The following is a 71,933-nucleotide window of genomic DNA, read 5'->3' as shown; positions in this document are numbered from 1 at the left end:
TTTTATGGTTATTTTGAATTATTATTTTTTCACATGTCATTTTATCAAATTTTCTATTTTATTAAATTTCACATAATATTTTAATGTAATAATTATAATAAATGAATATCAATTTCATTAATAAACTTAATTTTTAATTTCAAAATTCTCAAAATTAAAGTTCATTAATTTAAATTATTTGTTTAAATTTAAATAATAAAAAATATTTTCATTATAATAATTCACTATTTTTTATTTTCTTATAAATTCAAAGTTCTCAAATATTTTGATCTTTCCATTTAACTTTTTTTGTAAATTAAGACATATAATATATGGGTCTCACAACTAGTGGTCAATATAAACATAAATGCTTTGACTTTGAAAAAGTTATTACATAAATTTTAGCTTATATTCTCAAAATTGTTTTATGAAACATTAACTAATACAAAAAATACTTGACCCTTTCAAACTGATAGATATCCTGAAATAACAACAAGCTTGTTCAATGTTCACTATGAGTTATCATTATTTTTTAATAAATGGCTTATAGCCTAGCGGTATCAAATATTGTCTTTTCTCTTAGATAATTTCACTTTTTTATTTTTTAATAAAGAAGAAAGTGTTACATAGACGTATTGGATAAACGAGCAACAAGTTGTGTCGCAACCCCTTCATGGATGGCAAAGCTAGTTCTTTTAAAAACAACATTTATAGATCTTTGAGTCATAACATTACTATGCATGACCCGTTGGACTCTATTGAGTAGCTCCACATCTTCTGGCGCAAGGAAACCGAAAGTATCAAATGCAAATGGTATAAACGTGTGTTGATTTTCCATGCAAGCTTTCTCATGTTTTGCCGCTTTGCTTGATGTAGCTTTTAAAGCAGTTTGCCCCACAGTGAAAACCCCACTCCCCAAGCCCACAATAGGGGAAACCCCTGTTAGATCCATGCATGCATGTTTTCCTCTAGCCCATCCAAATACTAAAACATCAGTGGGTCTAAGTGTTGATCTTCCTTACAATGGATCAGTCAGAAAGTTCACATCTCGTTGTGGACATATGTGAAATTAAGTGTTAGCTTAGGAGTAGATTAGGTTTGTCGGTTCAAAAAAAATATTGTTTTTATTTGAAATATTTTACCATTATATATATATATATATATATATATATATATATATATATATATATATATATATAATGGTAAAATAATAGACCTCACTTGGATGCTTGCCTGAGAACACAACCACAAAAGGATCGTTAAAGGATGACCAGGTGTTCTCCCGGGACGTCACTCCGACGATCAAGTTAGTTTTTCTGAGAGAGATAGTAATTTTGATGGTGATTTTTCTGAGGGATAAGATGGATCCCTTCCCTGAGGCGGAAGAGATCCTGTTGTGTAACGTCTCAAAATTTCAGGCTAAAAATTTCTTTTAATGAAACATTACTTTAAGCAAATTCATCATTTCAAAACATAAACAGAGTATTAGTTTCCAAAATACATGTTCGTTATCAGAGTAAACATCCCCAGGCTGTCTAAACTATGGTGTGTGCCATGCGATCACCCCGAGCTCTTCCCTCCGCTACCGGAAGTACCTGAAACCAAAACTGAAAACCGTAAGCACGAAGCTTAGTGAGTTCCCCACCCTACCACATACCATGCATAACCACATACTGCACATACTGGGCCACGCCCCTATCCTGGGCCTCGCCCGCTACAACGGCCCCGCCAGGCCCCGCCTGGCTTCGAGCCTCGCTCGGATACAGATCTGTTTCACTTAGGCCTCGCCTGTCACAGGGCCCCACCCACTAACATATAATAGCACATAAACATATCACATCACATCACATAAGCTAAATACATACTAACGGATCTTGTTCTAAGGCCTCGCCTATCACTGGGCCCCGCCCATGTCCTGCTACTGATGAGTCATGGAACCCCGTCCATACTCCTGCTGATAGTGAGATACGGGCCCAGCCCACCCTCACTCGTTCCCTAACTTGGGCCTCGCCCCTGATCTGCTGCTACTGAGATATGGAACACCATCCACACTCTGCTATTGGTGAGGTACGGGACCTCGCCCACACTCACCTCCCTACCAGGCACATACAAGTATCACACAGACAACAAGTATAAACTATCATTTAAACCATTCCTTGGGCACCCGCCCTCTATCATTGGACCTCATCCCGAATATCATACTAGCATATTGTGCCTAGGGCTAACCCCCGGGTCTTCTACTCATAACTACATGGGCCGACATTGTGGCCTTAGACCCATTCACACAAAGGGAAACTCACCTGATACTACTGAACTGCTGCTGCTAATTCCTTTGACCGCTACCTGACCACTGACTCCGAACTGCTGCTCCACTAGCTCCCCGAGCTACCAATATCAACATAACACTTAGTCTAACTAACCTTCAAAGGTCAACTAAGTCAACTCTTGTCAAAGTCAACCTTCCAGGTCAACCCTACTCGCCGAGTCCACTTACTGACTCGCCGAGTTCTTATGCTCAAAGTCCTTCCAATCGCGACTTGACTCGCCGAGTCAGCCCCTGACTCGCCGAGTCTACTGATTCCAGAATCTTGTCCTGTCCAACTCACTGAGTCCTTGCTCGACTCGCTGACTCGAGTCTTAACTCGAAGGGTTTGGGACTACGTGACCTGACTCGCTGAGTCTAAGAACATACTCACCGAGCACAAGGTAATCTTCATCCAACTCGCCGAGTTGTTCATCCAACTCGCCGAGTTCATGCCCATCTTCATCCGACTCGACAAGTTGTTCATCCCACTCGTCGAGTTCCTCCTTATCTTCATGCTACTCGCCGAGTCCATTCGGATCTACCTACATGCAGAGGACTTTCGAGTCATGCATGGACTCCAAACTGTAGATCTACCCTTCCCAAGCCTATTCCCTACGTAAAGTTGCAAACATTACGTGTAGAGAAGGAGATCTAGGCACAATCCACCATAAACTAGGGTTTAAGGCCAAAGGGACTCCAAAATCGACTAAAGGGCTGATACTTTATGCTTCCCCAGCTCATAACACACTTGGATCTGAAGTAGCAACTCCAGATCCGGCTTCTAGCTCACTTGGGTGGCAAACCATGGCTTAAAAGCCCCAAATCTCACAACCATAGAAGGTCTAAAAGAGAGAAACAACTTATTACCTTCAGATACTCAGAAATGTTCCCCAAATCTTCAGATCCAAGACCACTTCTTGAAGCCTCAATGATTTCCCCTTCTTCTTCTTCCTTCAAATCACTCAATATGGCTTGGGAGCTTGAATGGGCAACTATGGGGTTTGGGGTTCGATGCTCTGGGTGCAAGAGGCAGTAAAGGGACCCTAGGAAGGAGGTTAAGGCGTTTATAAAGGCTCCAAGTCCCGAATTTAGGGTTTTCCTCGCATAGACCAGACTCGCCGAGTCACCTTGGCCGACTTGCCGAGTCGGTCACTTACTCCCCGACTCGGATCCCGCTCGGACTCGCCGAGTCGCCCCTTGAAATTAAGGTTTTCTTTCCTTTCTTGGCCTTCAAAACTTTGGGTGTTACAACTCTCCCCCACTTAAACTAAACTTCGTCCTCGAAGTTTGCTATGGCCCACCGCCTGCGATCTGCCTCTAATACCCAACCAATTATTCCAATACCAGCGGCCTACCCTCGCTGGCCTCTCGCTTGGTCATTCCGACTAACATTAGTCCTTGCAGACAATCATCTCGGGTCAACCCTGACCCTGAACATCCTGGAAATACAACTTACTCAACCGACAATCCTTCTGGTACCCTCTGATTACTGCGCTGAACCCATAGGGGTTCTCCACTTCCTTCCTTGCGCGATTTCCTTGCCTCCCCAAGGTAATGCTCCATAACCAACTATTTCCTTTGCCACTGTGAAGACCCTATCTTCACCAATTATTTTACTCCCGCTACTTCCAGTACGGGTCATTATCGCCAGTATCCACTGGGCATTTCTTTCTACTACAATTTGGTGTCGAGCACCACATGATCAACTAACTGAATTCCACCAAACGTTGCATACTCGCACTGCCACTGACTGGCAATCCTGCTATTTAGGGTTGTAAACGAACTGAACATTCAGTGAACTGTTCGTTAACCGTTCGGCGGGAATTTCACTTATGTTCGTTTATTTAATAAATGAACGAACATGAACACAAATTCTCGTTCGTTTAGTTAAACAAACGAACATGAACAATGATCTTGTTCGTTCAATTATGTTGTTCGTTTACATTTGTTTATGTTCGTTCGTATATGTTTTTTCAATGTTCATATATGCTTAATTGTATTTGATTTCATTACTATATTATATGTTCATTTATGTTTGTATATGTTTGAATTATGTTTGTTTATCTTTGTTCATTTGTATTCGTTCGTTTATGTTCGTTTAGCATGTTCACGAACATAAACGAACAAAAATGAACAATGCAATTTGTTAACCGACGAACATGAACAACAAAACTCGTTCGTATTCGTTCATTTGTTTGGCTAACTTAAACGAACGAATATGAACAAGTCATGTTCGTGTTCGTTCGGTTTGTTTACAGCCTTACTGCTATTCCTCACCTGACTTCCTGATAAACTGAGACCACCCCGGGTCCCCACCAAGCTATCAATACCTGGATTACCGGCTCCCACCAGTCGTTGACCCAACATAACCCTAGCCGCTCCCAGCGACTTTCTAAGGAACTTCGACCACCTATAACTGCTCAATCTATCATGCCATTCAGGCGCTACAATCTTGGGGTCCTCGATCCCCTATCTTGACACTAAGGTTCTTACCAGGTCCCACCTGCACTGCTAAAACTCACGGGCCTCACCCACGGGTCCCACCCAACCATACTACTAAGCAACCCTGCTCTCAGGTCTCACCTACACTGCTAGTCTCATACGGGCCTCGCCCACGGGTCTCACCCAACTATATCCTAGAGCGGCCTCTCCCAAGGTCTCACCTCTCTAGGGCTATACAGGCAAACTCCCTATCATTCTCATCCACTACCCATCCCTGATCCCTATCAAATCACTAGGAGATAAGGGCCTCGCCCCAACTCCGCTAACGAAGCTACTAAGGAATGCTACGGCTTACCTGTAGTCTTACATCACAATCCATTGCTAACTACTAGTGAATGCTATGGCTGCCCCATAGTCTTACAACACTTCCACCACTGACTGCTAGAACAAAGGCACCCACGTGCCATAAGCTCTCTAGATCCTCATTCCGACTCCCTCGAGTCCTTCGGGCGACCACAACCCGAATTCCCAACTACACACTAACCATTTCCATCACACGCACTAACTGACGGGGAGTTTCTCAAACTCCCAACCCTGAATTCTCAATCCATCAAACGCTGAACTACTTCTTTTCCTTCTCGGAGGTCACATACTCATTATGGGTCTGCGTGCTCCTACCTGGGCACACTCGGAGGGTTCTCCCCCACTTCGATCCCGCTTACCCCTTGATGCTCAATACTCCAAAAGAGATTCCGATCTTAGTTGCCATTCCATAATCCATCTGCTAAGGAACCCAATTCTGCTATGGCTAGGGATCTAACCATTCCCTTTCTAACGCCTTTCTAACGCCATGCCACTTATAACGCCATGCCATGGCTAGGGATCTAACCATTCCCTTTCTACTTCCCGACTCGGATCCCGCTCGGACTCGCTGAGTCACCCCTTGAAATTAAGGTTTTCTTTCCTTTCTTGGCCTTCAAAACTTTGGGTGTTACATGTTGTACCTGTTACTAACGGATCGTGGGGATCGTGCCTCGTCAGCATGAAACGTGGCCTCCTCTTACTAGGAGAGCTATTCACGTTAACTAACTCTCAGGTGACGTCAGTTATGGGCGTTACCATGGCTATTTGTTGCCTTCTCATTGGCTATGAGCGAATGAGAAGATCACATGGAATGTTCTTACTACGTGATGAGATATGAGTTGCTGCCCTAACCTAGGCTCTCTTAGACCAATGTCGTGCTTAGCTAAGGTAGTAACATTTATGTTACATTTTCCATTACAGTTAACGTGCTCATCAGGCAACGTTAACAAGTCCCTTAGACCAGTAGGCCTCTGCGTTCGTGACATAGCTAGGTTGTTATGGTCTACTCACAAATACGTGGCGGACTGCTATTGATAGCTTATGCTGATGTGTGACATCCCCAAAATCACAGCCAGAAAAGACCGGTTTAATTTATGCTTTTAAAAACAATTTCAGAGTAATCCTTTGATTAAAAGAATTGCGGAATTTGTTCCCAAAACAAAATATGATAAAAATAAGATTTACCAAAGCATTTCTTAATGAAATGTATTTTCATTGTATAACAAAACTCGGGATGTCATGTTCCGATAAACAGACCAAAAGCATAAACATTACATTACAGACCTTACAACAATTATATAAAACAAAAAGGTCTATAATCCAAAAATAACTTGACAAGCCATTCATCTTATGCTCTCGCGCCACTACCTGTACAACAAAACTGAGTGGTTCAGGCTTGGGAGCCTGGTGAGCATATAGGGTTTTCAACCCGCTATAAATAATTATATTTAATTTCACCAACCAACAATAACTCGATTACCCATTCCCGTTATCCTCACTTTACGTCATTAAAACAACATCTATCTCAGGGGACCTAGTCTAGGGTTTTCATCGGGACATACATTATTGCAAAGGGGTTTCCTCAATAGTAAACGTCCTAAAGGCAACCTAGAAAGAGTTTGTGGTCGTTATCCATACTTCGCTGAAAAACTAGATCAACAACAACAACATCGAGGCCTCTCATCTGTTTATCACACATCAACTATCTACCCATGTTATACCCAACATATTGGTAGATAAAAATATATATTTTTATACATAGTTTAAAACCTGTATAGCATTCTCATTCAATACATATTCCAATCAACAGATGAGACACATACACATAAGACGTATTTCATAGAGAATAAATCATATATATGAGATAGAAGAAAGTGAATATACATTCACACATATAACAACAAAATATACACATAACACGTATTTTGTATAAAATACTTCATAATTATGCGTTGGAAGAAGGTAACTACACACTCACTTGATCAAAAGATGATCGGACAGCACTACGGCTCTAAGAGTAGTATTCATCGGTGAAACTGGGTTCACTTCACTCACTGGGATTCTTACGGGCAGAGCTTCAGCTCGGAAACTCTTTTCTTCGTGGGATCTTCGAGTTTCGTGACGTGCTTCGGGTCTCGGGATGATACTGGGGTTGTGGGGGTACTTCTTTGCACGTAAATCGAGGTAATATGAGTGAGAGGATAGAATTTGAGCAACCAAACTCGGCTGACCCTTCAAATCTATTTATAGGGCAAAATTTGCCTTTGCCACGTCGTGGTAGGGTTTACAACGTCGTGGTGGCTGGGTCGTCACTGCATGCGTCATTGCAAGTGGGTCTGACAGACTCCAGAGCTCCTGCCACGTTGTGACACTTTTTCCACGTCGTGGTGGCTAACAGTTTTGGGGTTTCGCGCTCCGAACTTCAGATATTTATAACTTTCGTATACGAACTCCGTTTTCAACGTTCTTTATATCGACGCGTATGTGAGAATACGCTCTACAACTCTTGTTTAGACTCCGTTGGCTAATTTTGACTTTATTTTTAATATATTATAAATATATTACTTTTATATTATTTTTAGTAGGCCGGGACAGGAAAACTCAGTTATAAAATCATAATTTCTTCATCCGACGTCCGCTTTCGCCTATCTTTTTATCGTTTCACTACTATTAACGAGATCATCGATTCTCGTTTAGATTTTTTTCGGCTAAAAATCACTCGATCTCAAATCCAGGATTCGGGCTGCATACTGCTAAGTCAAAACTTCGGAAAAATCGTAACTTCCTCATACGAAGTCAGATATGGGCGTTCTTTTTATGGACGTTCTCGGTTTAACGTATTCTGCGACTTTTGTTCAGATTACTAAGGCTAGATATCACTCTATCTTAAATTCGTATCTTACGTCATTCTGCGTTGTGCCAGTTCTGTCGCGAAACTTCGACAGGTCATAACTTTTTCGTTATAACTCGGATTCCGGCATTCTTTATATATTCGGAAACCTCGTTTCAACTACTACAACATTATCCATAGATATCGGCTTTATCTAATATTTCAGTTTGACGCTTATTTTTATCCTTAATTTATTTAAGTTACACAGTTAAGCACAAAACACATAATACTCAAATAATACACTTCTATTATTTTAAAACGGGTTACAAAGGTTAAACTAGACTATTATATCAACATTAATGACAAGCCCATAAACACAGGCGTTACATGATGGCAGGGCGAAATTGTCGTTGATCGGCAGTTTCATCATAAATATGGTTCACTGCCCTTTTCTTTGTATTTAAGTCTTTGCCTTCCCTGGTGCATATTCCCCACCTGTTACCTTACTTTCTTTACACTTCTTTTCGAAATAAACCTTTTCATTTTCTCCTCCAAAAATTTCCATGGCTACTTCACTCACTTTAGGGAGGAATCTCACTGCTGAAGAGTGGGGATCTTTTCAATTCTGGTTCGGGTTTGTTTCTGAACATGGAGTGCAGATCCCTTTGCCTGGTGCTTCTTTGTACAGTCCTCCTCAGGGTAAATTCGGGATCCCAATCACCCTGTTCGAGGCAGGTTTGCGTCTGCCTACCACTGATATCTTCAACTTGATCATCCAGGAGTACGGGTTTTCGGTAAGAGAGTTCTCCTCTATCGGTATCAACAAGATAGCGGACTTTGAACTTCTTTTCTATGCCATAGGTCGTCAACCGAGGGTTCTGGCATTCAAGCACTTCTTCAACACTTTTACCCAATCTGGGACTCGAACCCTTTCTCGCCGGCGAGGAGTCCCTATTCTTATTCACGACCAGAAGTCCAAGAAGAATTTGCAAGAAAAGTTATTGTGGGTGAATAATGATCTTGTGGTGCTTGGGTACTCGAGGGTTAAGCGTATGTGGACCATGCTCCCGTGCTTTTTGGTGGTGATAAGGAGTTAGTCGACACCTTGGAGAAGATCAACATCAACGGCGAGGATTGGCTCGACTGCTACTTGGTTGCCGGTGGAATGAGCACCGCTTGGAGAACTCATGGGAAAACGCATGAGTTCTTTGTCGAGAAAGAAGGCATAACACTCTTTTTACCATATCCTCCCCCCCCCCCCCATTTAGCAAAATGCGTTGAAAACGGAGTTTTGGTTAACCGTTGTTGTTTTTATTTCCAGGTGGGGAGGAGATCATATCCATGGAGAGGGCTCTTCGGGTTCTGTTTGAAGGTGACATTCAAGTTCGCGAAGTTGACCTTGTAGAAGCTCTTCCCCCTTTTATCTTTGGCCAAGGATTCGGGGTTACACACGAGCCTCCCACCGGCGCAGACGGTGCCGCTGGCGATGGTGCTGGTGGTGACGACGAGTCAGATCTCCAAGACGTCTTTGTCCATAAGGTAGAAAGTTGCCATCTTGGATGTCTTATTGGGTTCATGCATGAGTTAAGATCATTTTTATGATAATAGAATGCAATGTTGGAGTTTGGGCTTATTAGGGTCATGTTAAGTCACCAAGTCAGTGACTTTATTGATCAAGACGTTGAATAAGACCCGGATATGTGTTTATGGCCAATGGAATGGAGTATTAAGCACTTAATGGGAAAAGTGACTTAACAATGGATTATAATGGGTGTACATGCATGTACGCGCATCGTACACACCATATAGCTTGTACGCTTAGCGTATAGAGGAGAACGCCCCATGTACTTATCAAATATGGGCTTGGCGTGTTTTGGGCCATGCTTTGGATTTTGGGTCTTTAGGCCTTAGTCGGCCATTAGAAGTCAGATAATTTGGACCAAGAATATGTATGGGCTTAGGGTAAGGCCTGTTAGAGGGTTTGAGACCAATTTAGAAAATTAGGCCATTAGTGGGCTTGGGAAGCCTACATAGTGTTAGGCCTTTTGTATTATGGTTTTTGGCATGGGTTATGGTCCAAGTTGGACTAGGGGTAAAATCGTCATTCTACCCTAAGGAGAATTATTGGTTTGGACTAATTGTTATTTTGGGTAATGGTAGCTCGGGGAGTCGAGAGATTAGCAGTTCGGGGATCTGCCAGCTAGTAGTGAGGGGTTATTCGCAGGTTTTTACAGTCAGCTTGTGAGGTGAGTTTTCTCCTGCAGGAACGGGTATAAGGCACCAATGTCGGCCCGTTTATGTATGTTAGTGTATACCGGATTTAGATCCGATGTCGGAGTTATCCCGATGTAGATTTTATGCTTCTGGATGTCATTCCGATGTCGGGCGGGGCCGAGGAAGGTTTACATGTATGTTCCGAATTACGGTTCGATGTCCTGTGGTAGCCGAGGAAGGGATGCATGTTTAGTTATACTTGTTGTCTTTGTGATACTTGTATGTGCCTGGTAGGGAGATGAGTGTGGGCGAGGGCCCGTATCTCAACACTAGCTGAGTATGGATGGGGTTCCATTTCTCTTTAGCAGCAGAGTATGGGCGGGGCCCAAGATAGGTGGGGCCTTGAGACTAACAGTTATAGTGTTGTGTTGCTTATTATGTACTCGCTTGATTATGATTATATGTTTGCATGTGTATAGCGGGCGGGGCCCAAAGACAAGCGGGGCCTGGTAGAAACATATATGTATACCGAGCGGAGCTCGATGTCGAGCGAGGCCTGATGCCAGATGCGTCCGATGTCAGGCGGGGCTCGAGGAAGCGGGCTAGGCCTAATGTTTGCGGTATGTGAGTACGTGTATGGTATGTGGTAGATTGAGGAGACCCACTAAGCTTTGTGCTTACGGTTTTTTAGTTTGGGTTTCAGGTACTTCCAGTTGCAAAGAGAAGAACTCAGGATGACTGCATTGCACACACCAAAATGTTTTAGCTTGGGATGTTTACTTTGATGTTTTGAAACTCTGATAGCAATGTATGAGATATTATAACTTATGTTTTGAGGAAATGGGTTGATAATTGTGGTTTTACCATTAAGTAAAAATGAAAATTTTGGACCACATTATTTGGATGTTACATCTTAGCAATTAAAAGGTAGAGTTCCACCCTGTTGGAGTTTCACCACACAAAAACCTTTGAGTTTCTACAACCGCATCATTCATGGCTTGTTTAAAGGTCTTGATCCGTTGCAGGGAGTCTCTAATGTATTTCACCGCATCATGTATGCTTTTTAGATGGTAAACTTTGTGTTTTAACCCCATTTTCACAACTAGGTTTATGATATGAGTCATACACCTAATGTGCAAATGTTTGTCATTCTCTTAAATACCCGGAAGTTCTTTCACAATGATGTTGATTGTCGCGTCATTCATATTGGCATTATCAACGGTCATCGTCATTACATTCTTCATGTCCTACTAATTTATGCAAATTAGCAACTCTCAGACCATGTCTTCAGCTTTGTGAGTATCAACCTCTCTAAAGTTGACTACCATTTTGTGCATGACAAAATCTTCGGTAATGAAATGGGTCGTGACAACCATATAATTTATCTATTGACACGAGGATGTCGAATGTCCACGTGTTGGTTCTCAAGTGGATGGTTGTTTTGGGGTTGCTCAAATCTTTGTACAATTTATGCTTCTCCATTAAATAAAAGGACACAACATCATGAGAGATTTTATGCCTTGAAGGCAATTTCACCCTACCATTGATGGCGTTTACAAATTCTATGAAGGTCTCATTTTCAATGAATTTAAAGGGCAGTTCCCCAACGGTGAAAAGGCCTAGCAAGGCAAGTTGGATCCTCGTATCATCATGTTTCCATGTGTATACATGGCCCTCACCATTAGGAGCTTTCGTAAATGACAACTTTTGTTGTTTGTCATCATTATCATTCAGTTTGTTGTTCGGATTTAACTTGCAGCAATTAAAATACTTGTTTATTGAAGTTGTCCCATTCTAGTTTGCATTCACGATTAGTAGTGTTAAACAATAATTACATTCGACCCACTTTCTTTCAATTCTATCTTCCTCCTTTATCCACTCTATCTCGAAGTAATCCCAAATAGGAGCGGTACAATTATCTTTACCCTCACGTCGTCTGGTTGGGTTAATTCGGTCCTTTAACTCCTTTTGAGTCATTTTTTTGTTCTTGGGTTTTGGTTTTGTTGGGTATTTTTGTTGTGTTCGCTCGTATGTTAGTGGTGGTTTTTTTGTTTGTGTTGATTTTTTTGGTTGTCTTCGTTTTTGTGGGGTTGAAATTTTTTGTTTTTTTATGGTTGCTGTTCTAGTGGCTCATCTTCTTGGTGTGATTCGTCACTTGGTATAACATGACATGCTGGTGTTTCTTCTATATAATCTTCTTGTGAATCTTCTCCATAACCCTATATTCTCAAAATAAAACATACAACTAATACATTGTTAAATTGATATTGAAACAAGAAAAGTAAGATTTCATATGCTTTATTGCGGGCTTTGTAAGTCATTTATTTTTTAACCAAATCAAACGTTTTTATACTCTAAAATTAGTTACAAAACATGAACAACATGTAGGAAAAAGAATTAGGTCAATACAACTTAAAATGAATGAGCTATGCACATTTGAACAAAAAAGTCATATTACGTTTAATTGATGAAACATAATAAAAATTCTGATTTGATATGCTTCCTTTTGGAGATTGTAACTCATTCAATTTTTAACAAAATCAAACGTTTTTACAATCTAAACTTATATAAAAAACTAAACAACATGTAGGAAAAAGATTCAGATCAATACAACATAAATGAACGAGTTATGCACATTTGAACAACGAAGTCATATTACGTTTAATTGTTGAAATATTAAAAAAAAAAATTATGATTTAACATACTTCATTGCAGTGTTTGTAACTAATTCAATTTTTAACAAGGTCAAACGTTTTTATAGTCTAAACTTATCTACAAAACCTAAACAACATGTAGGAAAAAAGATTAAAGTCAATACAACTTAAATCGAGTCAGTTATGCAACTTTCATAATTTGGACATAATGCTAAAGATGTAAATATTGCTAATCTTACTTGGTCATCAATGTATTTTCAAATCCAATTAACCGGATTACCATCTTGATTACTGGCATCATGAACATCCGAGTTTCGGTATCTTGATGATGATACATTTGGTAACCCATTCAAATCCTATATTGTCAATATCATACATTAATTATATAACATTCAAACTACAAATCAATCTAACAAAAATCTTGCATGCATGTCTACAAACTACAAAAGTACATTTGGTAACCCATTCAAATCCTACATTGTCAATTTCTTTCAAAAAAAAAAAAAATCCTACATTGTCAATATCATACATTAATTATATAACTAAACAAATTCTTAATTTTGACAATCTTACATTCATACTACAAACTAGTCTAACGAAATTTTTGCATGCATGTCTACAAACTACAAAGTATATTGTTAAATGGAACTTAAGACATGAAATACAAATATATAATCTTACTTGATCTTCCTGAGCATCCATAGTTCGAATTATTGAAAGTGATTATTGAGAAGTTGATGGTTGTAGACTACTTTTTCCACCTTTTAACATTGCTTGTTGATGGTTGAGATCTAGAAGATGATCAATGGTGGTGGATTGGTGGATATTAGATGTTGATTTAAGATGAAGAGCACATGAGGATGGAAGCAAAATATGAAGATGTCGACTTGAGAATTCAGATGATGATGATCGATGGAACCGATGGTTGAACAATCTAATTGATGATCAAATAATCAAGGACTCGGTAGGCAATTAACGACATATGGAGATGTCAACCAATCTACTTGATCGATTTGAGATGATGACCGGGTAGGGTTCCATTAACGAGACATGCCGCATTTTTTTTGAGGTCTAATTTGGAAGTCCAAAAGACGTGGGTTTTTTTTAAAAGCTTGTCCGGTTCGGTTCCTGGTTTTGGGCCGGTTCCAATGACCGGTTCCAAAATCGACAATAATATAGTATTCGTCCCGGCCCGATTAGTTTCATCGGGTTCCGGTTCTGACCGGCTCCCCGGTTCATATGCTCATCCCTAGGCGTCAAGGCGTCTTTGTAGTTTTAATTTCTTTTATATTAAAAAAGTTGATACAGCCATTTTTGTTAAATTTTTTTAATAAACGATCATCACTTTGACTGTCGGACTCCGACTACGAAAAGATCCAATACCCCGCGCTTCAATCGACAAACGGATAACCCAAGGCATCACAACCGTTCATTCTTGTCTCCTTGCCATGCCATGTCATCCATCCGCGTGAGAGCCCCAGCCTCCAATAGAATCGCATTTATCTGTCTTATATAACCTCCGTGCGAAACTATTTCTTCAACAAACGCAATCAATCGAATTCCCCCAAATTTCAAACCCTAGAATTTTCGTTTTCGTTCCCAATCTCCCAACAAAATTCTGATGGCTCCCAAGGCAGAGAAGAAGCCCGCCGAGAAGAAACCAGCGGAAGAAAAGAAGGCCGTGGCCGAGAAAGCACCAGCGGAGAAGAAGCCAAAGGCCGGGAAGAAATTGCCTAAAGAAGCAGGCGCTGCCGCCGGAGACAAGAAAAAGAAGAGATCCAAGAAGAGCGTCGAGACCTACAAGATTTACATATTCAAGGTGTTGAAACAGGTGCATCCTGATATCGGAATCTCAAGCAAAGCCATGGGAATCATGAACAGTTTCATCAACGATATATTTGAGAAGCTCGCCCAGGAGAGTTCGAGGCTTGCAAGGTACAACAAGAAGCCGACAATCACGTCAAGGGAAATTCAAACCGCCGTGAGGCTTGTACTTCCCGGTGAATTGGCCAAGCACGCCGTGTCGGAAGGCACAAAAGCGGTCACAAAATTCACCAGCTCTTGAATAGCTTTTCATTGAAACATGGCAGCGTTTGGGTTTCTCAACTTTTATCATCATGCATTAGCGATCAAATGTCGTTTTTCTTTTTGTCTTTAGGAGGAATATAAGTTTGTAAATTTGGGTTATCTTCATCCGATTTGTGTTTTTACATTATCTGTGTAATGAAATGCGAATTTAAGATATCGCAACATTCAATCTATAATGGCATATCTTTTGTAAAGAACATTTGACTCATACAAATATCATCACTTGTTTAGCCATTATTACTCATGTATAGGTTTGTTTTGGGTAATTGGGTCGGATTAGTAAGAAACAAAACACCTGTTTACTTTGAAGTTTGAATCAATTTCTGTTCTTAAGAAACACACTTTTACAACCAACATAACTGCACTTGATCTCTAACTAAGGAAGTTAATTCATGTCAAAAACCAGACCTGGCATTGTTGATGTTATTTCTTGTTTGCATAATTGATCCGAATATTTCTACCATCCAGTAGCTGAAAATAAGCATTACAAACCAATAAAATGAATATGAAATGATGTTTTGGTTACATTAGAAGAAAAGGTTTTTGTTTATGATTCTAATGTTTTTTTTTTTACCTGACCATGCATTTCTGCTAAGGCTTTGGTGGCAGACTCCTCAGAAACAAAATGCACAAATCCATATCCTTTTGATTTCCCACTCTTGTGATCGCATATAACCTTAACTGCAATGCAATCAATCATGGAAGTTAAAACTTTTTATAAGAAGATCAGACAGACACACAGCAGCTAGTGAGTTGTGATCATGTGTGTACCTTCAATTAATTCTCCATGCTGCTCAAATGCATCTTTTAACACTGGTTCATGTGTATCATACGAAAGCCCTGTGTGCATACATATACTTTTATGACAAAATTGCAAAAATGGTCCCTGTGGTATGCAAAATTTTGGGGTTTTAGTCCAAACAGTGACTTTTTTGGATTGGTGGTCCTTTTGACCATGTTTGCTTGTGGTTTTGGTCCCTCGGAAAACTGAAAAGACTAAAATGCCCTTTCTGATATATTTTTTGTATTTTTTTTGTTTAATTTAAAAGAAAAAGAAAATAAATAACTAATTTGGTCTCTCTCTCTCTCTCTCTCTCTCTCTCTCTCTCTCTCTCTCTCTCTCTCACACACACACACACATAACACTAAACCCAAATATCCAGCTACTGCTATAGCAAATCTCGATCCCTCCAGTTCGTATCTCACCGGCCGAAGGAAAAGACCGACCAACTTGACACCGACCACCACCTCCCTCCGCCCTCTTCTGTCGAGTCACTCCAGCAATCACCGATGCCACTTTTTCCCTCCTTTGTCTTCGCCGGTAGAAGACCAAACAAAAGCATCAGAGGCTACCGGAGCTCCTCCCTCCGCCACCCACTGCCTCTTTCCCATCGAGAAACACCACCACCACCAACGATGGTGTTGTTGTTGCTGGGACCACCATGAAACCACCTCCCTCCTTGTTTTTTTCTGTTGATCGGAGCAACCCATTGGTAATCGTATTGCTTTTTTGAGAGATGAAGACTGGTAGAGAGACTGGGACAAATCAATTGAAACTTATCCTCCTTCAATCACCCGAACTTGTCGGAAAATAAAATGATTATGGATAATCGATTGAAGCTTCTCTATTATTTCTCAATCATAATCATCAAACCATTTTAATCCACATCTGCAATGTCTGTATTTACCCAAAATCAGAATCGTATCTCTCTGTCGATCAAACGCCTCAAATCTCTAACATTTTTCTTCAATTTCAATTCGCCGGCGGCCGACCTCCTTCTTCCGACCTCCTCCTTCAATTTCAATTTGACGAGTTTTGGTGTGTGTTCAATCTCGGGTGTAGTAAATCGTGTTTGTTGCTACAATACCTTCGAAAGGGATCGCAAGCAACATCTTCTTTCTTTCTTCTTTTCCTGATTCGTTATGAAGCATGAAGGAGTCGATTTTTCTGGCGGTTCAAGCCTTCAATCGGGGTTGTGGGGGTTGAGAAGGGTAGCAACAGCCGGAGAGGGTGATGGATCATAAGGAAGAGAGAGAGAGAGAGAGAGAGAGAGAGAGAGAGAGAGAGAGAGAGAGAGAGAGAGAGAGAGGTGGGCCCTTTTTATTTTTTTAATTGCTAAAATAAATAAATAAATATTAAATTTTAAGAATAATGAAAGAAAAATGAAAAATAAATACCCCAAGGGTATTATAGTCATTTCAATTTTCGGAGGGACCATTTTCACATACAAACCACTCCAAAAGGACCACGAATCAAAAAAAGTCACTGTTTGGACTTGTTTCCTGAAAAAATGCAAACCACAGGGACTATTTTTGCAGTTTTGTCTACTTTTATTACCATGAGTCAATAACCCAAGGCTACTATAAACATGATGAGTTCTTAAATTGTCTAGGGTTTAGAATGAAGAAGAACAAATTCACGAAAAGCAAAAAAATTAGGAGTGAATTTGAGAAATATAGCAAACATCAAAAGATGCAAAGAAAATATATTTTCTTTTTCTTTTTGTGAATTCGTTCATCTGAATAGAGAAAAAGCGGGAAGAGATACCTCCGACAAACAGTTTGCTAGAGGAGTGACGACATAACATCCATCTGAATCTGAATATTGGAGATGAAGAAAACCGATAAACCCCATTTGCCCACATATTTGTTTTGCTGTTTTCAACAATATGTATGTGTTATGCTTGATGATGACAATGACCATTTTAACCTTTGGATTTAATTCTAGGTCTTTATTGCTCAAGACTCGAACTCAAACAAATGACAAGTCAATTCAAGAACAATTTCACCATACTACATTTAAAAGTTGTCATTGCTGCATCTATATAAGAAGTTCATCACTCTCTTTGATTCCTTGTACCAATTTATATGAATTCCAATTACAATTGAATGTAGTGAAACTATGAGTATGATCATTTTAGTGAAAAGAAGTCATAAATTTGTTGGTTCTAACTTTTGGAAAGATCATGAATTACTACAAGATGATGTTTCTTCAAAAGGATTTGAAAAGACCTAATTTTTGCCACCAATAACTGCTATAGTTGTCTTCACTGACATCTGTATGATTGACCCACAATATTGTGGTTTTCATCATAGACCATTAAAAAAGTTTACTCTTTTGATTCATCATTGCAGTAGATGTCCTGAATATTAATTCCGAAAATAAAATACAGAGGGAACAATCAGCTTACATATGAACTTAATTTCTTGAGGTTGAATCTCCAACAGCTCCGTGTTCATCTTTCCATCGAAAATTCAAACATAATCAGATAGATATATCAAAAGCCCGGTCCGGGAATCAGAAATTGCAATCATACCAAAACTCCAGTCAATGTAAGAACCACGAAACACACACTAAAAACTGTGAGCTGTGATAGAGTAATACTAGCTCTGATTTGATCCAATATTTACCAAAACCAGTTGAAATTTCGAAGAAAACCCTAATTAACCACTAAAATCGTCCTGTGTTTCAATTTACGGACGAAAAATACGGAAACAGAGCATAGTAGGGAAAAGCTAATTAAAGAGCGCATTAAGCTAATAAGAATCACCTGAAAGAGCAGGAAATAGAACGAATTAGGAGACGATTACAGAGGCGATGATAGTAAGGGTTGCTGACGGGAGTCGTTGGGTGCTGTCGCCAAAGATGATGGTGAGGGTTGGCTGATGTGCTGTGATGGAAGGAGAAAGGACATATGCGATTGTAGAGGGCAAAGATGGGTATTTCAACCATTCAGCGTCCACCCTGCAGGCCTCCTGCATCCATGAAATATGAATAAAGGTTGGCAAACCGGTTTTCATTCACATACGGGATCGGTTTTTAAACCGGTTTGTATCACGGGTTACCTTTAGAAAAACCGATCCTATACGAACCGGGTCAAATCTGTTTCACAAAATTACAAAAATGGTCCCTGTGGTTTACCAAAAATCACAAATTCAGTCCCTGTTAATTTTTTTTGATGCAAATGGTCCTTATGGTTTGCGAAACTTGCAAAGTTGGCCTTTTTTACTAACACCGTTAGTACAACGCCGTTGGGGTCAAAATCTGTAAGGGCATTTTCGTCTTTTCAAGTATAGAAGGATTGAATTCGTGACTGTTGGGCGTGTCAAACCAAACAAATAAAGGGTACAAATGACTCCTTAAACACTACTATTATGCACTAATAATGTAGTACAAGGTAAGTATGGTCGATCCACAGAGACACGGGACAAGTGTTTATACCTTTTTGCGTAAGATACAAAAATGGTCACAGAATGGGGGGAATTTATAAGCAACGATTTAAACTATACAATAAAACAATAAGTAAATGATTGATTTAATGAAGTAGATTCAGGATTTGTAAGGACTCCAACTCCATGCAAGACAAATTAGCAATGTGATTCCAATGATGAAATGATATTTGTTCAATTATATCTAAATTGGTACATGGAAATGCTAACAAGATCTAGCACCTCCCATTCACCACATTGATCTACCAAAATAAGTTCTTTGATTAATCCTAACCTTACCAATCTAATCTAAACAAGCTCTTAGAATTAGGTTGAAAGATTGCATTAAACTTTATGTGAATGTTCCCAACAACACTCAATACTCCTCATAAGCTCGGGAGCATAAGAATGTGTGAATAAGATTTACACTAAATTCATTCAATAAAAATCAGTTTAGTGTTTGTTACCTAGTCCAATTTACAAAACAATTACGGATTTTGCAATTAGATAACTTGAATGATCTAACCCTAATTCAAATGGCCAATAAGAATCACAATTAGAATCAAACATTCACAACTAGATTGAAATTAAAAGAAAACATCAAGTCATATGATTGAAATCACAACTAGAAGTCAAGACATAAAGTTGGAGAATTTAGAGTTCTAGCCACTCATGACTAGAACAAGATCACAAATCTAGAAAATGAAAATAAAGTTCTTACAAAATGAAATCAAATGTTCCCAAGTGTTAATCAACTTCAAAATCCTCAAGAAATTCGTCTTCTCTACTCCAAAAGTCGACCCCCCTAAGTAAAAAGTCGGTTCCCCTTTTAAGAATGGTGAAAAACTGCTTTAAAACTCACGTTTACGTTTACATGGCCCGCGTAAATTAACACTGTCATTTACACGGCCCGCGTAAACGCAAAAATATACTGCGCAGAAATCTACGTTTACACGGCCCGTGTAAACGCAAGGCTTGCATTTACACGGCCGTGTAAATCTCTGTAAAACCAAAATCTTCATTTTTTTGATATCTTGCTCCTCGGTGCTCCGCAAGTCCTGAAATTTTGTTTGCAACTTTTATTTACCTCCTCCAACAATATCCTGCCTCCAAAAGTCCTTGAAATATCACAAAAGTATTTGAATGAAATTGTCTCATGAAAAATCCCGAAAAACATGCAAAATGCATGAGTTTAAGCCTATATGCAATGTACTTTTATAAAATAAAGCTACAAAATGGGTAAATGAAATGCACCTAACAGTGACATTTGAGAAACCACAGAGACCATTTTTGATTCTTTTTTGAAAAAATAAATTAATTTGCTTAAAGTATGAGGGGAAGGTCGAACTCATGACATTTTTTGAAAAAATAAATTAATTTGCTTAAAGTAGGGGGAAGGGTCGACCTCATGGCCTCCACCCCTCTTTATTTGACCAAAACCTTAACCAGTTGAGCTAATTGCTTACTTGGTTATAACACCCTAAAATAATTTATATAATAAAAAAAATGTTAACATTTAAATAATAAATTAAAAAACAAACATTTTTTTACATGACACTTTTTTTAAATAAAACAAAAAGTATTGTTGTCGTATTATAAAAAAAACTGTTTTTTACAAATAATTTGTATGTATTTTTATGTATTTATTTTACGTAAAATATTTCTTTTATTTCTTTAAAAAATAAGTTTTCATATAAAAAATATGTTTTCGTATATTATAATTTTTTATGTCTTCGAAATAATAATAATTAACACTAATATACATGCATTCTCGTGCTTTGCCACTTTGCACGCAACGACTTTCAAAGTCGCATGCCCTGATGTGAAACCCTCGCTCCTCAAACCGACGAGAAGAGAGACCCAAGTAAGATCCACACACACGTGCGTCCCTCCTACCCATCCAAAGGCCAAAATGTTAGTCGGTCTAAGTGTGGATCTTCCATCATAGGGGTCCGTCAAAAAAGTTAACTGACGCTTCATTTTTCGCAGAAAATACCTACCTGCCGACAAGTATAAAAAAGAACATCCTTAACCACATCATGTTTGTATTTGAAACCAGAGAGCTCTCTACAATGAACCGCATGTTTTCCAAAGGTGTCCAAACATGCCTTGCGGCAAACTGGACATATATCGTCAATTGAGATAGATAAATCATGAGGTGGTAACGAATGATAGATATAAATGTTATATACTTTAATTGAAATATGCCCATGACCGACTGACCAAGTGATTTATCCAAATTGAAAATTAGAATCGGTAATTCCTAATGTCTCGCAGCATATTCCAATTTCCAAATTCCAATCACGATCAATTGATCATCTCATCTGTCGATTCGCTTCAACGCTTGGGCTTAGGCAATTAGCGACTGAGTGACGATTCGTGAGACACACGAAACTGTGAGACCGTCTCACAGATTGCGATTTGCGAGAAACCAAGAGTGAGAAAGACGAGATTGCGATTTGCGACTTCATTACTTCAATCGTGCATTCGTTCTGTACCGTGGTTCTGTTTGAACCAAACGTCGCAGGCGGCAGCGGCACTCGGCAGGTCAGTAGGTCACTCATGATTACGAAACAGGGTTACAGGTTAGTGACTTTTTTTCTCCTTACTCCAATCGTGCTTCTCAATTCTCATCTTTTGTTTGACATGATTTGCATTACAGCGAATTTAGGATGTTGTTGTGCAGATTATTCTCAATACACCATTCCAAATATGTGTTTATGATTTTCCAATTTGATATTGTTGTGTAGAGTGCAGACTCTGTGATGTTCATACTCTGTTTTTTAGATTTTGGATGATGATGATGAATTTATGTTTATAATCAATGTTTTTGTGTAGATTGTATGATGTTTAGACTATATTTGATGTTACAGATTGTGTTTTTTTGTAGGTTTAGATGGCTACACCAGAAAATGATAAACAACCAACCATGAATGATGAAGATGAACTTGAGGACAATGAACAAGAAGCTGTAGAAAATAATGAACAAGAAGTTGTAGAAAATAATCCTAAAAAAAGGTTGAAATCCGCTGCTTGGAACCATTTTGATCCGATTTTTGTTGATGGCATCAAGTGTTTGTGAAAAACTGAAATTGTTCTATCAAGTGACTGAAAAATTTTATGATACCAAATATCCCACATCAAACATATTCTTCCCTTTAATTTGTGACATGAAACTATCGTTGTCGAGTTGGAGCGTATCAGATAATAATGTTATTAAGTCTATGGCATCAACTATGTTGACCAAATTTGAGAAGTATTGGAATGTAATACATAATGTTATGAGTGTAGCAATTGTCTTAGACCCTAGGTATAAGTTAAAGTTGATCAATTATTTCTTTCCAAAGTTATATGGGAATGAAGCAAGAAGTGAGATTATGCAAGTACGCAACATAATTACTGAGTTATTTGAAGAGTATAAAAAGAAACATAATGCAAAACAAGGAGCTTCTTGGAAACGACAATGCGAAACAAACGTCTTTGAAGGAAGGGGTTCTATTTTAAGTAAATCAATATGGGAGTTGGATTTCGAGAATATGCTTTATGAGGATGATGGATTGGAAAAAACCGAGTTGGATGATTATTTAGCTGAGAAGTTGTTACCGAATGAGGAGGGCTTTGACATATTAATGTGGTGGAAGTGTAATGGTTCTAAGTTTCCAATATTACAGAAGATTGCTAGAGATATCTTAGCCATTCCAATTTCTTCAGTTGCTTCGGAATAAGCTTTTAGCATGAGCGGGAATAAAGTGACAAAACAACGTAACCGACTCAAAGCGGAAACAGTTGGGGCATTAATGTGTAGCCAAAGTTGGTTACGGAAAGAACTTCAAGGTAAATTTTTAATACGTATATCAATTGTTATATCATACTTGTGTATAGATATTATTTTTTCTAAAAATAAGTTCTATATGTTTCAGGTAAAAAGTAAGGAGAACCACAGGCTTTTGATCAGACAATTGCATATGATGAGAATGTTGAGTAATTTTCAAAGAAATAGAACCAAAGACTTGAAATTTATTTTGTTTAATCATGTTCTCGTTTTGATGGTTGTTAAATTTTATGATTGATGTAAACAATCTAATTATGAGATATGGTTTTGATAGTGTATTAAACTTGATTTTTTTTGTGGCTTAAGTTGATTTATTATGACATATGGTTTTGAACTTTTGATAGCACGGGGATGGGCCAGGGATAAGCCCAAAATCTAAAGGGAGAGGATTAGATTTCCCGCCTCTGTTGGGGATGGGGATGAGGATGAGGATAAGGTTATAGACTCAGGGATGGGGATGGGGATGATAAACCCGCCCCATCCCGCCCCATTGCCATCTCTACACAAAACTAATGATCTCCGAGACCGAGTTGAAATTTTGAGAGGGGATGCCACATCCTTTGAGGATCCAAAAGAATACCTCCCGAATAAAATGATAACTTGTCAATAAATGATCGCTGAAGTGAACCCTTCTGACAAAAAATACAAAGGCTAGAGGATACGATCCATATGGGGATCCGGGCATCTTTGTAGTTTTATTTTATTTATGTTAAAAAAAATTTGATAGGGGTGAGCAAAAACCGCACCGCAACTAAAATTAACCGCAAAAACCACATAAACCGCAACCGAAAAACCGCAACAGCAATAAAAACCGATGGTGAGGTTTTCTGTTTTTCAAAAACCGCAAATTTGCGGTGCGGTGCGGTTATTTGTTTTCAAAAACCGCAAAAAAAACCGCACCGCACCGCATATATTATATACAATTTTTTTTATCAATTATTAGTTTATTAAATATAAAAATAAGACAAGTTTCATGAATGAAAGACGGATAAAATATTAGAAAACAAAAGTGTTAGTTTTTTTCTTATGTTTAACTTTGAAAAACGATGAAACTAGACAATTTTAAGACATTTAAGATATTAGTTGTTTGTGGTTTAAGTTAAATAGTTAATTGTCTTATACCTTATGGTTTTTTTTTTATTACAAGTAATATGTTTGAAGTCTTAAAACTATTTAAGCTCTAAATTGAGGTTAAAAACCACATAAAATAACCGCACCAAATCCATGCGGTTAATAACCGCAACACAAAAAAAATAAAACCGCACCAAAAAAATAACCGCACCATGCGGTTTTGAAAATGGATTAACCGCATTTGCGGCTAGTGGTGAAGTTTTGACTAATAACCGCACCGATACGGCCAATGCCAATCAGCTATTTTTGTTTAAATTTTAATAAACGATCATCACAACCGTTCAGTGTTGTCTCCTTTTCATGCCATGTCATCCATCCGCGTGACAGCCAAGCCTCCAATACAATCGCATTTATCTGTCTTATATAAACTCCGTGCGAAACAATTTCTTCAACAAAAGCAATCAATCGAATTCCCCCAAATTTGAAAACCTAGAATTTTCGTTTCCGTTCTCGTTCTCAATCTCCCAAAAATCTGATGGCTCCCAAGGCAGAAAAGAAGCCCGCCGAGAAGAAACCAGCGGAAGAAAAGAAAGCCGTGGCCGAGAAAGCGCCAGCGGAGAAGAAGCCAAAGGCCGGGAAGAAATTGCCTAAGGAAGCAGGCGCTGCCGCCGGAGACAAGAAAAAGAAGAGATCCAAGAAGAGCGTCGAGACCTACAAGATTTACATCTTCAAGGTGTTGAAACAGGTGCATCCTGATATCGGAATCTCAAGCAAAGCCATGGGAATCATGAACAGTTTCATCAACGATATATTTGAGAAGCTCGCCCAGGAGAGTTCGAGGCTTGCGAGGTACAACAAGAAGCCGACGATCACGTCAAGGGAAATTCAAACCGCCGTGAGGCTTGTACTTCCCGGTGAATTGGCCAAGCACGCCGTGTCGGAAGGCACAAAAGCGGTGACAAAATTCACCAGCTCTTGAATAGCTTTTCATTGAAACATGGCAGCGTTAGGGTTTCTCAACTTTTATCATCATGTATTAGCGATCAAATGTCGTTTTTCTTTTATTCTTCAGGAGGAATATGAGTTTGTAAATTTGGATTATCTTGATCCGATTTGTGTTTTTACAGTATCTGTGTAATGAAATGCGAATTTAAGATATCACAACATTCAGTCTATAATGGCATATCTGTTGTATAGAACATTTGACTCATACGAATATCATCACTCATTCAGCCATTATTACTCATGTATTAGTTTGTTTTGGGTAATTGTGTCGGATTAGTAAAAACAAAATACCTGTTTACTTTGAAGTTTGAATCAATTTCTATTCTTAAGGAACACACTTATACAACCAACATACAAAGTTTACGTATAACATTCAAAGCTTTAATTGGTAACAAAAAACTGCACTTGATCTCTAACTAAGCAAGTTAATTCATGTCAAAAACCAGACCTGACATTGTTGATGTTATTTCTTGTTTGCATAATTGACCTGAATATTTCTACCATCCGGTAGCTGAAAAGAAGCATTACAAACCAATAAAATGAATATGAAAATGATGTTATGGTTACATTTGAAGAAAATGTTTTTGTTTATGATTCTAATGTTTTTTTTTACCTGACCATGCATTTCTGCTAAGGTTTTGGTGGCAGACTCCTCAGAAACAAAATGCACAAATCCATATCCTTTTGATTTCCCACTCTTGTGATCGCATATAACCTTAACTGCAATGCAATCAATCATGGAAGTTAAAACTTTTTATAAGAAGATCAGACAGACACACAGCAGCTAGTGAGTTGTGATCATGTGAGTACCTTCAATTAATTCTCCATGCTGCTCAAATACATCTTTTAACACTGGTTCATGTGTATCATACGTAAGCTCTGTGTGCATACATATACTTTTATTACCATGAGTCAATAACCCAAGGCTACTATAAGCATGATGAGTTCGTAAAATGTGTAGGGTTTAGAATGAAGATGAACAATTTCACGAAAAGCAAAAGAACTAGAAGTGAATTTGAGAAGTATAGCAAACATCAGAAGATGCGAACAAAATAAACTCATAAAGTTTCTTTTGCTTTTTGTGAATTTGTTCATCTGAATAGAGAAAAAGTGAGAAGAGATACCTCCGACGACCAGTTTGTTGTAGGAGTGACGACATAACATCCATCTGAATCTGAATATTGGAGATGAAGAAAGCCGATAAACCCCATTCGCCCACATATTTATTTCGTTGCTTTCACCTGTGTTGTGTTATGCGGAATGATAACAATGACCATTTTAACCTTCTGATTTAATTCTAGGTCTTGATTGCTCAAGACTCGAACTCAATCAAATGACAAATCAATTCAGAACAATTTCACCATCCTATATTTAAAAGTTGTCATTGCTCCATCTATTACAAGTTCATCACTCTCTTTGATTCCTTGTAACAATTTATATGAATTCCAATTACAATTGAATGTAGTGAAACTATGAGTATGATCACTTTTAGTGAAACAAAGTCATAAATTTGTTGGTTTTAACTTTAAAAAAATCATGAATTACTACAAGATAAGATGATGTTTCTTCAAAAATTGGTAAAATATTTGATAAGACCTAATTTTTTCCACCAATAATTGTTGTAGTTGTCTTCACCGACATTTGTATGATTGATGACCCACACTATTGTTGTTTTTATCATAAACCATTAAAAAAGTTTACTCTTTTGATTCATCATTGCAGTTGATGTTGTGAATATTAATTCCAGAAAAAAAAAATATTGAGGGAACACTCAGCTTACATATGAACTTAATTTCTTGAGGTTGAATCTCCAACAACTCCGTGTTCATCTTTCCATTGAAACCAAAACCGTCTTCCTGAGTACTCATCAACAAACTAAGCTGAAACCAAACCATAACCTCCTTCCTGAGTGCTCATCACCAGACTGAAATACATCATGCAAATGAGCAAAACATACCCAAGAACCATCCTACCACAAGCTTCCTAGATTCTCCAGGACTCTCCTCGATTCAAGTATGGATCATGTGCTTTCAGTACTATGTGTCCAATTCTACCTTCCACACTTGTCCATACTTTCCTCAATAATCGTCCCAAATCCTCCAAGTCACTCTCTCAAACTAATACTCCAAATGCTCACTTATCCAGGTGTTGGTCTGCCCCTTCGGTCTATCTTAACTAGATATTGTCAAACATATCTGGCTGCTCGACATGCCCCTTCGGTCTATCTCAATTGGATATTGTAGCGCATATCTGGGTGCTCGACCTGCCCCTTCGGTCTATACCAACCTGATACCGCCGAACATATTTGGGTGCTCGACCTGCCCTTTGGTCTATCTTAACCGGATAGTGGGTCTATTTCACCCATACCCCTACCATATAATATCATACATAATTAACAGAATCATCAAACAATACATGCACACCTGATCATTATCATAAAGATAATCATCAGGTAAAATCATAACTAATGGGCCGACCTTGGTGCCTTTGACCCACGAATTCTACAAAGGGAGACTCACCTCAAATGGCAGATAAATCCAACAACTACTGCAACTGCTAAGAACCGTCTTCCATGAAATGAACCAACAACCAAACCATTCTCTAATAACTAACCATGGCAAAGCCCAGGTACCAATGCGTAAACGGTCCAACTAACCAGGCCTACTAATTACCCAATCTCATTGGGCCCAACCATATTGGGCCAACTTAGGCCCAACCATACTGGGCCTACTAAGGCCAAATTCACTATCCAAGGCCCATTAGGATAAGTTCAGCAAGGTAAGCCCAACCAGAAGTCCATTACTCTAAAATCCTTAGTCCAATATAAGCCCAAACCAAAGGATAAGTCCAAGACCAAGCTAGCCAACACTCAAAAAGCCCAAACTTGCACAAGAGAGACTCACGTTGTGAGCACCTTATGCTCACATCGTGAGTTCGTGGCTTTTACCCAAAAACTTCCTCGAACACGCTCTCATGTCGTGAGGTCTAATTCCTCTCGTGAGTCCAGATCTGACCAAAAATGAGCATTAAGCTCCTAATCCATTTAGCCCTAACATGGGACAGTCTAGAAGGTCTTCCTTGACCCTAAGGACCATAAAATTCGAAGCTTTTCAGTCATGCATGTCCAATACATGACTCAAACACCAACTTAGGTCAAAATGGGGGAAAAAGGACCAAGACTCCAGCTTGGAGTCCAAAACCATGACTAAAATCCAAATCTAAGACATATAATACTTAAGATACCACCATGATCCATAAAGTTTCCAAATTTATGAATCCCATGCATGCTAACCAAAATTACAAGCCATAAAATGCATGGAAACTTAGATCTAGCAAGCAAGGAAAGGAAAAGTATGGGCTTGAGGACTTACAGAGGTCCAAAAGCTCCATAACTAGCTGATGAAGAAGCCAAGATGCTAACAAATGATCTTCTTCTCCCTCAATAAGCTTCAAGTACCCAAAAACTCTTGAATAACACCAAGAATGACCAAGAACTTCAATGGGGGTTGAGATTAGAGTTTCTAGAGGTCTTGGAAGTGAAGGAGGCTGAGGAGGAGCAACCCTAATCATCTCATACCTTTAAATACCCAAAAAATAAGGGTTTTAGGGCATCAGGTGCCTCTCACGTAGTGCGCACTTCATGCTCACGTCGTGAGCCTTAAATGAGCTTGATCAATAAGTCAATGATCACTCACCCGAAGCACTCCAACTTCGAACGACCATAACTTCTCCTTTTCTACTCCGTTTTCGACGTTATTTATATCCACTGAAAGGTCTTGAAGATCCCTACCTTTCTATCAACTCCCCCTTGCCATAAAACTTTCTGAACAAAAATCAAATTCCATAACAGGTCCGAACTGCCACTTTACCGATATACTCTTGGTCTCCAAAAATACAAACCGAACCCTCAAATCATCTAAGCTAATTATCCACACTGAAATGGGTCTAAAACTTTCTTCCTTAAGATCTGAAGCCTCTTAGTAACATATATTCGGGTCACGGTCCCAAATATGAATCGTCTTAAAACATAATGTTACAACTCTCCCCCACTTAAATTAAATTTCGTCCTTGAAATCATTCCTTACCATCCCGACACACCAGGCAACTTGAGCCACACGACCACGCCCCGAGCATACCACAACCTTTCCAAGGAAACCGAAACCAGCCCTAGCAAGGCTCTCCAACCCGAAGATGAACAAATCCTTAATCCCTTGCAAAACAACCACGTCTACTCAACCTGAAATATGAAGCCTCAAGATGGTCTGACTCCTTAACAGATCGCCCATATTGAACCATTGTTAAATCCACTACACTTATTTCCCATCTGACTAATCAACTTCTGATAAATTGAGGTTCCAACTAGAAATGAAAGAATCACATATAAATTATTGTTGCGAAACACTTATACTTGACAGAAGGCTCAGATAATCCTTCGAGTAGAAGGCTCAACCCTGCAACAGTTAGACTCGGACGAGAGTTGTGCAACAGGGTCAAATCATTTACTCTAAGATTATTTAATCCAAATTTCAAGTGACATAACATATTCTCCAAATAACAAACGACTCCTCACACGAGTTCCAACTCAATAATATTGCGTTGACTTGTCTTGATGCCCTTTCACATTTAGAATCAATCCAAGACACAATCACAATAGCTTGATCTATCATTAATATCGAACCCATTCCTTACCCTTAAACCCTTCTATTGATGCCCTCGGCATATAGATACCTCTATTCTTATCCCACCGAAAAGAAAATCCTGCACATAAACACCGGCGATACCTAACTCGAGATCTCACCCAAAACCTTATGATTTACGACAACCCCTCACTGACCCGAGATATAAAGGTTCCCAACCATCGCTGAGACAACTAGTCTTGCACCTGGTTCAACCACCAGGTTCCCAAGAGTCTAATAACAAGGCTACCCAATGTATAAACCCCTCTGCATCACACACTAACCACCCACTTAATCTTGACCGGCATGTCCAAAGCATGAATTGATTCCCCCTTTACGCTCATGACCACCTCCAACTATAGTCCACCGTAAACTGGTGAATGCTACGATCCCATCGAAATCTTACAACACTTCTAACCAACCATTGTTACCACCCATGGTCTTGCCACACTCTATCCATCACAACCCCATGTAGCCTGAGTCGAACCAGCATCCAATCAGATGTTCATGTCATGCTTCGAACCCCAAAGCCTTCATCAGACGAAAACACGCAACGAGGCTCTAACACAACCCTCGACCTAGATCCATCCACATACCTGCTATGCATAACAAAAATACATTGACCAGCTGTTGGAAGTTCCCCAAACTCCCACTTACATAACCTCAATCCAAACAGCCACTTGTGTCGTCTCTCTTCCTGACCAGGATGCGAAGCTTGCCCTAGTTCTATACCCGATCCAACTCCCGGAAATTCTGATGGATTCTCCCCTACTTGGATTACAAGAATCTCTCTATCTCATCCCATCAATCCAATGGATTCCCAACCCGACAATCCTTATATGGTGAGAACCGCCTATGACCTGCGCTTACCTATACTAGCGTTCCATTACTAGCCAATCTCAATGATCGTCCAAACCCTGAATTCCTAAAGAATACTCTTGAAATCTTAATCGGTCTGATAATCCAACTCACCTCCCATGATACCACATCAATTCCTTAAGTTTTTATGTTGAGGACTAAAACCATAACACTTGCTCTGAGCTAGCGAATCTTCACCCCAACTTCCATCCTCAAAGAATTACTAAATTCTAACCATCTACAACCCATGCGAACATAAGACTCCCCTAACATTTCCAATGACCAATCAACTCATGAACTGACATCACCATCTTCCTACTATCGCTCTTCCCCTAGCAACTGTAGTTTTGAACCATAAAAGTTCTTCCATAGACGATTGTCGATCTTACTAGATCAAGGATAAAACAGTTGAACCCTGAATTTACTGGAGAACTAAAGCGCTAACCCTGACCAAATATTCTCCAAGCAATACCCCTAAATTTATCCCGACAAAGACCCTGAACAACAACTGAACACACTAAAACCTGCTTAACAAGACTCTCGACATGCAGAATGGCAAATCGCAATCCCGTAGTATCGTCTGAAGAAACCCTGAATCTCTCTTCCTTTTGAAGTACCTGCAACGAAACCTGAGCTGCCCTAACCACCAGACGGGGGCAATTATCCCTGATATGACCAGGCTAATGACAATGACGGCATAACTCTACCTCCAATGTGCATTCTTGGCGGATGTGACCTTTCCATCCATACCTGCCGCACTTATACATGTTGCGCACATCCTCATGTGCCCCTTTATCCTTCGTGCCACCACCACGACTCCCTGTGTCTCTAACACCATAAAATGCATGGAAACTTATATCTAGCAAGCAGGGAAAGGAAATGCATGAGCTTGAGGACTTACAGAGGTCCAAAAGCTCCACAACTAGCTGATGAAGAAGCCAAGATGCTAACAAATGATCTTCTTTTGGCTCAATGAGCTTCAAGGACCCAAAAACTCATGAATAACACCAAGAATGACCAAGAACTTCAATGGGGGTTGAGATTAGGGTTTCGAGAGGTCTTGGAAGTGAAGGAGACTGAGGAGGAGCAACCCTAATCATCTCATGGTCTGAAGTATAATGCTAATGGTTTGAGTCCTTAATCCATTTAGTCTTCAACTCCAACTTTCAAGAAGGCTTACCCCAACCCAAAGGACCATAAATATTGTAGCTTCTTTTTGTTATACATTACTTGAACACTAACTTGGTCAAAACAAAGGAAAGTGAGACCAAGACTCATGCTTGGAGTCCAATCCACCACCAAACTTCATATTTGAGACTTATTATTATCAAATGATCTCAAAGATCCATGAAGTTGCCAACTTTATGGATTCCATGCATCTTACTCAACCCATGCATTGAGAAAAGTGGGTAAAACTTATATCTAGTATGCTTAAATGAGAAACACAAGAACTTGAGGACTTACAAAGGTCCAAAAACAACACAAGATGGTGAGGAGGAGGCTTGATTGCTAAAACAATGCACCAAAGGGACTTTCTTCTTTAAGAAGGAACTAAAACCACCCAAAATGAGCCAAAACTACCAAAATAAGCTACGGTTAGGGTTTTCTGAAGTTTGAAAGAGATGGAGGCTGAAAAATGAACCCTAAATCCGAGTTTATGGTGCTTAAATACGAAGGAAACCCTAAAATATCAAGGGCTTGGCTGCAGCCTTTTTCATGTCTTAACCAGCTATGTGTCACGCTGTGACCACTGCTTCATATATGCGTCCTCATTTGGCTCGTCACGTCGTGACCTCCTTATAGTCACGACTAGTTTTTCCCAAAAATTATGTCTTTGACTCCTTAATGCCCTACACTGATCCATTCTCGAAACTGGATGTTAGGAAACGAAAATTGTTATAAAGGGAAATCATATGGCTAAAAAGAAAAAATACATGTAATCAACAACTTCAATAGCAAATCCACAAATCAATCACAAGATTATAAGCCAAATGTTGATACTAATGGCTTATTTGTTTAACACGGCTAGATTACCGGAAACTAAAGAAAGAGAAATTAACTTACAAACGAAAATCAAAAGATTATCTTGATACTTGAAGCCTTTAATTCAATTGCTCCTCTGCTGTTGTGCGTGGGTTCTCCCTAAAAATTATATTTTTATAACTGATCCCCTCTTTTTCCATGGATACGTGAGGGCCAAACTAATGATATTGGGCTGCTGAAGGTAATCAACGTAGGCTGTCAAAATATTAATGACTGGTTTGCTGAAGTTCAAATTGTGGGCTGCAACATGTGTTGATTTTATTCATGGCTGCGAAACAAAAATCTAGACAGATTCTATTGCTCTTGTTCACGAGTGCTAATCAAACTTGGTCCAAATCCGATCCTCGAAGACATTTATACAATTTTGGCTCAATCTAACCACATTTCTGTTTTGGTCTTCTCAGTTGATTAAACGCATTGTTGTCAAATTTTTAAAATTGTCAAACACCTCGTTTTATTGGTTTATCATTGATGTCACTACGAGACTTCAAACATTGTTGAAAGGCTTTCCATGTAAAGTCTATTAGTTCTTAAAGATGTCCTTAATCGCTTACATATATTTAGCCCATGCAAATGGAAAAGACCAACCCAAGGCCCCCCGCACGATTATACAGACCATGTGAATATCAATTGAAACGATACCAAAAACGACAAACATAAGTTACTCCAAAAGTCCATAAAATTAAGAAACAAGCTGTTTCATTCATTCGAATTGGATACATCTGATTAACAAAAACTAATCTAAGCTCTTTAACGAACAATCAACCACAAACGATTAACAGATTAAAACCCATAGGATTAAATGTAACATTAAACTAGGCTTTTGCAGCTTTCTTAGGTGACTTGGCAGCCTTAGAAGGAGATTTTGGCTCTGCGGCAGCAGCAGTCTTCTTGGGCAAAAGAATCGGGTTGATATTCGGTAGAACACCACCATGAGCAATTGTTACTCCGGCCAACAATTTTCCAAGTTCCTCATCGTTCCTAACTGCCAAAAGTAAATGTCTTGGGATTATTCTGTGCTTCTTGTTGTCCCTGGCCGCATTCCCTGCTAACTCTAATACCTGAAAGCAAACAAACAATACTCAGAATCGACGGAGAGCAGATTGAACTTAAATCCAGATCTGAGAGGTAATAGGGTGAATAAAGCGTATATGAACAGATTGAACTGGAAAACTTACTTCCGCAGCAAGGTATTCGAGAACGGCAGCAAGGTACACCGGAGCACCGGTACCAACACGCTTAGCATAACGTCCATTCTTCAGAAAACGACCGATTCTACCGACGGGGAACTGAAGACCGGCTTTGACTGAACGAGTGACCGACTTCTTCCTCGGACCACCCTTCCTTCCAGCGGCACCCTTCTTCACTTTTCCGGTTCCCTCCATGTGTTTATGTGTATTGCTTTTCAGAAATGACTGAGTGAGTTGATTGTAGATGATGGTGCTTGAGGAGTAGCGTCGGCATTGTTTATATGTGGTGTGTGAGGGGTTTGGAATTGTAAAATGGGTTAGTATCAGCCGTTGGATTGTGGTTAACCTGTAATCCGTGTGAAGTATAATGGACCAATGGGAATCGGTTTAAATTTTGAATTCTATTTGAAATTTATGGGAATAATTCATCATTCCCGCCTAAGTTTTTTTTCCCCTTTCTTAAATTTCTTCCATCAAATTTTCGGTATTATTTGTATAATTGATTTATTAGGAATGACATGTCAAATAATATATATGTATTTAGGAATAAGATATTGAAATTTTAGTGTACTATAAAATAAAGTAGGCAAAATGTTATTATAATGTATTTATTGAAGTCGAAATTTATCATATTGCAGAAATTGGCACATCGGGTGTTATGATATTTGAAAATTATATGTTTTGTAAATCCTTGTATGGACACGAAAATAATGGATTTCCCCTGACAATTGTTGGGTAGGGTAAGCTCTTTATAATACTAATTTTCAACTTATCAACTTCCAAATACCCAACTGTTAGGGTCAAGATCTTGAATCCTATCCAGTATTCTCGATTCAGTATCTTAAAGATATATTTAAGGTTCCAAAAATTCATATGTCTGGATCCTGATTATTATTATTATTATTTCTTAACAAACTTAACAGCTATATTTTTGTTTATTTCTCACGTGTGCATAAATTGTCAACATAAGACTCATTTTCAACGAAGAAACGTTTCAATCAAGCTTAAGACCCATAAATACCAAGTCAAAAGCACGTGCAAATATCAGTTCAACATAATCCCAAAAATATCGAACTTTTAGTTACATAACCTGGACTATAAATGCATTTTTAACATGCACACAATCGAGACAATCTCCATACACCTTACGCACCTAGAGCTAGGCAAACACTGGTTTGAGTTTGGATTCACACGAGTTTTTATCCAAATCTCTCAACCCAACCGATTCGACACAGTACGCATGCGCGGGGCGTACTCATGCGGTACAATGGGTGTACCTGAGCATTAACCACCATCGGTCATTAATACCTAACTTTCAAATATACTTAATGAAAGTTTTATTTTTAACATTACAAATAGATTTAATTTTTGTTGATTTTTTATTCAAACAATTTAAGCAGTTTGAGATGTTCTAAAAGAAATTATAAATATTATATATTTAATATACAATATAAACATAAAATTACACACAACTGGTCATGAATACCTAGCGGTTCGTGGTGGTTTGATCGCCGAACTCTAACCAATTTTTACCAATTGTTACATATAAATGACAAACCTGCCGATCTCACCCTTGATTCTCTCATGTTTCCAGTTCTTTTTTCTAAACTTTTTTTGCATGTGTCTCTCAAATCAATCCCAAAAGTGGAGAATCAACGGATATCCTCATACACATCCCCCAGATTGAAGACCCAACCGACTTGCAGCTCAAAGCATCCGCTACTACATTCGCTTTACCCGGATGGTACACACCTCATAGTCATAATCATTGACTATGTACAACCACCTACATTGCTCGTGTTCAGGTTCAGATGATCCATAAAATATCTCAAACTCTTGTGATCTGTGTAAGCAGTACAACCCAAAATGGACCATGCTACTCTCGGGTCAAGTACATACCAATTATAGTTATGGGCTTAGACACCTAATCCAACACCTATAAGATGGAAACAACCTCCTCCTGAAGGATCTCCCTAACCCGATCCTCAGTCAATGATGGCTTATCCTGGCCGCATGCTCCTGATCCTGATCCAGATCCTACCTCAAATAGTCTCGTAATCGCCATACTGAAACAAAACCAGGGAGATATCAGATAAAATGCATATAACATCATGGGAACCAATTCCTAAACAAAACCCTATGGGTCGTGAGTTCCCTGCTACGCGCACGGGTCTTGTGCTTGCAGTAGTACGAGTCCATACTACCTTTCACACCTACTTGTATTTGTCTTAGAGGATTATCACAACAACCCTAACGATACTCGTTGGCATACGTGTACACTCTATCCTCACTTCCTAAATGAAGGATAAACATCACGTGACTGGTCGGTTAACCCCACCCAACTCATCCATGAAACTTTCACCGACCCTAGATCACTTGTATATGCTAATCATACATAACACTGGATCCTATAGGCGATCAAATATTCAACCCAAACCTTAAGCCCGCAACCAAAAAAGGAACATGAAATAATGCCAAATCGAACGTTCTGAAGCTATAGAATCTTAGTTATGTAGAACTATGATGCATACATAAAGCAACTATAATAATGATGTTAACTTCATATAAAGAAACCCTAGGCTATCAGGCATCATATAATCGGGAAATTTTATCATAGAATTCCTGAAGATCCCTAGCCTATCACTAGCATGTTGTTGTAACATATCATAATATCAAATAACAATGTGGTAATTTGGGGTCTACTTACTGGCTCCGACTGATCGTAGACACCGCATCCTCTTGTGATTATTTTGAAAACAATTTGAAAATCATTTTTAAAACATTTTCCTTAGTTTGAGACTAGATTCACACGAGTGTTCCTCCTATTCAGTTAAACCAAGGCTCTAATACCAACCTGTAACAACCATAAAATCACAACAAATTTAAACTTTTTAGAGATAACCCAAAATCATAAAACAGTTACAAAATCATTGTTTCCAAATTGTTTATCAAACATTAGAGTTTTCCTAAAAAATCACAATGCCATAAGAACCAAAAGATATGTATGGTCATGCCTTCGCCTTCCCTCGATCATATGAAGTACTTGAGACAGTAAATTAAAAATCGTAAGCCAAAGCTTAGAAACTTCCCCCAAAGTGCCAACACATAAACAATTCACATATACAACAGCATATCGGGTCCAATCAACCATCAGGTTGGAATACCCCAGGGCCAATCACCCCTTCGGGTCTGGTCATCATCGGGATGGAATACCCAGGGTGGAATGCCAATATACAATGGGTCCAGTCAACCATCGGGTTGGAATACCCCAAGCTCAGTCAACCATTGGGTTGGAATGCCAATATACAATGGGTCAAATCATCTTCGGGATGGAATACCCTCGGGCTCAATCAACCATCAGGTTGGAATGCCCCCGGTTTGTTGGTCCACACACATAGCGGTAAATCCTCAACCAAAAACCAAAATATGTGCACATATAACAAATAAACATAAAACCAGTCAAGAGATAATCAGACAGATCAACAGATCCCTAAGCATAACATTATCCTATATACCAGGATACAGACCCAGCAGATCACTACAACATGATAACATACCATCACAAAACAAGAAATCTAATCCAATGGCCGACCTTGGTGCCTTCGACCCGTAAGTACAATAAGGAAAACTCACCTCGCAGTCTGGACAAAAGTTGATGAGGTCTCGACTCTGAATCTCAGCTCTAACCGTCACCTATCCAACTAAATGACCACTTCTCAGTTAAAATGCCAAAATACCCTTCAGGTCAAACTTGGTCAAAATCAAAGTCAACCTGGTCAAAATCCATCAGTCAACTAAGTCAACCTAGCCGAGTCGACATAGTACGCGTACGCGGGGCATACTCCTAAGGTACAATGGGTGTACCCGAGCATTGACCATCATCAGGGTGGTTGACTACGTATACGATGCGTACTCCCATATTTCCTAAGCTCTTATTAAGAGCTTAATTGCTTACGCTCTCACGCCCATCTTTCAGATCCATGGCCAAAATACCCTCAAGAGTCATAAAGTTTCCAACTTTATGACTTTGCATGTCCATTAAGTGCTTAACTCAACTTCTTAACCCATTAAGACTTTCTCAATGATTCATGGAGCAAAACCAACCATTTGGAACCCATTTTTATGATTGATGACACTCCTAAAGGTCTGAAGGCTCGGCTTAATGGGTCCGTAACAATCCATGGCCAATAATCACCATTTTGGGACCAAAAAGTGACTTAAAAGATTGACAATCTAGATCTACATGATGGAGATGTAAAATTTCAAGCTTTATACCTTCAAGATGTTGCAAACCAAGTAGAAGTCCTAGATCCAAAGTGCTCCTAACTCCAAGATCTTGTCACTACCTTGTTCTCTCTTCAAAAGTACATCAAAACTCTCTTGAAGGCCCAAAAATGGCTATATTGCTCATATGGTTCCTTCGGGGTCGATATACATACGTACGCACATCGTAGTCCTCTAAGTCTCAATTAACCAAAATGCCACTATGGGCCCTTTTTGCACTCTTTATTAAACTTAGGGACCAAAATGCAGTATAATTCAATTATAGGGTCAACATTATAAGTACCTCATCATTGGGATGTTACATTACCAATAGTTAATGACCTTGGACACTTTTTCCAACATTTAATTCTTGCATTAAAACCTTATTCTTCTTATTCATTCAAAGAGTACCACTAACACCAAAATGAACCAAAACTTCAAAATGGAGGCTAGGGTTTAGCAAGGATGTTTTGGGAGGTGATGGAGGTTGAAGGTGGAAGAAGCCCTAGCCATCACTTCCCTTAAATAAGGCCTTAAGCCCAAAAATTAGGGTTTTTCACGTTTGTTGCCCCCACGTTGTGGCACACATCCTGCCACGTCGTGGGATCCAAAATGAACTTGCGTTTCATGTAAGGTCGCCACGTCGTGGAAACCTATTCACCACGTCGTGGCCAACCATAAATCTCAATTTTAAAAGTGAAAATACATACCAGAAATTGGGCGTTACAAAATGGAATTCCAGAAGTCGGATTAAATACCACTTCTTTCAAAACTTTAGAATCATGTGTTATGCCCTCCCATTTAGCCCATACAAAGGTGAATATCATATCAAATCAAAAATACCAATTTCAGAAAGAAAAAATGCGTACCTACTGTTGTAGAGGTCGATGCTGACAAAGGTTGAGAAGGCGTCGAAGTCGCCGGAGGGAGGTCCTGGTTTCAGGCTTCGTGGAAGATGGAAGGAATGAAGAAGAGATGTTAGCTTTGTTTCTAAGTGGAGGCGTGTTTTTTGTGTCTTCTTTTAGGTCGTAGAGGGCACAATGGGAACAAAGTGTTTTTTTTTTGGATGTCAACAACAATCTTTAGTTGGAACGAGTTAGGATGTCACCACTAACATTCTTGGCTAGTAAATTCCGTCCTTAAGTAAACAATCTTTAGTTTGTATCAAAACCTACATGTATGTGAGTTAGATTACAATATATCATAGTCCCTCAAAAGAAAAACGAAAAAAAAAAAAAAAAAAACATATTTATTGTTGACAATTTTAAGTTCAAAAACTAATTTCCGTATGTTATAAGTTCATAATATCAAAAGTATTTTTGTATTTTATATAAGTTCATAATTTATTTGATTATAAACTTACAACAAATGTATTTAAAATTATATTTTTTTCTGATAAAGGAAAAACCGAAGCTGCATGCAGTTTCAGTTAATATAAAGGAAAAACACTAGGAAAAATTAAGAAGATGGCTTCGCCCGGGTTCGAACCGCAGACCTTCAGTGTGTTAGACTGACGTGATAACCAACTACACCACGAAACCGCTTGTGACCTAAACTTAATTTAATTGTACAAAAATTCAAGTAGTCTCCGTTTTTGTCCCTCTCGATCTCAACCCAAATTTCTTGAGTTCTCTATCTGGAGAGCATATGCTACAAACACAAATTGTATAGATATTCGAATGTTTCTTATTTGATTATCTAATTCAGGGTTAATCGGAAAGAATGGCCAATGGTGATCTTGATTTATGCCTCTGTCGATCTGATTAAGAACATCAAGAAATCGAGGGAGGTGGAATTTGGAAATGGAGGTCCCGGTGCTAATCGAGATGCTCCCGCGTTTAGTTAGTTTAACTCAGATAGATAGATATGAACATTGTCATATTTTTCCAGCGTCTTTTGCATGCTCCGAAAATCATAAATCCAACTGGTGCTGTTATTGCAAGCAATAATGGTTTCCTAAATAAACTTTTGTTTGTCATCTTAATCCCTCGTTGACTAGCTTATACATATAACCAAAATCACTTATTGATTTATGATCTCTTCAAAATATGAGATGTTTTTAACTTTTCATAAAGTTATTCTAAGAATAGCTTTTGCAACAAACAATATTTTTGATTTATTAGTTTTTTGAAAAGTTAAGGGTACGATTGTTTGTGGAAAAATTTTAAAAAAACAGAAATTTTGAAAGTACGTTTGGTTTGTTTAGTTTTTCAAAGTTTTCTAAGAAAATTAAAAATTCTCAATTTTCCAAATTGCATGTAAATTAGAAAAGATAATTTTACATTTTTCCAAAGTTTTCCAAAATTTCTAAGATAGAAAATGAAAACTCCATCGCTTCCAACCAAACACGTTTTTTAAAATTTTCTTTGAAAACTGAAAATGAAAACTCGAATTTTTTTTTTTAAATTAATACATACTAGTATTAGTTATCATTGTACAACGAATGAAAAGACAAACGAGCAACAAGTTGTACCGCTAAACTTTTATGTATGATAAAATCAATTCTTTTGAAGACTACATCCATAGATCTAGGGGATATAGCATTTCTATGCATGATCCGTTGTACTCTACTAAGAAGCTGCACCGCATCCGGCGTAAAGAAACCAAACGTATCAAATGCAAAAGGTATGAACACATATTGATTTTCCACGCACGATTTCTCATATTTGGTAACCTTGCAAGTAGCAGCTTTTAATGCATCCTGTCCCGCCATGAAACCCTGGATCTCAAGCCTACGGGAGGGGATACCTATGTAAGGTCCACACATGTGTGTTTCCCTCCAACTCATCCAAAAATCAAAACGTCAGCCGATCAAAGGGTTGACATTCCTTCTGTCGGTTCAGTCAGGAAATTCATAGGAGCCTCTTTCTTGACGGAAACCCTGACACGCTTAAATATGTCGACCAAAACATCTCTAACCAAATCGTGCATGTATTTGAACCCCGAGAGTTCTTTGCAATGAACTGCATGCTCTCCAAAAGAGTCCAAACATGTCTTACGGCACATCGGACATATCTTGTCAACTGGGAATATTCGAATCAAGAGTCGATATTTGAGGATGGTATGATATTCCACAGGAGACATGACGGCTCAGAAGAAAGCAATTGTAACGCCCGATTTTGAATCGTTTCTCATTGCAGGGTGGTGATCAAGGAGTATGTATTAGCAAGCTTAGAACCCTTGAAGAATTGAGTTTGGGCTCATTTGGAGGTTGATGATGTAGTTTGGATGATTCGGGTATTCAATTTTTGTTTTGGAGCCTAAGGGTATCGGTAAAGGCATTGGTTCGGGCCTTTTTATGAATTTTGGATTTAATTTCGGTTGGTTTTCAGACTAAATAAAGTTTATAGATGTGTAGGACTTCTCGTTACCTTTTCATGGATATAAAGAACATCAAAAATGGATAAGGGATGCAAAAGTTATGACCATTTAAAGTTAGAGGGGTGTTGGGCCAAAACGGGTACGCATGACGTACAAGGGAGGTACGCATGGCGTACACAAGAATTTGGACAGGGTGCATTTGGGAACGCCCTGCGTTCCCCAAGGGAACACGTTGCGTTCTTCAGGCCAGATTAAAACCCTAATTTAGGGTCTTGGACCCTATTTAAAGACCTTAACTCACCTCCAACCCTCATTTCCTTTAGCCTCCATCCTATCCAACCCTAAGAACGAAACCCTAGATCTCATTTGTGTAAATGACACATTTTGGACCGGTGTAGCATTATGTTTAAAGGTTTTTACCCCTTTGGTCAAAGTTCTTCGGATGGTTGATGCGGATCGAAAGCCATCAATGCGTTTTGTATATGGTGAGATTCAAAATGCGAAACAATAAATTAATAATGCTTTGGGCAACAATAAAAAAGCGTATGAGCCTATTATGGATATCATTTCGAAAAAGATGAAAGGTAGGCTTGATACACCCCTACATTTGACGGCTTACCTTTTAAATCCATATTATCTTTATAAGAATCCGGAGATCCAAAATGATATTGATGTGACCGATGCGATTGTTGATTTTGTCGATACAATATATCTGGGAGATCATTCTTTGCAAAACCATATCGTGATGGTTGAGTTGCTGGTTTACATGGGTAAACAAGAAAATTTTAGTCGAGAAATTGCAATTAAAGGATGTGAGGTGAACAACGACAAATTTGATCCGGGTAATATATTTTAAATTGTATTTATTTTATAAAATTCCAAAATAATCAATTTAACAATGTTTTTTTTTCAACTTGTAGCGAACTGGTGGGTAGCTTATGGTGCCTCAACTCCACAATTGAGAAAGATTGCTACAAGGATACTTTCTTTAACAACTAGTTCTTCGGGGTGTGAAAGAGATTGGAGGACTTTTGAAGGGGTTGGTAGTTTACTAAATTTTTAATTATAATTTTTAAGTAGTTTATTCAAAACTTGTATATTTATCAAACTTTTTTTTGCTTATTTAATTTTGTAGGTACATACAAAGAAAAGAAATAGATTAGAGACGTCTCAATTGAACAATCTTGTTTTTGTTCAATTTAATGCAAATTTGATGGAAAATAACAAGAAAAAGAAGACTAAGGATATGGAAGTACTTTTAGCAAAAGATGCAAGTGAGGCTCAAGAATGGATTGTCGAAAATGATGTATTGTTGGATGAAGTTGAGCCCGATGAAGCTATGGGTGACGAGGAGTTTTTACAAAATCGTAGAAGTTCTAGATTGAGAGAACTTGATGAGGAAGAATTTATGTCGGAGGATGAGGAAGAACTAAATGAAGATGTTGAATATGAATCGGATGGAGTTAACATCAACGAACAAATCGGAGCTACATTGGAAGAGGAAGATTAAATGATTAATCTAAATATATAATATTAAAGAGTGGTGTATATTTTTGAAACAATTTAACATTTGAAAATGTATCTTTTGTTGATATTTCACCAAATTTTGTAATGAATTTACATTAACTAATATTTTAAATTATGATATTTAACATGTATAATTTCCTTTAAAATATTTTTCTACATGATTTACCGTATCCGAGTCCCCGAGTAATCCGAGTACTCGCTACTCCCCCCTCGGCCGAGCAGGTACTGAGTAGCGAGTTCTCCAACCTTGGTGATTTATATGTGTTTTGGTGCTTGAGGAAGAAGAAGTAACTTCTTGAAGAGTCATTGCTTGACTTGGAGCTTTTGGATCCAGGCTTTGTGCACCTAGATCCATCTTCTGGAGGTATAAAGTCTCAACCTTGACAACTCTTTCATGTAGATCTAGCTAAGTGGTATTTTGTTATGGTTTTGGTCCCTTTGAGGTGGTTCTTGTGAGTAGAAGTTACTCCAGAACCTTTGAGCTTCATATTTGGTCCTTGTTGAGGTTATGGAGTCATAAAGTTTGGATCTTTATGGGTATAAACCTTCCATGAATGATTTAGTAGTCATTTGATGAGGTTTGGGACTTAGGCTTTTGATTTGGGTCCTATTGCGTTATGTTAAGTCATAAAGTTGGAAACTTTATGACTTAAGAAGTCCCCTAAAATAAGATCTGGAAGTTTGGATTGAGGTTTTAAGGTATTAAGAAGTTTTTAAGACATTTTTGGGGTGATTTTGACCTTTAGGGTTCATATTTTGAGTTGGGAATTTGGGATTCATTAAGCCATGCAAAGGCTTAAAGCCTTCGACTTTATGGATCAAGTCACTTGTATTTAGCTATTATGAGGTTTTGGACGTTTGGCTTAAGAATTAAGTCATTGGAATGACTTTTGGGTGGCCGTTGGGAACGCCGTGCGTAACATTGGGAACGCCGTGCGTTCCGGTTATGATACCCATTTTTGGACCAACGACGTACGCCGTGCGTACAAGCCATGTACACCGTACGTACGTCTGATTAGATGGGAATTGGGCTTTTTGGACTTGTACTCTTTTGGTATGGGCTTCGTTTGGGTTGAGTTGTTTCTTTTGGGCTGATAATTATTTTGAGAAGGCCTATGAAGGGGTTTAAGCCTAATTTGGAAAATTGGGCCATGGTTTGGGTCACGAGTGATTTTTGGTATTTTGAGTTTGAGTGTTTGAGTTATTAATGGGCCATCGGAATACAAAGTGTTTTGGACTATAAAGAACGGTTGGGCCTTAAAGTAAGGCCTATGTAAGGGGTTTAGGCCCAATTTGGAAAATTGGGCAATTGATTGATTTATTGGCACTTGGGCCTTTCAGATTGTAAGTATGGGTCTTGGATTTGGATAAGTACAGGTTAGAGGTAAAATGGTCTTTTTACCCCAGATAGGAAGTTATGGTTATGGATTGGAACCCAATTGTTAATTGGGTGTTGTTTTGTAATTGACAGTTCGGGGATCTATCAGCCAACATCCAAGGGTGTTTCTGTATGATTCAGCAGTGCGAGGTGAGTCTTCTCACTATATCTATGGATCGAAGGCACCAATGTTGGCCCATTACATGTTATGTGGTATGCTAATTGTCTCTGTGATACTTGCATGGAAGACCCCAGGGGGGAGCCCGTGGCAATTGGATGTCAGACCATGGGTGAAGCCCATGGCATTCCAGGTAAAGACCATGGGGGAGGCCATGGCATTCCAAGTAAAGACCATGGGGGGAGCCCATGACAACTATATGTATGTGCATGATAATCTGTGGTTGTATGTGGTATGATATATTGTGGAACTCATTAACCTTTGTGTTTACGGTTTTCAGTTTATGTTTTAGGTATTCCGGTTTTCAAATGGAAGAGCTCGGGATGATTGTAGAGTCCACACCACATATTTCCGCATTTTGTGAATTACTCTGGTTTAATGATGTTTTGCTAAATATTGGTTACTGTGGTTTTATGGAAACAATCTGTATTAACGATATATTAATCTAAAAACAATTTTTTTATGTCTTGATTTTCGGGATGTTACAACAGTTTTCCAGTGTTTACGTGCACCACATGTTCAATATTTTCTTCTAGCTATCCCTATATTCTAAAAACGTTTTCTTAGGAAATAAAAACAGTTTCCACAACCAAACGCACCCTAAGAAATCAATAAGTAGTTTTCAAATAAAATCCCAAAATTTTGAAAAAGGGAAGAAGAAGGATAAACAATGAAAGGGGAAGATAGTTACCTCCTAAATGAAAATCGAAATGCGGTTCAAACTCATTTTACAATGATAAATTATATAAAAATCATTATATTTTAATTTTATTATTTTCAGTCTTGACATTTTGTTTTCCTAAATCGAACATTATATTTTAAACTTTTGTTCATTGTTGACCAAATAACTAGTTACTTGCTTCCTTCCCGGTAAGCCATATGCATGTACTGTTCGTTTCATGGATTAAAAGATTTGATTTCTCATCGGTTGGTTAATTGTTGAAAATAACGGTTTAACTCATGTGAATGCTTCATCACAGTGAGATGGCAGAATGTTCCGATTCAAAGTTTGAAGAAAATAATTCGGGATCAAAAGTGATGAAGGGGGACCTACTTTTGTGGTGGATGAAGATTTGAATGACAACGACAAGGAAGAATACTTTAAACTTCAAGTGATGCATTTCTACATGATTTATGCAATTATTGAGTGATTACAAAAAACAATTAAGAAAGAATTCAAGAGGAGGAACATTCTTATCATGGAGGGAGCTTTATAAGGGTCAGAAGAGGCTATGACCCCTCTTATTTTTTGGTTAGAACTTAGAAGTAGTCCATCGTCCATTATTTTTATACATATTAGACCTAAAAATATAAAATATGGGTTATGCCTATATGCTCTCCATTTTTAATACATATTATACTTCTCTCTCCCCTTCCCCCTCCTCTCAAATTAGATGTTTAAGTTCCGCCACTGATTCTGATAATGAGAAATTTTTAGAAAAAAATGGACGAGGAAACATATGAAGTTAGTGTTGAATATAGTATCCATGACCCACATACTTTTTAGAATAATATGAGACCATATATTAGGAAATGTATGCAACTATAAAAGAAATGAGTTTTTGTTTAACAAATTATGTTGTAAATAGGTATCCAAATCTTCCACCCAAATGCTACGAGTTAAATGTGGTATTAATAAGAAAAAATTTCGGTGTTCATTAGAACTTTGGCCACAATGAATGAAAAAGCAAAGCTCTTTTCACATTAAAGGACTTGATGATGGTCATACTTGTATTAAGGAGTTCAAACATGTTACATAGGTGAATCCTAATTGTATTTCACATTAAAGGACTCGATGATGGTCATATTTGTATTAAGGAGTTCAAACATGTTACATAGGTGAATCCTAATTGTATTGCAAAAATATACATTAAAGAATTGAGTATCAGGCCTAAAAAAATACATAGAGATCAAAGAAGATGTAAAGAAAAGGTTTTTATGTGAAGTGTCAATGACACAATGTTATAGAGAAAAAAAGAAACCCTAGGAAATAATCAATGAAGAGTTAGATCGAACATGATGGCCGTATATAGGAGAATGGGACTATGCACATGGATGACAAAATATATCATAGTGCAATTGATATGTATCGAGCCATATGCCCTCAACATTTTGTTTTATATTTTTTAGGTTTATTTCAAGGTTAACTTGTTCTCTTTTTGTAGAAGACAGAGTATGTAAAATAGATTCTTTGGATACAGCGTATGAAATGATAAAATCTACTACTACAAATTTACTGGATTTTAATATAATTCCATTCCATTAATTCTTCAACATAATATTTTTTATGGAATTTCTATTTCTAATTCATTCAGATTTATACAAATCTTTTACATTTTTTATGGAATTTCTCTTGCAAACCCTAAACCTTACGATGACCTTGTAGAGTGCTTTTTTACTATACGTGGAATAATAAATCCAAGTGAAATAATGAACTGTGCACTTAACATATCTCTAGTGTATATGAACTACAATTACCAAAACCAAGAAACCAAGAAATCAAAAGAAGTATCCGAGTGCAATTAACCTATCTCTAGTATATATGAACCACAATTCAAGAGTCACATAACTTATAGCAGATTTAAGTCAACAAATACCTACATAAAACAAATTGAACATCAAGAAACGATGAATGACAACAAGAATAAAAGAACTTCAATCATCCCAATTAAGATTAGCTTTGTTTAAGTTGTATGCTTGATCTGATGTACTTTCACCTTATTTGTCAATACTTTCACATTGATTTACTTTCACCTTACCTGTCTCATTTTACATCTGTCTCATGTCTCTTTTTACAAGATATCGTTTGCATATGCCTGAGATCATTTATGCCGCTCTACACCTTATAAAGACATGATTGTCATTTGTCAACATCTACCTCCCATGCCTCATTTTAATTAGATTCTCAGAGTCTGTTGCTGTAAATTGTATACTTGATTTTTGGTTGAATTAGTTTTGTAGATATGTTTGATTTAGGGTTTCTTGAACATAACGATAAAGTGATGATAGGTGAAGCTGATGACATACATTCTACATGGACTCAATAGTCCCAATCGTTATATTAAACGGCTCAAAGACAGAAAGTCCTACAAAAAAAATACATTTTATGCACAAAAAATGTTAAACACTCAAGGAATGGACAAAATCCATAACTTTCAGCATACCACTGTAGTTACCCTAAACTCTAATGCCTCCTCAAGTCGAGCAATAAAAGCAAAAAAACTACATAAAAGCATCTCAAAAATAAAGATTACACGGATATTTTACATTTGTGGCTATGTAAAACATAGCTTATGAGCCAAAACTGGATGCAATGACAAAAACGACCTTCTATTTCCAGAATCCCAAATTCAGGACTGAGTTTCAACACAATTGGTCTGGTTTTTTGAGGTGAGCCTTCAACAACACACCTAGTTGTAACACATAATTATATTAGAGCTTTGACAAATGAACTTAATCACACATTAATTACCAAAAGGGAATTTGATAAAAGAACTAACCTTTTAAAACCCCACTTCAAAAGGTTCTAAGGTGGTGTTTTGTTTTTTGGCAAAAAGTCTTTTTGACCTCTTTTGTCTACATGTGGAAAGACATTTGAGAAACAGACTGTTTGTTTTTCAAGAAACAAAAAACATAAAATAGTCTTTTTGGCCTCTTTTTCCCAAAGACAAAAAAATCGCTTTTGATTTTCAAAGATATTTTTGTAAATTCTTACCCTATGTGATAGTATTTCTTTTTCCACTCCAATGTCTCCACCACCACCTCCACCCCCACCCCCACCTTGCCACCTCCACCACTCACCATGGGAAGCCTCCCAGGCTGCATGACAATCACCTCTTTTGGTGACATACAACCACCATGGGAATTGGGAACTGAAGCTACACAAGCAAGTTTTATATCTTAAATTAATTGCTTTACAAGGCTAACTATTTAAAAAAAATAAATAAATTAAACCCTTACCCCGATTGTTTCATGAAAACAGACACCCAAATTGAATCACAAAAGCTCCAGACTTCGATTTAACTTCAATCCTCTTTTTACCATTTCATCACGAAAGTCAACTGCTTTGGTCAACTCTCCAGCAACACAACAACCATGTATTATAAAACTATATGCCAATGTGTCTGGTTTCAAACCCGAATCAATCATCAGATCCCATAACTTAATCGCTTCATGTACATCCCCATTTCTACAATATTCATAAATAATAGTCGAATAACTCACATGATCTGGCAAGATTCCATTATCAAACATCTCATCCAAGATCTTCACACCTTCTTGAATTCTACCCAATTTGCAAAAACCCCGAATCAAAATATTGTATGTTATCGTGTTTGCTAGAGACCCTTTTAACATAATATTATGAAGGTGTAATGCTTTTTCCATATGCCCTTGGTTAGTCAAACAGTCAAGAAAGCATCCGTATGTCACATGATTTGGGAAGATGGAATTCACAAGCATTTCCTTGAATAAAACCTCGGCTTTTTCTATAAACCCTAATTTACATAAACAGTTTATAATCACAGTGTATGTCACAACATTGGGGTTGCATTTTTCACTAATCATTATGTCCCAGTACCCTATTGCTTTCCCAAGATCTCTTCTTTTTCCAAAAGCATCAATCAAGATTGTGTATAAAACATTATCTGGTTTCATTCCTTTATCGTGCATTTGTTTTAGAAAGTGTATTAATTTTACATCATCACCTTCTTTAACACTTCCATTTATAAGCATGGAATAACAAACAATGTCCATGTCGATTCCCTTCTCTATCATCTCATTGGAAGCACTAATTGCATCATCTAAACGTCCAGCCTGGCAGAAACCTTGTAAAAGAGCACTATAACACATTTCATTTAGTTTGTGGTTTTGCCTGTTGAGGTTATTTACAAATTCTTTAGCTTCAGAAACTTTATTAATCGAACAAAGTCCAGTTATTAAAGATCTGAAGGTATATGTATCGGGTTTCAGACCCTTTTCCACCATTTGGTCAAACAAGTCAAAGGCTTTTACCATGTTTCCTTCTTGACAATGGCCTTCAATCATAACATTGTAAGTTCTCTCATTAGGGATCACGTTTCTTTCCATCATTTCAAGAAACAAAGCACTTGCTTCTGTCCCCATGTTTGCATGAAAAAAACCAGAAATTAGTGAAGTGAATGTGTAAGTGTTTGGAAAGATTCTTTTCCCTGTCATCTCATGGTAAAGCCTCAATGCCTTGTGTACATCTTGATGTTTGCAATATCCATCTATTAAACATGTATATGTCACAACTGTTGGATTTACATCTTGAAAAACCATCTCTTTTAGAAGAGTTTCTGCAATTCTTGGTTTTCCTGACTTACAGTATCCGTTTATCAGAGAATTGTAAGGATAAACAGATGCTTTTATTCCTGAATCATTCATTTTATCAAGAAAAAGACGTGCATCTTCAAGTTGGCCTCTTTTGCAAAATGAATCAATGATGATTGAGTAAGTAATATCATTAGGGGTTAAACCATTGGTATCCATGTTTTTAAAAAGAATGTTGGCTTCATCTACATTTCCCTCTTTGCATAACGAATTGATCAATGCATTATATACAAATAAATTTGGTAATGCTTTGATGGAGTCTAAATCTTGTATCAAATTATAAGCACTAATAGCATCCCCATTTCTTCTCAACCCTTCAACAACACCTGAAACAACAGCTTCACTTGGGACAAACCCCATGTCCACCATTTCACTGATTAGAGTTCCAGCAGTTTTGAATTGTTGTAATCTACAGAAACCTATAATTAAACTGCAATATGTGACAACATCAGCTTTCAAACCCTTTGAAGGCAATGCTTGCTTTAACTCCATTGCTTCTTCCATCTTTTGGCTCTTGCAGAGCCCATGAATGAACACATTGTACATAACGATATTTAACTCAAAATTGTTGGACCCTAACCACTGTATCAATTCATTTGCCCTATCAAAATTCTTTAATTCACACAAACATCGAATGATAGCAGTATGTATGTAAGCATTGCCCCTGATACCAATTTCCGTCATCTCATCAAAGAACTTCAACACCAAATCATATCGCCTAATTCGAATCAATCCGTTGAAAACATCACTTACAGTTCTAATCTCAGGCATTAAATTTCTGTTTTTCATCATATTCACAACCGAAAAAGAATCTAATACTCTCCTGCCTTGAACATACGCGTTAATCAACAAATCAAACCCTATAGTTCTCGAAAAATTGTAATTCACATAGGTATCGTAGTAATACTTAAAAACGATTTCCGGACTCGATGTTCGTAGTAAGAGCGTTTGGATCAGTGAAGAAGCAGGCCATAAGAGATTGGACTGGACGAGTGCGTGTATGAGGATGCAAAACGACGTAGTTGAGTGGTTGAAGTTCCTGTGCAGGCCTAAGAAATTGAAGAAGCGTAAAGCTAACCTTGGATCGTCTAGGGTTCTGAGCAAGACCTTTTCGACGTGTTGCTGTTTCAAGTTGCTAGAGATGGTGTTGTTGAAAGATACACTCCAGCTTTGGTTTCCATGAACAATGTTAGTGATAGTGGATATGAGATTTTCGTCATTATCAAGGTGGCCGTTGATTTCGTGTTTGGTGGGGTACGACGGTGGAAGGGTGGTGGAGATGATGGGATTTGGGTGCGGAAGAGGCCGGATGGAACGATGACGGTGGAGCTTTCTCATTTGGGTGAAAATGCAGCCGGGGAGTGAGCGAGTTGCAGCGGCTATTGAAATGAAATAGAAGTTAATTACATAAAGAGTCCTTCAGTTATTGGTCAATTTACATTTTTTCCTTAAATCTTTAATTTTGCATTTGTAGAAAATACACAACATAACATTACATCATTTATGATTTTCCAAAGAACCAAAACCACCATTTTATACGTTCCTTGTTTTTTTTTTCGTTTATTTTTAAGCCATAGGAGATTATATTTGTAACACACATGAATAAACATCTAAATATTGTCATAATTCTAACCCATATCAAAGGTGATACGGAAGATAACAATGAAGGTGATGATCATTAAGTCAATGGTTCTTAAAATTCAAAACCCTAAATTGAAGACGATAATAAAAGTATTAAGTTTTAACTTTCAACTTAAAATTTTTGCCACATCAGGCGGGGTGACAGTATAATTGAAAGCACATAAGATGTTTAATAACATGTTGAATAATACAATACATGGTCGGGTGACTTGAAACAATAATAGTTGGTTGCCATTATGTCTTTGACATTAACCCTATTAATAATAATAGTAATAAAAAACATGAATTTACCAAAATACAACAACCCAACATCGGTTCACGAGAACAAAAAGGGCGGGCCCATGTGTCGAGCCAGAAACAGCAATTTTGTATGGACACAGGTGGCGGGCCATGGTTAAGATTGATGTTCATGAGGATCTTTGAATTTATAACGTGGAAAGATACGCCTCAAAATGGAGAAAAATATGGCTTGTATGAATGACAAGACAAAATGCCAACATGAAGATGGCCAGTACCATGGATACAGCAACCGGAAAAACAGACTAATTATATGTCGCGGATATCGCCCCACCTTAAAACCAAAACAAAACAAATATTAAAATTTTCAGATTAAAAAAAATTAAAAAAGATTTACTTACAGGGAAAAGAAAATCCAGAGCATCCCAGGCTGCATGACGAACAGCTCTTGTTGGATACATCGGACCACCAGGAGAAGTGAAGCTGTACAAGCAGCTTTTAAGCCTTGTACTTGTAGTCATTCGAAGCTCCAAACCTATGAAAAAAAAGGGCATTTACGTCTTTTTGCACAAACACCAGATCACGAGAAAGTTCCACCTTTTTGGGTGGGACAAAAAGTTTTAGTTTTTAATTTTATCCCATTGACATCAGTCACAGTTCAACCTGTTCTGTTCTGTCATGTCTGTTGTCAGGTGAAAAAGTGTAATTACTGAATGAAGAGTATTTGTTATTACCTTGGAGAGGTTTAATGTGGGAGAAATAATGTAAAAGGACAGGTTCCACTTTGAGTTTTTGAAGCTGACCAATAAGAAAGTGTTCAATTTTCCATGGAATATATTCATTAAATAAAACATTTTCTAGGATCTTTACCTGATCAGAAAGTTCGATAACAAGTATATCTGCGGGACCCCCTACTAGGAAAGCATTTGGGTATTCCGGAAAGTTCTTTAAGAAGCTTTCAATCTTGTCAACTGTAAGAAACAATACATTTTAATATAGAATCTAATAGCAACATTGTATTTGTATGTGGCATAATTGAGTATTAGTAGTATTACCTAGATTATAAAGGAATATGAATCTTGAAAGCAGAAGAAATAGATCTCGTTGTGTCTGAAAACCACAAGGATATATATATATATATATATATATATATATATATATATATATATATATATATATATATATACACAATAAAGAATAAGATGATGTAAGCATAGTCATATGAATAGGGTTGATTTTTGTTTGTTTATTTACCTGTAAAGGGATTTTCTTCAACTTTTCGGGCACCAAAGCAACATCCTCAAGAAGATACTAAAAAAAATAAACTAATAATGTGTGATTTAAAAGATCTTGAAAGTCATGAACTATAAATAGTATAAACTAGAAGCCCTCACACCGAGAAAACACTCTTAAAGTGTGTCGTGTTTGTCTGGACATCAATCCTACAAATAAGAATACAAATACATCAGAATAAGAATCAAACAAAAGTTTAACCTAAAAATGGATTGAATTTAGGCCAAAACAAAAGCCATCAAAGTTCATACCAGAAGACATTTGTAGCACCTTGTACAAGAGCTGATGAGTAACGAAGGAGGACATCTGCACTATCAAGTTCAACTTCAAATAACTGCAAGATAAACATAAAGTGGTAAAGTTAAACATTGATAAGAAAAGAGATGAATCTTTGAGGATTGAATCAAGAAAACATGTATGTAAGGACTTACATACCCATTTATGGAAGAGAAGGGCGAAAATATGAGAGGCAAATGGCTGACTCCAGAGTTGGACAATCAAAACAAGAATTGGTTTCCCATTTTCAGGTTGCAAGGAGAAATGGTCAGCAAGAACATCGTAGAAGCATATGGGAACCTGAACTTCTACCAATGCTTCAGAAGTTGCATCTTCTCTGGCAAGAATGATATCTGTTCCAAGGAAAAATTGATATGGTTGATGTACAAATTAATGCCAAGTTTGTTCTGCACTTTGTTACCTCTAGCTCGATCATCAACTTCTAAAGCTATGTCTGCGAACAGAGCTTGTAATAAGTCGCGTCTCTGAGTTGCTGAGGCTATTGCCTGAAGAAGTTATGAAGAAAACGCTCAATTAACAGATTCAAATTAACCGATCAATCAACGTGTATAGATGCATATAAATCATAAATAAAGAATCAAATTAAAACGGCAATTGATATGCACAGAAGAATTATACAAACCCTATGGAGCTTTTTATCGATCTCTTGGGTGAGAGCAGAGAAATAAGCAGAGCTTTTCGGTGTTATGGCAAATGGCGGCATTCTTCTAATCGGTTTCTCCAATAACAGAGCATCTGATTTGAAAACTGAAAATCAAATCCAAATTAAAAACAAATCAGCAATACATTTACCCTAGGTCAAGATATTGGTTGAATGATTGTTGTAATTAACTTTTCCTTCGGTGCAAAATCGTATGAAGCCTGACCTAAATACAAATTCTGCGGAAATAATCGATTTTAGCACCCGCATTCACGGTCATAACCGTCGACGGTGGTCGTGGGGGATATGGCGTGGCAGAAAAGGAACACCGTAGACGAAGCAGATAGAGGCTTTGATGAATTGCTATAATATTAATGGATGATCTGTTATTACTTATTACCAAACTATCCATTTTAGGGGGTGTCTGGCTGTCGTTTCCAAAGTGATGATTAAGGATATTCTAAAGTGAATTTCTTAAGACAAAATTGCAAAAATGGTCACTCTGGTATGTAAAATTTTGGGGTTTTAGTTAACAGTGACTTTTTTGGATTCGTGTTCCTTTTGGAGTGGTTTGTATGTGAAAATGGTCCCTTCGAAAATTGAAATGACTATAATACCCTTGGGGTATTTATTTTTCATTTTTCTTTCATTATTCTTAAAATTTAATATTTATTTATTTATTTTAGCAATTAAAAAAATAAAAAGGGCCCACCTCTCTGGCTCTCTCTCTCTCTCTCTCTCTCTCTAGATTAATGAATCGTAAACCAAAACAATTCTCTGTTATAATCAAAACCCATACGCCAAAATCACTTAAAAACTCACCAATAAACCTATTTTGCCATCTTAAGAAGAATAGTTAAAGAAGAAAAATTAAGATTCTTTTTGTCTGTAAGCATTTTGTTGTGAACATCGGACATGGAAGACAATTGAAGAGAGGTGAGCAACACCTCTGTTTCCAGATGCAGTCAATGAAAGCTCGATGTAACCCATATGCCACTAAACTTGATGCAACAAAGATGAAATTAATGAAAACCCAGGTGAAATCGGACAGAGAATTTGACCAAATCGAGCATGGAAATTGACCAATTAGAGCCATCTTGATAGAAACCCTTACCCTCTTCGATTTGCTGGAGGTGGTGGTGAGGAAGCAATCTTGACAGAAACCCTCACCTGATTTCAACGAATTTTCATAAATCAAATGGAGATGAAACAAAAGGATTTTTTCATTAGAGGTTCAGTGAACAACGAGGCTTCACGATCGTTACCAATATATCAAGTTTTCCAAACTGAGTATCAATGAAATTCATCAAGGAAGCAATGCTTGGTGAGTAAACCAGTGTGCAATTTTGCGACGGCATCGGTACACCGCCTACCTCCCTCGATTTCCTTTCTCATTGCTTCCGATCCTAAAAAATGCCACTGTCTCAGATCTTCAATGTCCTCTCCAATTCAAAAGTGACCCCAGTGCCTCGACCAATACCCATTCTCTGTTGTTTTTTGTGCTTTTTGTCTCCGGCTACGCTCCTTATCCAACCTAGAAAAGGTTATGATGTCGTGGAAGCTCTCAAACACGAAGCTGACACCGAAATCTTCGCATACCCTCTTTATATTTCTCTTTCCCTTTCAATAAGCAGAGGTAGAGATGTATAGCTGATCTCTGGGGAGTCCTCGTGATTTCCTTTCTCGTCTTCAGCAGTAGAACACAAAGAAAGAGTTGGTGTTCGTCAGGAAGAAGGGGAAAAACGAGAGAGAGAGAGAGAGAGAGAGGTGGGCCCTTTTTATTTTTTTTAATTGCTAAAATAAATAAATAAATATTAAATTTTAAGAATAATGAAAGAAAAATGAAAAATAAATACCCCAAGGGTATTATAGTCATTTCAATTTTCGGAGGGACCATTTTCACATACAAACCACTCCAAAAGGACCACGAATCAAAAAAAGTCACTGTTTGGACTTGTTTCCTGAAAAAATGCAAACCACAGGGACTATTTTTGCAGTTTTGTCATTTCTTAATTGAGTATTAATAAATGACCTATTTTTCTTTACGTTTTATAAATAAAAGAAAATGACAAAAATAGCCATTTACATTAATTGCATTACAAAAATAGCCAAAAAAATCGAAATTACAAAAATAGTCAGCGATTTCGCAGATGAGAAGGTCTCATCTGCGAAATGACCTTCTCATCTGCGAAAGTACAAGCACCTAAAGCACAGCTGTGCTTTAGGTGCTTGTACTTTCGCAGGTGGTTTTAATTTTTTTTTTTAATATTTTTGCTGTATATATAAGGGTAATTTCGCAGATGGAATAGGTCCATCTGCGAAATACTCTCACTCTATCTGCGAAATCGTGATATTTGCGAAATCGTGATATTTTTTGTATTATTATTATTATTTTTTTTAAGTTTGACTATGAAATGAATTGGTTTGACTACGAAATCATGTTGCTATATAAAAAGTTTTGTAGAAAAAGATGTCGGATTTTGGCGTTCCTTATATCCCCGGAATCCTTGTTTCGACCACTACAACTTTATATAAAGATATCGGGCTTATCTCACACTTTAATTTTGACGCTTATTGTTATTCTTTATTAATTATACATTTATAATTAAATAGTAAGCACATAAACACACATAATTCACATAGTACTCAAATATTTCATCTTTATTACTTCAAAAAGAGCTACAATAGTTGACCTAGACTATTACATTGACAAAAATGCTTAGCCCTAAAACCCGGGCGTTACAATTCTCTCCCCTTTAGGATGATTCCGTCCCGGAATCATGCATCAGCAAACAGATGTGGATAGCGACTCATCATGTCATCCTCTGTTTCCCAAGTGAGATTCGGCCCATTCGAATGTTTCCATCGGACTAACACTAAGTCGACCATCTTGCGTCGTAACTTCTTAGTCTTACGGTCAACAATTGCCTTGGGCTCTTCGATCAGCCTCTTATTCTCATCCATCCTTAACTCTGAGATTGGAATTATGCCGGGAACATCTCCCGTGAATTTCCTCAAATAACACACATGGAAGGCGTTATGAATACCATTGAGTTCTTCAGGTAATTCCAGCTTGTAAGCTTGGTTCCCTATCTTCTGAAGAACTTTGAACATTCTAATAAACCTTGGACTCAACTTTCCTCGTTTCCCAAATCGTATAAGTCCCTTCCACGGTGAGACTTTAAGCAAAACGGAATCCCCAACTTCAAAAGTCATTGGTCGTCTTTTCTTGTCAGCGTAGCTCTTTTGACGATCCTGAGCCGCTAACATTCTTTCCCTAATCACCTTCAACTTCTCAGCAGTCTCATGGACTGTCTCGGGGCCCATAAACTGCTTCTCTCCGGCTTCAAGCCAACAAGACGGCGTATGACACTACTGTCCATACAAAGCTTGGTAGGGTGCCATCTTGATGCTCGAGTGGAAACTGTTGTTGTACGAAAATTCTACAAGAGGTAAGTGCTCGTCCCAATTCCCTTGGAACTCAAGGGTACATGCTCTCAGCATATCTTCCAGTGTTTGAATCGTTCTTTCACTCTGACCATCTGTTTGCGGATGATAAGCAGTACTCAAACACAACTTTGTACCCAACTCCTCTTGTAGACTCCTCCAAAACCTCGACGTGAAACGACTATCACGATCTGATACGATCGTAAGAGGAATACCGTGAAGTCTTACAATTTCCTTCACGTAAGCATTTGAGAGCTTATCCATAGACCACTTCTCGTTGGCTGCTATGAAGTGTGCACTCTTGGTGAAACGATCCACGACTACCCAAATCATGTCATGTTCGTTCTTCGTCTTGGGTAGTTTAGTCACAAAATCCATGGTGATGTCTTCCCATTTACCCATGGGTACAGGTAAAGGTTCTAAACTCCCATACGATTTTTGATGTTGTGCCTTAACTCTTGCACAAGTCACACACTCAGCCACATACTTCGCAACATCGAGCTTCATCGTCGGTCACCAGTAGTAAGGTTTTAGGTCCTTATACATTTTAGTGCTACCGGGATGAATTGAGTACATGGTCTTGTGTGCTTCTTCCATCAGAAGGTCTCTTATTCCTCCCGTCTTAGGTACCCAAATCCGATCTTGGAATACCTTCGGTCCTCGACTGCTTGTACCGAATACTAACGTTTTGCCCAAACGTTCTTCCTTTCGGTCATTCTTCTCTAAAGCTTCTTCCTGAGCCTTCCTGATACTTTCCACAATCGTCGAGACGACTTCAATTCTCAACGCTCTTGGCCTTTTTCTTTCAAGGTTGACCTTCCGACTGAGAGCATCAGCAACAACATGTGCTTTACCGGGGTCGTAAAGTATCTCACAGTCGTAGTCCTTGAGTAGCTCTAGCCAGCGTCGTTGCCTCATGTTCAACTCCTTCTGATTAAAGAGATACTGGAGACTCTTGTGATAAGTGAACAACTTGCACTTCGTGCCGTAGAGATAATGCCTCCATATCTTTAGAGCAAATACTACCGCCGCCAACTCCAAATTGTGAGTGGGGTAGTTCTTTTCGTGCTCTTTCAATTGTCGAGATGCGTATGCTATCACCTTTTCTCTTTGGGTCAGAACACAACCCAAATCTACTCCAGAAGCATCACTATAAACCGCAAAATCTTCAACTCCATCGGGTAGAGAAAGTATCGGTGCTTCACATAACTTCTTCTTTAGCTTCTCGAATGCCTCATCGTGTTTTCCACTCCACGTATACGTAGCTCCTTTATGGGTCAAAGCTGTTAATGGAGCAGCTATCGAAGAAAAGCCTTGGATAAATCGTTGATAATATTCGGCTAATCCTAGAAAGCTTCGAATCTCTGTGGGACTTTTCGGACGTTCCCACTTCATCACAGCCTCGATCTTTGCGGGGTCAACCATTATCCCTTCTTGGTTAACCACGTGACCCAAAAACTGGACTTCTCGTATCCAAAAGTCGCATTTGGAGAACTTAGCGTAAAGCTTCTCCTTCTTCAATACTTCCAACACTTCACGTAGATGCTTGCCATGCTCCTCCTGGATTTTCGAGTAGATGAGAATGTCGTCAATGAACACTATCACGGATTTATCGAAGAATGGTTTACAAACCCTGTTCATCAAATCCATGAATGCTGCAGGAGCATTGGTTAGTCCAAATGACATAACCAAGAACTCGTAGTGTCCATATCGAGTTCTGAATGCAGTCTTCTCAATATCCTGCTCTCTCACCTTCAGCTGATGATATCCTGACCTAAGATCGATCTTTGAGAAGTAGCTCGAACCTTGCAGCTGATCGAATAGGTCATCAATCCTCGGCAATGGATACTTGTTCCTTACCGTTGCCTTACTCAGCTCTCGGTAGTCTATACACATTCTCATACTTCCGTCCTTCTTCTTCACGAATAACACCAGAGCTTCCCAGGGTGATGAACTAGGTCGAATGAAACCGTTGTCCAACAGCTCCTGAAGTTGCGTCATAAGCTCCTTCATCTCCGTCGGTGCTAATCGGTAAGGTTCCTTTGCTATCAGTGTTGTGCCTGGTAACAAGTCTATATGCAACTCCACTTGCCTATCAGGTGGTAATCCGGGAAGATCTTCGGAAAAGACTTCCGGATAATCACACACAACTGGTATATTCTGCACCTCTTTCTTTTCCTTCTTAGCATCGATTACGAATGCCAAGTACGATGCACATCCTTTGGACACACATTTCCTGGCTTTCATCAGGGAGATGATTCCATAATTCACTCTGCGTTTGTCCTCGTACACCATAAATGATTCCTTTCCGGGTGGGTTTACCTTTACTATCTTCTTTCGGCATTGAATCTCAACATCGTTGGCGCTAAGCCAATCCATACCCAAAACGATGTCGAAACCGTTTAACTCTATGGGTAATAGATCTTCATGGAATTCGTTTCCGTTTAGGTCGATGACGATGTTCCTAATACGATTACTAACGGGTACGAATTTGCCACTGGCAACTTCTACAATCAGGGCATTATCAAGTTTTTCTACAGGCAATGCTAATTTCCCACCAAATTTATGCGACACAAAGGAGTAGTTGGCTCCGGAATCAAATAGTATATTTGCAGGCAAACCATTTACAAGAAAGGTACCTGAAGCGACGTCTGTTGCCTCCTTCGCAGCCTCGAGTGTCATCTGGAAGGCTCTCGCCTTCGGCTTCGGTGGTATGTTGGGTCTTCCTGCCTCCTTCGTCTTCGGGCAGTCCTTCAAAATGTGCCCTTCTTCATTACATCCATAACAAGCCTTCTGGATGAGGGTGCATTCATTGGCATAGTGCCCATGCTTTCCGCATTTGAAACAAGTGACCCCTCCGTCACACTTCCCAGAGTGCTTCTTCTTGCATTTTTCACACCACTTCGCTTCTGATCCTCCTCCTCTCGAACCAGACTTCGAGAATCTACTCTTCTTGTTGGACTTCGAGGATCCATCGAACTTCCGTTTCTCACCAACCTCGGCCCTTTCCAGACCTCTTTCCTTTTGTTGGGTCTCCACATTCTTAGCTGCTCAAACAGCTGATTTCAGAGTGGTTGCCATCTTAACTGGTGGGCCAAAGTCAGCCGGCAGTCCGTTTGCGAACTTCTCAATTTTGGAAAGTTCGGTTGGCACTAGGTATGTGAACAACTTCATCTTTTCCGTGAATGCAATAGCATAGTCATCGATGCTCATTCTCCCCTTCTTAAAATTTTGGAACTCATTGTTCAGATCAATCAGATCTATCTCTGAACAGTATTGCGCCTTCAGTTGTTCCAAGAACTCATCCCATGACATTTTCAGAGCTTCTCATCGCGGCATTGTATCTGCCAATAGCTTCCACCAGCTCAAGACTCCAGTTTTCAATTGTCTTACAGCGAAGACAGTCTTCTGCTTCTTGCTAAAGTCCCAACTCTCAAACACCATCTCCATCTCGAAGATCCAGTCCATAATCTCAATAGGCTTTGGGCTTCCTGAGAGACTTGGTGGTTTTGCACCCAAGAAATTTTTGTACATCTGCCCATCCTTGTTGTTTCTCCCTTCTGGGCCATCCCTTTGCTCACCTTGAGCCCATACTTGACTCACTTGGCAGCTGTAGTTCCCTTCCTCAGATTGCTCGGGAACTGGCTCGTTCGGATCAACATGTATGGTAGGTTCGTCCCTATTTTTGTGGAACATCTGCCTCATTTCTTCCCTTTGTTCAGCTAGCATAGCCCGAATCATGGCTTGAACTCCAGCCATGGTGACTGGCTCAGATGCAACTTCTTCTACAACAGGTATTTGCTGAACCACTGGGGGTTGGTTCCTATCTCCATTTGCGTTTACGTTTCCGCTACGGGTCCTTGCCATCTTGATCTATACACCGAATAAGGTGAATTTAGATCTTTATTTAGGATATACGTTTAAATCGTCCTTATCACTCCGAAACGTTTACATGCTAGTTCTAATATCGTAGTCGTACATTTAGAATCCTAAACACATAAGGTTTCCAGATCCGGTCGGCAACAGACCATAGATCCGAACAAATAATAGCATATCATGCACAAAGCATTTAGCACATAAAAGCATTTTAGGCACAATTCCTAAAATAAGCTAGTGCTCACACCTCACAATCATCGCTTAGCATTCTAAGTTTAAGTCTAGAAATCCTACAAATTCCTAGTTCGCTTAAACTAATGTTGTGATACCAACTGTGACATCCCCATTTTCACGACCAGAAAAAACCGATTTTGTTTATGCTTTGTTTGAAAATCAGAGTAACATTTTAAATAAAAGTGTTGCGGAATTTTTCCCAAAACAAAATATGATAAAGATTTATCAAAAGCATTTTCGAGGAAATGTATTTCATTAAAAGACTTGGGATGTCATATTTGATACAGATCAAAAGCATAAACAGTACAATATAAGCCTTACTACATTATTTCGTATCTACATGCTTATATCCGTAATCCCTCATCCCAAAACATCACATCTATGCTCATGTGCCACTACCTGTAATACAAGAAACTGAGTGGGTTAGGCTGGGGAGCCTGGGGAGCACATAGGGTTTTCAACCCACAATAAATAAGTTTATTAATTTCATCAATAAACAATAACCCGATTACCCGTTCCCGTTATCCTCACTTTACGTCCCTAAACACCTATCATAAGGGACCTAGCCTAAGGATCATCATCGGGATGGACACTACTGCTAAGGGGATTCCTTAGCAATAAATGTCCTAAAGGCAACCATGTGGGGGATGGAGTACACCGGTGAACACATCGTTCACAAACACCTACAGGTTGCGAGCCTGCTAGTGTTCCACTGGACCGTCTAGAAGAGTTCGTGGTCGTCATCCATACTCCGTTAGATGACAGAATCAACAACATCAACATCGAGGCCTCTCATCATTTTATCACACATCACCAATTACATCTACCCATGTTTTACCCCAACATTTTCATAGATATAAAATACATATACAGTTTAAATCATTGAAAACATGTATAACAATGTTCATCCAGCATAGATAGCAAGTATTCAGATAATATGCGCACATAGCACGTAATTTATATAAAATACTTCATATCTATGTGTAATCTGAAAGTAACTATGCACTCACTTGAAATGTGGTGACTCAGCACTCGGACAACGCTTCGATACTCTCAAAACAATTTTCCTTCGATAAAACCTAGTACCAATACCACTAGGGTTTAGTCTAACGATAACCGCGACAAATTAATAGTCTGACTATTATTATTATTATTATATCCATGGGACATCATCTTCATTTAGGAAAGCTTGTTTCAAGAGATTTGGGAAGATCATAGATGTCTAAACCAGACATCTTTTGGGAGATATTCAAGATAGTTGATTTTAAGTCCTTAATATAACACCCAATATGAAATATTAAGGCTAGGACCCAACAAACTATTTTATAACTTAGAAGAGGGATGTCGTAATCCAAGCTATAAAATATTTGAAGGTAGGTGAATGACGATTCACCAATTTCCACAAAGATAAACGAAATGTATTATTAGGTTTTAATTGGTTTTGAAACTCCTAGATCTTTGAGATTCATTGAACTGTTCAATGGCATGTTTCAATCTCGAGTGTGCCCTTCAGGTTTTGTGACTGGGATGCCGAGGATCACAAAACAAGGTGTGAATTAACCATGCAAATTACTTGGTACCCTTAAGTGTTTACCCCTCAATCGACGTGCCAGTTAACCACACACGCTCCATCGATACTATGATAAACATTAAGTTACCCTTTTCCTACCTTGTTAAATACGAGTTAGTGTGCTGGTTAACCACACACGCTCCACTAACCGACTTAAACAAAGTGCAAAGTGTGATTTCATGGATTAGCACCTTATTCACATTTTCCTAAGTAACTAAGATTGGGTATTATTAAGAGTTTAGTTACTTAGTATTTATCATTAATACTTTTAATGAAGGGAGAATTATAGTCCTTGTCCTACCCGTTCGACTAACGACCCTCCACCGGTCAAGGAAGCGGTGGGTGAGAGTGGACACCCATTAAACTGCCATTTTATAGGCAGTAACCTTATACCCCCCTTATAGACCGACTTCGTGAATGAGGCCTACTAACGGTAAGACTGACTTTACTCTTATACATACATATATATATATATATATATATATATATATATATATATATATATATATATATATAAATATTATTAACTTATAATATTATAAAGTATAAGGGTTGAATTTTAACTTTTAAAATTCTAAGGTCTAGTTTGGAATTAAAGTATACATGGGGGTAACTTTACAAATTCCAAAACTTGAGGACAAGTTTTGAAACCTTTCAAAACTCTTGGCTTTTTCATAACTTATGAGTTTAATTAAAGTTTTAAAAACTTTAATGAAGTGACTCTTGAACATCCATAACTTGAGGACAAGTTATGGAGTCATAAAACAATTTAATGAGGAAAAAGACTCTTCATTTTGTAACCTATGACAACTTTTATGAGTTTTAAGATTCATAAATGTGACTTATAAGTTACATAAACACATTTTATGAACTTCTTTTAGATTAATTTGGATTAAAACCAACTATCACAAAATTTTATTCATTAATCTAAATTCACTCATAAAACAAGGTAACACAAAAAACTTTTGGTGATCCATAACTTATTCTTAAGTTATGGAATCCTTTAAAACATTAACACTAAATTTTGTAACTCCATAAAAACTTTGAATCAATTTTTTTTTTAAATTTGAAAATAAAATATTTGCATCAATATAACAGAAAACAACCAGTGTCTCTGATACCACTGTTGGGTTATGAGCATTCTAACACTCCTAAGTGTACATGCAACCCTAAATACCTTGGATCTATGTTTTCTCTATTATACATGCAAATATGAACTTCCAAGGTATTATCCTAATCTAGCATACAAAACAATGAATATAACAAGATAGAATACATACCTCTTTGATGTAGAAAGTCTTCATGAAGCTTGAGTGCCTAGTGCCCCAAGTGTGACACCTCAAATGGTTCACACAACACCAAATACACTTGGAATAACTTGAGAGAAACTTGAACACTCCTTGAAATCGTCTAGCCCTCACACTCATACATAGTGCACGATTTCTTGAGCCATGGGATTCTTTTATATGGTGGCTATTAGGGTTACACCATGTAACTCATGACTTTACCCATTCCTTATGCTCCATGGATTTTAACCTCCATGGAGCATCCATGGGTCACCCCATGGACTTAGTCCAACATAAGGAATCTTGGATCACAAGCCCACATATATAAGAATGAATGATTTACACAATCAACCCATATATTTAATTAGTCTCCTTTTGATCACTTAATTAATTCCAAATTAATTCTTGATCAATACTAATTAAATAACCTTATTAATATATTAGAACTTATAATATATTAACAAACCTTAAGTGTTATTTCTCTCATTTTAGTCTATCCAAATGCATGATGCCATGCAACCCAAATGGACCATGCCGGGTCGGGTCAAGTCTTACCAATTATAGTTATGGACTTAGACATTAATCCAACACCAACTTCCGCCGAAATCCAACACACATGCTCGGAGCATGTCCTCGAGCGTCTGAATCGTTCGCTCGCTCTAACCGTCAGTCTGTGGGTGGTATGCGGTACTAAAATGCAGCCTCGTACCCAACTCCTCATGGAATTTCTTCCAGAATCTGGAAGTGAAACGCACATCTCGATCTGACACGATCGAGATCGGCACCCCATGCCGCGATACCACCTCCCTCACGTAGACCTCTGCTAACTTTTCTGCAGAAGAACTCTCACTAATGGCGAGAAAGTGAGCGCTCTTTGTCAATCGGTCTACTATCACCCAAATCGCATCGACACCCTCGCCGTTCTCGGCAATTTGGTGATAAAATCCATGGATATCTGCTCCCATTTCCATTCGAGGACTTCCAGTGGCTGCAACTTACCATGCGGCCTCTGATGTTCGGCCTTAACCCTACGACAGGTTAGACGCCTCTCAACAAACCACGCTACATCTCTCTTCATACAGGGCCACCAATACTCCCTCTTAAGATCCAGAAACATCTTAGTGGCCCCGGGATGGATCGAGAATCTCGATCTATGCGCCTCCTCCATCAAGATGGTACGCGTTCCTCCAACAAAGGGTACCCAAATCCGACCCTGGAAGGTCATAAGCCCTCTGCTACCGGTCACGAACTCTGACACCTGTCCGATAACTCGTTCTCTCTTACGGTTCTCTAGTCTTACTGCCTTAGCCTGTGCCCCTCTGATGGTGTCCAACATCGGGGTCATCACCGTCAATCTCATACAAATCTCCCGAATCGGGGTGCTCTCTGCCCTACGGCTCAGGGCGTTGGCTACCACATTAGCCTTGCCCTGGTGGTACAGGATCTCGCAGTCATAATCCTTTACTACATCCAACCATCTCCTCTGACACATGTTCAGGTTTGGCTGATCCATCAAATACTTCAAACTCTTGTGGTCCGTGTATATCATACACCGAACCCCATACAGATAATGGTGCCAAATCTTGAGGGTGAACACCACAACCCCCAGTTCTAGATCATGGGTGGGATACCTTGCCTCATGGGGCTTCAACTGTCTTGATGCGTACGCGATCACATGTCCCCTCTGCATCAACACCGTGCCCAACCCAGATATCGATGCGTCACAATACACCACAAAGTCCTCCATTCCCTCTGGAAGAGCCAACACAGGGGCTTCGCACAATCTCTGGCGAAGAGTCTCAAATGAGGCCTGCTGCTCTGGGCCCCAGCTGAACACCACACCCTTCCAGGTCAACCTGGTGAGAGGAACAACAATCTTGGAGAAATCCCTGATGAATCTCCGATAATAGCCGACCAACCCTAGAAAACTCCTGATCTCGGAAGGAGATTTCGGCACTTGCCAACTCAACACCGCCTCGATCTTGGCCGGATCGACCAAAATCCCCTTTTGGTTAACGAGGTGACCAAGAAATTGCACCTCTCGTAACCAAAAATCGCACTTGGAGAATTTGGCATAAAGCCTCTCCGATCTCAGCACACTGAGGATTTCTCGCAAATGCTCCTCATGCTGCTCCCTGGATCTCGAATATACCAAAATGTCGTCAATGAACACAATCACTGATCGATCCAGCATCGGTCTGCATACCCTGTTCATGAGATCCATGAACGCTGCAGGCGCATTGGTGAGCCCGAATGGCATCACCACGAACTTGTAATGCCCATAACGAGTCCTAAACGCGGTCTTCTGGATATCCTCCTCGCGCACCCTCATCTGATAGTATCCAGATCTTTGATCAATCTTGGAAAACCAAGATGCTCCCTGCAGCTGATCGAACAAATCATCGATCCTCGGCAAAGGATAACGGTTCTTGACCGTTAACTTGTTCAGCTCTCGATAATCTATGCACATTCGGTGCAAACCATCCTTTTTCTTCAAAAAAAGGATCGGTGCTCCCCACGGCGAGCTGCTCGGCCGAATAAACCCCTTCCCCAGCAGCTCCTGAAGCTGCGAGGATAAATACTGCATCTCTGGAGGTGCAAGGCGATAGGGCGCCTTGGCAATAGGTGCTGCTCCCGGAATCAAATCAATGCGTAACTCAACCTGCCTCTTAGGAGGCACACCCGGTAACTCCTCGGGAAAGACATCCGGGAACTCCCGCACTATCAGAACCTCCTCAACCGTACTCGGTCTCTCTGCACCAACTCTCGTATCCATCACATATGCTACAAAACCACTACAGCCCTGTTGTAGGCTCTGTCTCGCTCTAGCATCCGAACAAAACGCTGAATCGGGACGGGTACCCTCACCGTACACCGTAAGAACTCCCCCACTTGGGTCTTGTATAGTCACCAGCTGCCGCTCGCAATCGACAACGGCTTCAAATCTGCTCAACCAATCCATGCCTACGATGACACAGATGTCCCCCATCGCAATCGGGACCAAATCAATAGGAAACTCTACACCGAAGATCACGAGTACACATCCTCGAATCACCTCTGTGGCATACACTGGTCTCTCGTCTGCGATGGAGACTCTTAGAGGTCGACTCAACGCCTCTCGACTAATACTGATGTGCTGACTAAAAGCCAACGATACAAAAGATTGACTCGCACCCGAGTCAAATAACACCAAAGCAGGTACATAACTCACAAGAAAAGTACCTACGCATATCATAAAATAAGCACAAAATCTCAAACATTAAAATAAATACATGAAAGGATACATACCAGCCACGACATCGGGCGCTGCGCGGACCTCCTCCGCAGTCAACTGGAAGGCTCTCCCCCGAGCCTTCGGCGTCTCGGTCTTCACCGGACGACTGTCAGAAGCTCTAATAGCAGCAGGGGCAGACCCCTGAGAAGCTCCCTGTGCTGACCCTCGTAGCAGCGGACACTCAGCCTTCCGGTGTCCGGTCTGGTTGCAGTGGGAACACACTGCAAACCCCTTGGGGCAGTCCTTGGCCATATGCCCCTCCTTGCCACACTTATAACAAGATCCAGCTATACAAACTCCATCATGACTCTTGCCGCACTTTCCACAAGTCAGCCCTTCTGGCTCCCTGCTCTGGGATCAGCGGGCTTGGCCCGCTTGGCTGCCGGCTGGGACTGTGCCAGTCGCCGATCCCTCCCCTGAGACTCCGCCTCCTCCCTAGTTTGAGTCTCTAGCTCGATCTCCCTCTTTCGGGCATTTGCCTGAAGCTCGGCAAATGTCCGGTACGAGGAGTTCGCCATGAACTCCCGAATATCTCTCCTTAAAATACTCAAATAACGGCTCATACGTGCCTGCTCAGAAGACACGTGCTCAGGGCAAAACATCACCGTCTCATGAAACATCCTGGTGATAACCGTAACAGACTCCGTACCATGCTTGAGGGTCAAAAACTCCTGTGCCAACCGGTCTCGTTCCACCGGGGGAACGTACTCATCACGAAACATGGCAGTGAACCTCTCCCAGGTCACCGCAGCAAGCTCTGCTAGAGAATAGTGTGCTGTCGTGAACTTCCACCAGTCCTTCACCCCCAGGCGAAGCTGGTTCAGTGCAAACCGAACCCTCAAGTGCTCCGGACACGAGCATGTATAGAAACACCCCTCAATGTCAGATACCCATCTTATCGCTGCAATCGGATCCTGCGTCCCATCAAACTCTGGTGGCTTCATGTTGCTGAACTCCCTGAACAACAACGAGTCACCCCCTACGGCCTAGCAGCAACAACGACTGCGGTGGCCGCTGCAACAGCAGCCTCAGAAAGAGCGGCATAACGCTCGTCAAAAGTCTCAATCAGCGTGGTCTTGATAGACCAGAACATCTTTGGTATCTCTGCCCTGATGGCCGCAGCCACCTCCTCATGGATGATCCGGCGGATCTCCTCATCTCTAGTCTCGCTGCTCTCTGGCGCATGATGTGTCCTTACCTTGATCTACCTCTGAAATACAACATACGATATATTAGAAACTCATTCGAGCATACTCGCACTCGATAACTCATCCCTCCTTGATCCCTGGCATCCCAATGATTCTTACTTGAACTGTACACCGTCCCGGTGTTTTCAGTAGTACGGGCCTAATACTACCGTCCACACCGTGTCGGTATACACCCCAAGTCCTCCTCCTAGGATCCCAAGTCCCAAGTACTCTATTATGCACAATCCATTTTCTAACAGATCTCTAATAAGCTCCTCACTGCTACCTACTCACTCTCAAGCATCTCATAGCAGCTCACCTCCCTCTAAGCTAAGGCATCACAAATCAGGTCACTCTAGTCCTAATAGGAATACCTAGCTCACTCTAGCACGAGAATACATCATATCAATCTCATAAGCATATAAATAAGGGTATTTTGGGAAATCACCGTTCGGGCGCTGACTGATCGTACACACGACTCTGCTCTGCATTATCCAAAAATCTTTCATTCTTTTTAGAAAACTAGGTTCTCTTTTGAAAATATTTCTCAAATCCTCAGTTTGAGTTCAAATATGCCCGAAGGTGTACTCGAATATCTCAAACCAAGGCTTTGATACCAACTTGTAACACCGAAAATTTCAAAACAATTTTTCACATTTTATAAAAACATAATTCATTCATTATTCATAAAAACATCATTGTTTTAAACTCAATTTATAACATATATCAATCCCAAGATCTCATAACATAAAAATCTCGTGTGTGTACTAATCAGGCCGGTGCCTTCCCGCGATCCTCGCTAGTACCTAAAACACATAACACATAACACTGTAAGCACGAAGCTTAGTGAGTTCCCCAAAATACCATATATAACACATATCAGCCACTCGAGGCTATAACTCTGTGGGTCCGTGCACCCAAACTCTGCGAACCCTCAAGTTCTATCTCTGTGAACCTTATGGTTCTAACTTTGTAACATGTACAACATAAATCACATAGAATAATGCAATGCAACACATAACACATATATAGCATACAACACTGAATCACATAACTCTTATTACCTACTCAAGGTAAAGTATAGTGAGAAGACTCACCTCGGACTCTCGTAAATCCCTGACTCGGTAGAAGTATTGCCTAGCCTCCGCCTATTCACACAAAGTAAATATCCTCATAAATATAACACTCAAGGCTAGACTCGATCCTCTATTGTCACCCTCAGATGGGTAAAAGACTATTTTACCCCCTTCTCGACTCAAGGACTCCGTTGTTGACCAAACCCTAAAAGTCAACAAAAGTCAACGGTCAAACTTTGACCCAACTCGCCGAGTGCACCCTGGTGACTCGGTGAGTATACACATGACTCCTAACTCTTTGTCTAGCTTGGCACGTCGAGTCCCTCCCTAACTCGACGAGTCTCATCAGACATGAATCGCGGGGCCACCCCGACTCAACTCGCCAAGTTTCAAGAACAACTCGGCGAGTACAGCCTTGAACCTCAGTCCTCTAATCCCCTTCTGACTCACTGAGTCATCCCCCAACTCGGTAGTCCACTCACTGAATGATTAATGGGCAACCTTCATACTACTCGCCTATTCTGTTCTTGGGACTCAGCGAGTTCATGCCATGCACACTCTCAAATCCACTTCTGAGGTCAGATCCATCCCAGACAATCATATATTTGGCCTCCCCAAGCATGATAATCACCTAAAGCTAACATCTTGGTGCTCATGCAAAGGCTTAAAGGCCTTATTTGAAGATATGACCACTAAAATGACATCCAAAGCTCATAGCCCCCATTAACACTCATAAAGCTCAAGGGAAAAGGGTCTCTGGACCTCTTTGGGTCCAGATCTAAAGCACCAACACGAGAAGGGACCAATTACTCAATAACCTTCCTCTAAAAGGTGCTAAAAAGCCCTAACTCTATAAATTACACCATAAACTGAAGAAGGGTTGAATGAATACCTCAAAATGAAGTCTCTGAGCCCTGGAATCACTGGATTAGCACCCTCTTCAGCCTCCTCTTGCCTTGGTCCTCTTCTATTTGCAAAAACACCAACAAGTGCTCAAGAAATGGCTCCTTTCCTCTCACAATCGCTCTAGCTCACTTAGGGTTTCTCTCTGGGGTCTGGTGGCCGCAAATGACGGCCATAAGGCCCCTTAAATAGGCCCCAAACCCGAGGAATTAGGGTTTCATTAAACAGCGTGGACTCGTCGAGTCCACGGGGCGACTCGCCGAGTCCAGCCATTCACCCGGATAATGATTCGCGTCTCTACTCGGCGAGTCTACGCACCAACTCGCCGAGTTCTTCCATAAAACTTTAAATAAAATGAATAAATAAAATACCTAAATTTCCGGATGTTACAATTAACATCATCCAATCTACTATGAACATTTCTAATAGAAGTCATCTTTAAGATGTTAACTATTAAAAATCAACTTTAAAACTAACTTTTTATCATTAGAAAGTTTTTTGGGTCAATAATACAAAAGAGGTTGGATTGTACTAAATGTTTAATTAACTCTTTTAATAAATAATAATAATAATAATGTTCCATTTTACTCTCTTATCTTTTTTAGGGGTGTTTGGGATTGCTTATTTAATTAAGTTAAATAAGCATTTTTTATAAAAATGTTTATTTGCTTATATGGTTATAAAAAATTGTAAGTTAGAAAGTGTTTTGATTACTTATTTGCTCATAAGATCACAAAAATTAGTAAGTTAAAAGTATTTGGATTTTCTTATTTGATTTGATAAGTTGTCCTCCATACGAAAAGTTATAAGTTAGAAGTTTGAAATCAATAGTGTCTTACATATGAAAAACTCTTTATTTAAGGGTTCTGAAAAGTCATCTTTAGAAAGACCTTTTTAAAGCCTTATAATTTGTTTTGAGATGTGTTTTTATGTGTGAGGCAATTGACCACTCAATGAAATGTAGAACCTTAACAAATTCAAAAACAAATATATCATTTTGGAGAGAGTTCAAAGACCCCCCCACCTCTTCGGTCTGAATCATAATTAAAAGGGTATTTGAGTAATTTTACCAAGGTACAAATACTAAGGAATGAATTCCATCTTGAAATCCCATGGAGTTCAATTATGCATTAATTTGTAACCAAATGCAGGATAGGAATTCGATTTTTTAGGCCATTTAGACTTTAGACCAAG

The 71,933-nt window shown here is 39.0% G+C and overlaps 6 protein-coding genes and 1 non-coding gene across 13 annotated transcripts; 2 read left to right on the top strand and 5 right to left on the bottom strand.

The window, feature by feature from the left end:
- Positions 1-14,318: 14,318 nt before the first annotated feature.
- LOC111895501 (histone H2B) lies at positions 14,319-15,072 on the top strand. Its single transcript, XM_023891585.3, has one exon. It carries the CDS (start codon positions 14,409-14,411, stop codon positions 14,850-14,852), a length of 444 nt encoding a protein of 147 aa, XP_023747353.2. The 5' UTR covers positions 14,319-14,408; the 3' UTR covers positions 14,853-15,072.
- Positions 14,927-18,662, bottom strand: LOC111895503 (glycine-rich RNA-binding protein 4, mitochondrial). 4 transcript variants are annotated; one of them, XM_023891587.2, is made up of 6 exons: positions 18,427-18,662; positions 18,067-18,115; positions 17,424-17,530; positions 15,647-15,761; positions 15,450-15,556; positions 14,927-15,346 (listed from the first exon to the last, which is right to left on the bottom strand). In XM_023891587.2, the coding sequence occupies exons 2-6, from the start codon at positions 18,113-18,115 to the stop codon at positions 15,299-15,301; spliced, it is 426 nt and encodes a 141-aa protein (XP_023747355.2). In that variant the 5' UTR covers positions 18,427-18,662; the 3' UTR covers positions 14,927-15,298. The 4 variants fall into 4 exon arrangements, with proteins under 4 accessions (XP_023747355.2, XP_042753879.1, XP_023747356.1 ...); XM_042897945.1 differs by having other exon boundaries at positions 17,424-17,473; XM_023891588.3 differs by having other exon boundaries at positions 15,156-15,346; positions 15,647-15,715.
- Positions 18,663-24,428: 5,766 nt separating this feature from the next.
- Positions 24,429-25,145, top strand: LOC111895502 (histone H2B). Its single transcript, XM_023891586.3, has one exon. It carries the CDS (start codon positions 24,523-24,525, stop codon positions 24,964-24,966), a length of 444 nt encoding a protein of 147 aa, XP_023747354.1. The 5' UTR covers positions 24,429-24,522; the 3' UTR covers positions 24,967-25,145.
- An 8,106-nt stretch (positions 25,146-33,251) lies between these two features.
- On the bottom strand, positions 33,252-34,008 carry LOC111895500 (histone H2A). The gene is made up of 2 exons (XM_023891584.3): positions 33,748-34,008; positions 33,252-33,630 (listed from the first exon to the last, which is right to left on the bottom strand). Exons 1-2 carry the CDS (start codon positions 33,952-33,954, stop codon positions 33,385-33,387), a joined length of 453 nt encoding a protein of 150 aa, XP_023747352.1. The 5' UTR covers positions 33,955-34,008; the 3' UTR covers positions 33,252-33,384.
- Positions 34,009-39,489: 5,481 nt separating this feature from the next.
- Positions 39,490-39,563, bottom strand: TRNAV-AAC (transfer RNA valine (anticodon AAC)). The gene has a single exon. It is a non-coding gene; the product is annotated as a tRNA-Val (tRNA).
- A 7,947-nt stretch (positions 39,564-47,510) lies between these two features.
- Positions 47,511-51,428, bottom strand: LOC111895508 (putative pentatricopeptide repeat-containing protein At5g59900). 4 transcript variants are annotated; one of them, XM_023891593.3, is made up of 4 exons: positions 48,387-51,428; positions 48,142-48,304; positions 47,927-48,032; positions 47,511-47,836 (listed from the first exon to the last, which is right to left on the bottom strand). In XM_023891593.3, exon 1 carries the CDS (start codon positions 51,114-51,116, stop codon positions 48,423-48,425), a length of 2,694 nt encoding a protein of 897 aa, XP_023747361.1. In that variant the 5' UTR covers positions 51,117-51,428; the 3' UTR covers positions 47,511-47,836; positions 47,927-48,032; positions 48,142-48,304; positions 48,387-48,422. The 4 variants fall into 4 exon arrangements, with proteins under 4 accessions (XP_023747361.1, XP_023747362.1, XP_023747360.1 ...); XM_023891594.3 differs by having other exon boundaries at positions 47,927-48,002; XM_023891592.3 differs by having other exon boundaries at positions 47,927-48,304.
- A 138-nt stretch (positions 51,429-51,566) lies between these two features.
- On the bottom strand, positions 51,567-54,276 carry LOC111895509 (uncharacterized). Its single transcript, XM_023891596.3, has 12 exons — positions 54,113-54,276; positions 53,869-53,993; positions 53,647-53,731; positions 53,385-53,578; positions 53,201-53,283; positions 53,053-53,098; positions 52,911-52,967; positions 52,712-52,766; positions 52,527-52,627; positions 52,391-52,454; positions 52,058-52,191; positions 51,567-51,990 (listed from the first exon to the last, which is right to left on the bottom strand). The coding sequence occupies exons 2-12, from the start codon at positions 53,947-53,949 to the stop codon at positions 51,814-51,816; spliced, it is 1,077 nt and encodes a 358-aa protein (XP_023747364.1). The 5' UTR covers positions 53,950-53,993; positions 54,113-54,276; the 3' UTR covers positions 51,567-51,813.
- Between the last annotated feature and the right edge of the window lie 17,657 nt (positions 54,277-71,933).

This window comes from Lactuca sativa, chromosome 9 (assembly GCF_002870075.4).
Source record: "Lactuca sativa cultivar Salinas chromosome 9, Lsat_Salinas_v11, whole genome shotgun sequence".
NCBI lineage: Eukaryota > Viridiplantae > Streptophyta > Magnoliopsida > Asterales > Asteraceae > Lactuca > Lactuca sativa.
Note: the sequence above shows the minus strand (reverse complement) of the source record. Positions and strands in the feature narration are given on the sequence as shown.

What these genes read in the sequence shown, in the direction of transcription:
- LOC111895502 (XM_023891586.3), top strand. Translation starts at nt 24,523, where the DNA reads ATGGCTCCCAAGGCAGAAAAGAAGCCCGCCGAGAAGAAACCAGCGGAA.
- LOC111895501 (XM_023891585.3), top strand. Translation starts at nt 14,409, where the DNA reads ATGGCTCCCAAGGCAGAGAAGAAGCCCGCCGAGAAGAAACCAGCGGAA.
- LOC111895508 (XM_023891592.3), bottom strand. Translation starts at nt 51,116, where the DNA reads ATGAGAAAGCTCCACCGTCATCGTTCCATCCGGCCTCTTCCGCACCCA.
- LOC111895503 (XM_023891587.2), bottom strand. Translation starts at nt 18,115, where the DNA reads ATGAACACGGAGCTGTTGGAGATTCAACCTCAAGAAATTAAGTTCATA. An exon ending in TCAAGAAATTAAGTTCATAT is followed by an intron (nt 17,531 to 18,066) that starts GTAAGCTGATTG and finishes TGTTGAAAACAG; the next exon opens with CAAAACAAATATGTGGGCAA. An exon ending in GCATGGAGAATTAATTGAAG is followed by an intron (nt 15,557 to 15,646) that starts GTACACACATGA and finishes ATTGCATTGCAG; the next exon opens with TTAAGGTTATATGCGATCAC.
- LOC111895509 (XM_023891596.3), bottom strand. Translation starts at nt 53,949, where the DNA reads ATGCCGCCATTTGCCATAACACCGAAAAGCTCTGCTTATTTCTCTGCT. An exon ending in AGTTGATGATCGAGCTAGAG is followed by an intron (nt 53,579 to 53,646) that starts GTAACAAAGTGC and finishes TCCTTGGAACAG; the next exon opens with ATATCATTCTTGCCAGAGAA. An exon ending in GGTGCTACAAATGTCTTCTG is followed by an intron (nt 53,099 to 53,200) that starts GTATGAACTTTG and finishes TCTTATTTGTAG; the next exon opens with GATTGATGTCCAGACAAACA.
- LOC111895500 (XM_023891584.3), bottom strand. Translation starts at nt 33,954, where the DNA reads ATGGAGGGAACCGGAAAAGTGAAGAAGGGTGCCGCTGGAAGGAAGGGT. An exon ending in TCGAATACCTTGCTGCGGAA is followed by an intron (nt 33,631 to 33,747) that starts GTAAGTTTTCCA and finishes GTTTGCTTTCAG; the next exon opens with GTATTAGAGTTAGCAGGGAA.